Consider the following 60,948-nt stretch of genomic DNA (forward strand, 5'->3'; position numbering starts at 1 on the left):
GTGTTTGTTGCACTCTGAGAGTGGGTTTCTCTTGTTTTGTGTTTGTTTCATTGTTACCGTGGTCATTATCGTAAGGTATGTGTTGCATTGTGAAATTTGTTTATTCTCGTTTCGTGTTTGTCCTATTTGGCCTTGGGTATATTGTGACTGTGGCTGGCTCTTGTTTGGGTTTCATGAATTCTGAGATATAGGGTTTCTCTAGTTTTGTGTTTGTTGCATTGTTACAGTAGGGGGTTTTCTCGTTTGGTGTGTGTTGCATTGTGACAGTGGTTGTTTCTCATTTGGTTTTGGTTGCATTGTGACTGTGGTTGTCTCCCGTTTGGTGTTTTTGTTACATTTTGACAGTGAGTGTCTCTCGTTTGGTGTGTGTTTCTCTGTGAATGTTTTTGTTTCTAGTTTGTTGTTTGTTGTGTTGTGAATGTTTTGTTTCTCATTTTGTGTTTGTTGCATTTTGACTGTGGTTGTCTGCCGTTTTGGGTTATTTGCTTTGTGACTGTGGTTGTCGCTCGTTAGGTGTATGTTGCATTGTGACTGTGGTTGTCTCTTTTTTGTGTTTGTTGCAATGTAAAAGTGAGTTTCAATCGTTTGGTGTGTGTTGCATTGTGATAGTTGATTTCTCTCGTTTTGGTGTTTGTTGCATTGTGACTGTGGTTGTTTCTCGTTTAGTTTTGGTTGTATTGTGACTGTGGTTGCCTCTCGTTTGGTGTGTGTTGCATTGTGACTGTGGATGTCTCTCGTTTGATGTGTGTTGCATTGCGAATGTTGGTTTCACGGGTTCGGTGTTTGCTGCATTGTGAAAGTGTTTGTATTTCGTTTGGTGTCTGTTGCATTGTGAAAGTGGGTTTCTCGCGTTCGGTGTTTGTTGCATTGTGAAAGTGTTTGCCTCTCGTTTGGTGTCTGTTGCATTGTGACAGTGGTTGTTTCTCGTTTGTGTGTGTTGCATTGTGATTGTGGTTGTCTCTCATTTATGGTTGGTTGTAGTGTGACTGTGGTTATCTCTCGTTTTGTATATGTTGCATTGTTTGATTGATAAGTTTGATTATTTATATGTATAATTTTAAAAATAATTGACGATGTCGATGTATTTGTTTTATAGTAAAACCAAAAAAACTACAAACGATATATATTATTGGTAAGTAAACACACAATAATACAAGTGTAAGTCTAAAGACAAAGTTGTCTGTCATTATTTTATATGTAGGGCAATAATGCATTCGACTTTGAACGACATTTCAATCATATCTCTACCACGTAAATATGTTTTCAGACTATAATACAGAAATATATGATGACTTAAATTTAGGAGAGAGGCATGATGTTCGACCATATTTCCATGTTGTTATTTTCTAGCGAATATTTGCTGTAATTAAATAATAAATCAATCATTAATTCTTCGATTAAAAGCTGTTTGCAAATATCAAAATCTGTTTTAGTATTTTTCAAAGAAATGCATGATGTTATCATATGCTGATATTTCGAGTAATTATGAAATAACATCACATCCGTGAATAGTTGCATAAAAGAGATAATGAAGAAATATCTGCTACTAATGTATTCTTTAAAAAAAACATTAATTACTTTGATATGTTTCTATAAGAATATGCGATATTTGTTGAACGATTAAAATCGACCAACATTGGAAAAATTGCTGGAATAATATACATTTGTAATGGATATATACGTGCCGTGGGCAAACAGAAGCCATTACTGTTTTAAAAACTTATAATTAGTAATTTGTCTTCCAACAGTTTATCTGATCATTTGATATTATTGATATAGGAAATTGTAAAAAATAAATTAAATGTACTTACGCGTATAACCTAAAAACATACGAAAACAATTAATTCAACAAATGGAAAATAAAATATGAACACAAGGAAAACAATTGATCATGTGATACCATTTTCTTCGGATTTAATGAAATTATTACGAATATCAAATGCAAGTTTAACTCGGATTTTCATTATGCTTCGAATTTAGGCATTTGAACAACGTGTAAGACCGCAATAAATTTCACATCATAAACACCAAATGAAAATAATTCTCTCGCGGCTACAGCACTGAAGTATAGCCTTTGGTGCTCGTGAAATGTATTAAGATCTTACGCTTAAACAAAAAATTATACACCGTATAAAATGTTTTGTGTTTCCCCTGTTTGTTGGTGTTATTTTCCCAACATCATGAGAGTATAGCGATTGTGCGGTTAATCGAGCAGCTACCCAAAGCGACCTAGGTTCGGTTCCCGGCATTGGCCGCATATCGGTTTAGTTTGCGATCACTTAGACGGACATGCATTGTTTTTTCTCAGTGTTCTCCGGTTTACCCCACAACACAAGACAACATTCTCGCGCAACGTCACGCCAACAACAGTGACATGGTAAAAGTTTATATTACTGTAGTCATAAACATTATAACATGCAACTAAGGTTTAATGACTAAAGATAATATAGTTTTGGAGTTATAAGCTCAACAAGTCCAGAAATGTCATGTATTTGCTTATCCAAGAACAAATACTCTTGTTTTACAACTTGAAGCGGTAAACGTAACCCAATGTGAACAACTACATCACCCTTTTTAACGCTGCACTAAAGTTCATGACTCTATATAATATAGTTGAGGAGTTTTGAGCGACACGTATTCAAAAATTACTATATTTGCTTATTTAAGGGCAATAACTCTGGTTTTAATAAGTGCATCGGGAAATGAAATCCCATGTGTACATCTTCAACACTTTACTAACACTTTCCTTAGGCAACAGAATTTTTTTGCAAATCTCTTGTTTGTTGAATGTTGTATTGTGACAGTGATTGTCTCTCGTTTGGTGTTAGTTCGATAAAAGATCACAGTAAAGATTTTAGCACTCACCAATCACTTAATAATATTACGTTTTCAGGAATTAAATACACCAAAACAATCCTGTTATCAGTAATTAATAGTTTCCATAATTGCATTAATTAGTAAGAAGTTAAAGCATTCTTATGTAACGGGTGCATATTTAGTTATGTGTAACCTTTAACTTTTGGTGAGCAAATTTGGTAACGAGCTTTGATGAGCTTTGAGCTGATATCATTGTTTCCTACGACCTCGACCTTTGATGCATGTCAAGGACACATTATCACTAGTATGTCGTGGTTGTTGATTGTTCTTAGGTTAATGTGATCACAAAGTTGCCAACTATGTTGACCGCCACATCGGCCCAAAAAGTATAAGGTAAAAGTTATGGAAACTCACTACTGAAATATCATCGCAAATTATCATACCGGTCGGACGGGAAATGTTCTACCAAACGACAGACCATCCGGTCAACCGACATTTGCTAACCTTTGCGCTGTAATAACTTCGCAGGGCCATACGAAAGAAGCTTAAGCATATATATATCTAATGAAACAAATACCTGCTGTATTATTTTGTAAACTTATATATTTATACTTACGATCCCAAGGTGGAACTGAAAAAGATATTATGAGAATCATCATAATCATATGCCAATATTGTTTCGAATGACTCTATGTAGGTTTATAAATATAATCGACAATTACAAATTAATCAGTTCATAGTAAATCCACACTACAAACTATACATGAAGTCCCTAAGATAACAACATAATGTATGCCTCCACCGATAAAGTCAATGTATAAGAGTTCGAGTGGTCTGGCGTCGGTATTTATGTAAGGCACTTATTCATTAGATTTCAAACGACATTTCAGGTTTTATATTTCCTCAATGAATTATATGTCTTCAGACTATAAAATAAGGAAAGTCTACTCAAACCTATCAGCAGCCAATTGTATAAACAATGGTAAATAATTACCTCGGTAAGTAAAACCACCGGTAAATTCCGTGGTAATATTACCATGGCGGTAAATGCGTTGTATAAAAGAAATTACCAAGGCGGTAAATTTACCAGGGTAAATTTGTAAATGTCCCATAATGCAATAGAGTGACGTCATTTTCCCGCACAGCTGTCTGATTGGAGGTATCTTTTTTATAAAAAAATGAATGTCCACATTCCATTTTTATAAAAAAAAATATCTAAATGACAAAATTCATCAAATCGGCCCAACAAGTTACCTGGTAAATATTCAATAAAACAGTACAAAGTATTATAAGCTACTCCCGTGGCTGATCAATAAAACACATGTATGCAACACTGCAAGGGGTAGGTTTATTCTGAATTCAGGGGTGTTACTCTTTACTTCATACAAAACGGTCATCGAATACCGCAGAAAAATGCGAACATTATTGCAATGATTTGCAAGTCATAATGACACAATATATCTGAATAATTTAAAAACAGAAATTAACTGACATGAAATTATACTTGCTAACACAAAATTCAAAAAATATCTTTGAATGGCATCTTCCGTTTTCTCACGCTGACACCTAAGGAATTTATAGTCAGTTTCAACTTGTCATAGACATGATGCACTGAGTTTCATAGAATTGATTCTCATTAAAGTGATCAATAATTCATATCTTTAATCTAATATGTACCATTGTTTCAGTATTCCATGTATTTGTTAATTAAAGCTGGGGGTCCATTGTTATATTTTAAACTGAATAATTGCTGAAATTAAGAATATATGTAAGAAAACACCACTGATTCTTTTTTGTGTCAATACAGACACATATTATAAATGTACTTGATAGTTTCTATATCTTCTATGTGAAATGTCATTTCTTGAAGAATTCCATTTATTAAATGCTGCATCCAACCACTTTGCAAATTCATAAGATTGTTAAACTACATGCGACATTTGTATAATATATCAGTTATGTTTATTATTAATGACCAAATGATATTGAATCTTTTTCTTTGATCTTGTTTGTAACATATATATATATATATATATAATGTTTGTATAATTATGTCCCTACCCATAGGCTTGCAGTAACCTCAACTTTGCACTAAAAGTGCAATCATGTATAATTAACTTAATGAACTTATTTTTAGTGTCTGCTTATTTATGTCATAATTGTTTCTGTTTAAAATAGAAATTTACATGATCTCTTCAGTTATTGTCAGCACTATTTAATAATATTTTTTAACTATTTAAAAAACTAAGCTGTCCCATTGTGGATGTCAAATTGAAGTGTTAGAAGTACTTACTCATATAGTCACCATATTTTCATTTTACAGGAACATATTAAAAGTCAATATACAAGGAGTGTAACATTTATTTTCTATTTTCATTTAACTATAAATGGTCTTAAATTCAAAATCAAAGTCGATTCTTATGTATATACCAATAACCAGAATCAGCAATGTTAAACAGCATATAATTCACCAGCGGCTCCATGAAGTTCATGTTGTGATGTTTTCTTGACGGCACATGTGTCATATAACCTTGGTCTTCCACTGGTAGCAATCTAAAGATAAGTAAAATTATTTTGTAATCATTAAAATTATATGTTGTCTGTGAAAATCAGCTTCATATCTTAAATGGCTGATTAATGAATATTGGATGCGGATATGGAAATATGCATATGAGGGGGTGGGGGTGGCGGGGGGGGGGGGCTGACGGCGTTCCCTAGAGGCCATTTTTTCTATAAATTTGAAAGGTAAGTTAACAAGATCGTCGGTAAGAGATGATGGCTTTCACAATAAACAAACAAGTAAATGATATTTTGCTTTCATTCAAATGACAGTACACTGATAATTTACAGAAGAAAAATAAACAACCTTATTTTTACCTCACTGTTCTTGGTGTCTTTAATCATGTGCCTGTTATATGTTCTATCATCACACTGGCTCTGCTGGCTTTCGCTGATGAAAAGCCTAAAATGATTATAATATTCATTATTACAATTATGAAATGGTTGTGTACAATTGAACATAAACGTGCTAATCACAGAACTGTATATGTAACAGTATAATTTACATACATTTTAACAAACTCAAAAAATCATATTTGGGTATGTTGTCATACCACAGCTGTTGTTTTTATCAAATATACAGTAAACTTTTATATTATCAAGGCACTTCACAGTATTTGGTTAGCAGTCAACCCATTGTGTGCCTCTATATAAAAGAAAACTGTGGAAATAGACTATAGACTGAGGTATACTTCATAGAAAATGACGTCATAGCTACCATTTACAGTATTGTTCAATGTTTACAGGCGATTCAATTTGATTGTAAATATTTATGTGCAAACTACTCAAAATATGTGCAAAGTGGGATACATTTCAACAAAGTAAGGTCGAGACCTGCAATCAAGTGTTTGCATTGAGCTTTGAAAGATGTTGGAATTATTTAAAAGCGAAACAAGGTAAATAACTTTCTTAAACTTCAGATTTCTTGTGTCACTGTGTTTGTACATGAAATTTGTTCGTTGGAATATTTATAATGCATTTATTTGTTCACACAGTGAGTTGTTGGCGATTTCTTACCTCTGTATTCCTGTCTTCTATTGATATGGACGTAATGGAACAGTTTTCTAAGCACGAAGTTTCAGTTTGTCTTTAAAATCGACAACATGAGTTGTGAATCGAGCGTTTGTTTATGTCTGGTCGGCCATCTTGATTCTGGTAACTGAGACGGTAAATCAATTTAACCACCTCTTGGAGGAGGGTAAATATTACCGCGGTAAATAGCTTGGTAAAATCTTAATTTTGTTTTATACAATTGATTACCGCCAATTTACCAGGAAAATTACCGCCGGTAAAATATTACCCTGGGTAAATATGTTTATACAATTGGCTGCAGGTAGGAAAATGTTAAAATTATCACTACATGTTTCTGTTTTTCTAGCGAATCCATCCCGTTTTTTAACAATCAATAATTATTAAATAGCATGATCAAAAGCACATTAAATGAAAAAGCTGTTTACAAATGCCAAACACCACGTAGTATTTTTAAAATTAATGTATTATGTTATCATATTCTTATATATAAAAATAAGACAAAATAATAGCTCGTCATTGAAATAGATGCATGCAAGAGATAATAAAAAAAAAACATTCGCTGCAAACATATATTTATTTCAAAATCAATAGATCCTTTGAAATCTTGCTCGAAGAATGTGTGCGTATTGATATACGATTATATTTGAAATATCTTGAAAATATTGACTGGTATTATATGCATATGTGCTGGTTTTAAATATGTATTATGCAAAAAGAAGGCAACGAATGTATTGAAAACAAGCATGTCAAATATGCAATTATGAACCCTGTTAATAGCAATAAAATAACAATGGACGAGAGAAGCAAACGTAAAACAATGAATACAATTAATACAAAATATGCCAAAATATGTCATAATATCTAAAATCGAACCATTTTTTTTAATCAGGATTTACAATGTTTTATGAAAAGTACAATGTGTTTCTCGTATGGTGTGGTTTGTATTGACAGTGAGTGTCACTCGTTAGGTGTGTATTGCATTGTGAAAGTGGTTGTCTCTCATGTTTGTGTGTGTTGCATTGTGACAGTTGTTGTGTCTTGTTTGGTGTGAGTTGCATTGTGACAGTGGTTGTGTCTCGTTTGGTGTAAGTTGCATTGTGACTGTTGTTGTCTCTCGTTTGGTGTTTGTTGCATTGTGACAGTGAATACCTTTCGTTTGGTGTCTGTTGTATTGTGACAGTGAATGTCTCTCGTTTGGTTGGTGTTGTATTGTGACAGTGAGTGTCTCTCGTTTAGTGTTTGTTGCAATTTGACTGTGGTTCCCATTCGTTTGGTGTGTGTTGCATTGTGAATATGGTTGATTCTCGTTTGGTGTTTGTTGCATTGTGACGGTGGGTTTCTATCGTTCTGTGTTTGTTGCATTGTGACTGTGGTTGTCTCTCGTTTAGTGTTTGTTTCATTGTAACTGTTGTTTTCTCTCGTTTAATGAGTGTTGCGTTGTGACTGTGGTTGTCTCTCGTTTGGTGTGTGTTGCATTGTAACTGTGGTTATCTCTCTTTTGGTGTGTGTTGCATTGTGACTGTGGTTGTCTCTCGATTGATGTGTGTTGCATTGTGACAGTGGTTGTCTCTCTTGTTTAGTGTCCGTTGTATTGTGACTGTTGTTGTCTCTCGATTGATGTGTGTTGCATTGTGACTGTGGTTGTCTCTCTTGTTTGGTGTGCGTTGTATTGTGACTGTGTCTGTCTCTCGTTTAGTGTAGGTTGCATTGTGACAGTGGTTAACTCACGTTTGGTGTTTAATATATGGTGAAAGTCAGTTTATCTCGTTTTGTGTATGTTGCATTGTGATAGTGTTTTTTTCTCGTTTGGTGTTTGATGCATTGTGAAAATGTGATTCTCTCGTTTGGTGATTGTTGTATTGATAATACCAACTAAACATTCAAAACAATATAACTACTTTTCAAAACTTTCATTATAATTAATTAAATTGAATCAACAATAAATTAAAATTAAGATTAAAATTAAATTAAATCTTTTTAGATAAATTAAATCAAATTAAATTAAATTAAAAAATAAAATTAAATTAAATTAAATTAAATTAAATTTACTTAAAATAGAATTAAAATTTAATTTAAAAGAAATCAATAAAATGTTGTTGTTTTTTTAAATTAAAGCTTAAATATTATTTAGTGAACGACTTATTGTTATTCTGGGAAAAGCAACCATAACAATGAACCGATAGTAAAGCATAAGTATTTAACAGCTCTCTAAGATCTTAGCTTAGTAACAAATTCGTAAGACTGCTGAAAAATTATCATCCTGCTGTACCAGAATATCATATCGTATTCTATTCCTCAATCTATTCATAAATAATGCCGTAAATATATTCATAACACACAACATATTCAATGAACAATAGTATCTAGTACAGGTTAATAATCTCTGCCCGCAAGAAAAGTTCTAGAACAAAATCTTATCCTGACTAAGCAAATTTCATCTATCGTCCAACCATTTTTGGTTAGGACGAAGGAAGGTTATGACTTACCTGTAACATCTGCGCTCTGAGAGTAATTTACACCATCACGGGTTAAGTATAAAATGACCACTCTCGCGCGCCCACTCCAGAAGTTATTCTGGTTATCTTACAGGTAAGAGTACAATTTATTATTTTAGGAATATATATTATTATTTTATTTAGATTCTTTTTTCATGAATTGTTTTAAGTTTTTCTTATGAAAAATGTACTGAGTTGTTTATTGAATAAGATTAAAAGAATTATTTCGTCAATATGTTTAGTATTTTATTTGAATTTCTGTTTGCTTTCATATTTCTTGAACTAATATAATTTTAGGAATTCCTGAACAGTATTGATATGTTTTAGAAAAAAACATTTATATTTATTCTAGTCACAATAATGAATTTTATTACTATTCGCCATGTTAAAAATTGTAGCATGATATTCATGTGTTGCTTTCAATTAAATTTGTTATTTTATTGTATAAGGTGTATATCACAAATTGTTATCTATTGTGTTTTTTCTAATAAAGAAGTTATTCTGGTTATCTTACAGTTTTGTCTTCTGGTCGTGTTTCGGATTGAGAGACATAACCTGGTACCTCTCAATGAAAATTGAAAAATGAATATGAGCTTCGCTTCCCCAGTTGGTACGAACACCAACATCAGTAACGAAACCAATCCGTAACACTGTGACGAGATTGTCTCTCGTTTGGCGTTTTTCGTATTGTGACCTAGAGTGCCTCTCGTTTGGTTTTTGTTGCATTGGGACTGTAGGTTTGTCTCGTTTCGTGTATGTTGCATTGTGACAGTGGTTGTCTTTCGTTTGGTTTGTGCTGCATTGTGATAGTGGTTGTCTCTCGTTTGGTGTTTGTTGCACTCTGAGAGTGGGTTTCTCTTGTTTTGTGTTTGTTTCATTGTTACAGTGGTCATTATCGTTAGGTGTGTGTTGCATTGTGAAATTTGTTTATTCTCGTTTCGTGTTGTCTTATTTGGCCTTGGGTGTATTGTGACTGTGGATGGCTCTTGTTTGGGTTTCTTGAATTCTGTGATAAAGGGTTTCTCTAGTTTTGTGTTTGTTGCATTGTTACAGTAGGGGGTTTTCTCGTTTGGTGTGTGTTGCATTGTGACAGTGGTTGTTTCTCATTTGGTTTTGGTTGCATTGTGACTGTGGTTGTCTCTCGTTTGGTGTTTTTGTTACATTTTGACAGTGAGTGTCTCTCGTTTGGTGTGTGTTTCTCTGTGAATGTTTTTGTTTCTAGTGTGTTGTTTGTTGTGTTGTGAATGTTTTGTTTCTCATTTTGTGTTTGTTGCATTTTGACTGTGGTTGTCTGCCGTGTTGGGTTATTTGCTTTGTGACTGTGGTTGTCGCTCGTTAGGTGTATGTTGCATTGTGACTGTGGTTGAATCTTGTTTGTGTTTGTTGCAATGTAAAAGTGAGTTTCAATCGTTTGGTGTGTGTTGCATTGTGATAGTTGTTTTCTCTCGTTCGATGTTTGTTGCATTGTGACTGTGGTTGTTTCTCGTTTAGTTTTGGTTGTATAGTGACTGTGGTTGTCTCTCGTTTGGTGTTTGTTGCATTGCGACTGTGAATGTCTCTCGTTTGGTTGTGTTGCATTGTGAAAGTTGGTTTCTCGCGTTCGGTGTTTGCTGCATTGTGAAAGTGTTTGTCTTTCGTTTGGTGTCTGTTGCATTGTGAAAGTGGGTTTCTCGCGTTCGGTGTTTGTTGCATTGTGAAAGTGTTTGCCTCTCGTTTGGTGTCTGTTGCATTGTGACAGTGGTTGTTTCTCGTTTGTGTGTGTTGCATTGTGATTGTGGTTGTCTCTCATTTATGGTTGGTTGTAGTGTGACTGTGGTTATCTCTCGTTTTGAATTTGTTGCATTGTTTGATTGATAAGTTTGATTATTTATATGTATAATTTTAAAAATAATTGACGATGTCGATGTATTTGTTTTATTGTAAAACCACAAAAACTACAAGCGATATATATTATTGGTTAGTAAACACACAATAATGTTTTCTCCAATCGATATATCAACAAGTGTAAGTCTAAAGACAAAGTTGTCTGTCATTATTTTATATGTAGGGCAATAATGCATTCGACTTTGAACGACATTTCCATCATATCTCTACCACGTAAATATGTTTTCAGAATAAAAAACAGAAATATATGATGACTTAAATTTAGGAGAGAGGCATGATGTTCGACCATATTTCCATGTTGTTATTTTCTAGCGAATATTTGCTGTAATTAAATAATAAATCAATCATTAATTCTTCGATTAAAAGCTGTTTGCAAATATCAAAATCTGTTTTAGTATTTTTCAAAGAAATGCATGATGTTATCATATGCTGATATTTCGAGTAATTATGAAATAACATCACATCCGTGAATAGTTGCATAAAAGAGATAATGAAGAAATATCTGCTACTAATGTATTCTTTAAAAAAACATTAATTACTTTGATATGTTTCTATAAGAATATACGATATTTGTTGAACGATTAAAATCGACCAACATTGGAAAAATTGCTGGAATAATATACATTTGTAATGGTTATATACGTGCCGTAGGCAAACAGAAGCCATTACTGTTTTAAAAACTTATAATTAGTTATTTGTCTTCCAACAGTTTATCTGATCATTTGATATTATTGATATATGAAATTGTAAAAAATAAATTAAATGTACTTACGCGTATAACCTAAAAACATACGAAAACAATTAATTCAACAAATGGAAAATAAAATATGAACACAAGGAAAACAATTGATCATGTGATACCATTTTCTTCGGATTTAATGAAATTATTACGAATATCAAATGCAAGTTTAACTCGGATTTTCATTATGCTTCGAATTTAGGCATTTGAACAACGTGTAAGACCGCAATAAATTTCACATCATAAACACCAAATGAAAATAATTCTCTCGCGGCTACAGCACTGAAGTATAGCCTTTGGTGCTCGTTCGGTGAAATGTATTAAGATCTTACGCTTAAACAAAAAATTATACACCGTATAAAATGTTTTGTGTTTCCCCTGTTTTTTTGTGTTATTTTCCCAACATCATGAGAGTATAGCGACTGTGCGGTTAACCGAGCAGCTACCCAAAGCGACCTAGGTTCGGTTCCCGGCATTGGCCGCATATCGGTTTAGTTAGCGATCACTTAAACGGACATGCATTGTTTTTTCTCAGTGTTCTCCGGTTTACCCCACAACACAAGACAACATTCTCGCGCAACGTCACGCCAACAACAGTAACATGGTTAAAGTTTATATTACTGTAGTCATAAACATTATAACATGCAACTAAGGTTTAATGACTAAAGATAATATAGTTTTGGAGTTATAAGCTCAACAAGTCCAGAAATGTCATGTATTTGCTTATCCAAGAACAAATACTCTTGTTTTACAAGGTGAAGCGGTAAACGTAACCCAATGTGAACAACTACATCACCTTTTTAACGCTGCACTAAAGTTCATGACTCTATATACTATAGTTGAGGAGTTTTGAGCGACACGTATTCAGAAATTACTATATTTGCTTATTTAAGGACAATAACTCTGGTTTTAATAAGTGTATCGGGAAATGAAATCCCATGTGTACATCTTCAACACTTTACTAACACTTTCCTTAGGCAACAGAAAATTTTTGCAAATCTCTTGTTTGTTGAATGTTGTATTGTGACAGTGATTGTCTCTCGTTTGGTGTTAGTTCGATAAAAGATCACAGTAAAGATTTTAGCACTCACCAATCACTTAATTATATTACGTTTTCAGGAATTAAATACACCAAAACAATCCTGTTATCAGTTATTAATAGTTTCTATAATTGCATTAATTAGTAAGAAGTTAAAGCATTCTTATGTAACGGGTGCAAACTTAGTTATGTGTAACCGTTAACCTTTGGTGAGCAAATTTGGTAACGAGCTTTACCTCACTACCGGCATCTTCCTTTTCGATAAAACATTTTTAAACAATATTACAACTTTAAATCTTTAAAATATCCAACTGATTATACTATATTATAGTTACAATATTTTTTACAAACATTACATCACACAGAAGTCTTTAGCAACACACCCCTGACCCTGTGAGAAAGAGATGGACCCTCGGTGGTCGAGAGGAGCTTATCCTCCGACGGGAAACCTACATATCAGCATTACCATTGAACTGATAATCAATAGAAATAAATAGTGAACCATCATTAATTATCGTTTACCAAACCCCTACTCCGACAAGTCCCACTTACTCAAAACGTTTAATTTACATGTGATTGTATTGATTTTGAATAAGAGTATCGCTTTTAAGTATTAAACTGCACTATTGGTTACCACTTATAGACCAGTTCAATGAATCGGTTCTTGTTTTATGCTGTCAACAATGTTTTAATATCATTGTTTCTTACGACCTCAACCTTTGATGCATGTCAAGGACACCTTAACACTAGTATGTCGTGGTTGTTGATTGTTCTTAGGTTAATGTGATCACAAAGTTGCCAACTATGTTGACCGCCACATCGGCCCAAAAAGTATAAGGTAAAAGTTATGGAAACTCACTTATGAAATATCATCGCACATTATCATACCGGTCGGACGGGAAATGCTCTACCAAACGACAGACCGTCCGGTCAACCGACATTTGCTAACCTTTGCGCTGTAATAACTTCGCAGGGCCATACGAAAGAAGCTTAAGCATATATATCTCTAATAAAACAAATACATGCTGTATTATTTTGTAAAACTATATATTTATACTTACGATTCCAAGGAACTGAAAAAGATATTATGAGAATCATCATAATCATATGCCAATATTGTTTCGAATGACTCTATGTAGGTTTATAAATATAATCGACAATTACAAATTAATCAGTTCATAGTAAATCCACACTACAAACTATACATGAAGTTCCTAAGATAACAACATAATGTATACCTCCACCGATAAAGTCAATGTATAAGAGTTCGAGTGGTCTGGCGTCGGTATTTATGTAAGACACTTATTCATTAGATTTCAAACGACATTTCAGGTTTTATATTTCCTCAATGAATTATATGTCTTCAGACTATAAAATAGGGAAAGTCTACTCAAACCTATCAGATAGGAAAATGTTAAAATTATCACTACATGTTTCTGTTTTTCTAGCGAATCCATCCCGTTTTTTAACAATCAATCAATATTAAATTTCATGATCAAAAGCACATTAAATGAAAAAGCTGTTTACAAATACCAAACACCACGTAGTATTTTTAAAATTAATGTATTATGTTATCATATTCCTATATATAAAAATAAGACAAAATAATTGCTCGTCATTGAAATGGATGCATGCAAGAGATAATAAAAAAAAACATTCGCTGCAAACATATATTTATTTCAAAATCAATAGATCCTTTGATATCTTGCTCGAAGAATGTGTGCGTATTGATATACGATTATATTTGAAATATCTTGAAAATATTGACTGGTATTATATGCATATGTGCTGGTTTTAAATATGTATTATGCAAAAAGAAGGCAACGAATGTATTGAAAACAAGCATGTCAAATATGCAATTATGAACCCTGTTAATAGCAATAAAATAACAATGGACGAGAGAAGCAAACGTAAAACAATGAATACAATTAATACAAAATATGCCAAAATATGCCATAATATCTAAAATCGAACCATTTTTTAAATGAGGATTTACAATATTATATGAAAAGTACAATGTGTTTCTCGTATGGTGTGGTTTGTATTATGACAGTGAGTGTCTCTCGTTAGGTGTGTGTTGCATAGTGAAAGTGGTTGTCTCTGGTGTTTGTGTGTGTTTCATTGTTACAGTGGCTGTGTCTCGTTTGGTGTTTGTTGCATTGTGACTTTGGTTGTCTCTCGTTTGGTGTTTGTTGCATTATGACAGTGAATGTCTCTCGTTTGGTTAGTGTTGTATTGCGTCAATGAGTGTCTCTCGTTTGGTGTTTGTTGCATTGTGACTGTGGTTCCCATTCGTTTGGTGTGTGTTGCATTGTGAATATGGTTGACTCTCGTTTGGTGTTTGTTGCATTGTGACGGTGGGTTTCTATCGTTCTGTATTTGTTGCATTGTGATTGTGGTTGTCTCTCGTTTAGTGTTTGTTGCATTGTAACTGTTGTTTTTTCTCGTTTAATGTGTGTTGCATTGTGACTGTGGTCGTCTCTCGATTGATATGTGTTGCATTGTGACTGTGGTTGTCTCTCTTGTTTGGTGTGCGTTGTGTTGTGAATGTGTCTGTCTCTCGTCTAGTGTAGGTTGCATTGTGACAGTGGTTAACTTACGTTTGGTGTTTAATATATTGTGAAAGTCAGTTTATCTCGTTTTTTTGTATGTTGCATTGTGATAGTGTTTTTTTCTCGTTTGGTGTTTGTTGCATTGTGAAAATGTGATTCTCTTGTTTGGTGATTGTTGTATTGTGACGAGAGTGTCTCTCGTTTTGTGTTTTTCGTATTGTGACCTAGAGTGCCTCTCGTTTAATGTTTGTTGCATTGGGACTGTATGTTTGTCTCGTTTCGTGTATGTTGCATTTCGACAGTGGTTGTCTTTCGTTTGGTTTGTGCTGCATTGTGTTAGTGGTTGTCTCTCGTTTGGTGTTTGTTGCACTCTGAGAGTGGTTTTCTCTTGTTTTGTGTTTGTTTTATTGTTACAGTGGTCATTATCGTAAGATGTGTGTTGCATTTTGAAAGTTGTTTATTCTCGTTTCGTGTTTGTCTTATTTGGCCTTGGGTATATTGTGACTGTGGCTGGCTCTTGTTTGGGTTTCTTGCATTCTGAGATATAAGGTTTCTCCAGTTTTGTGTTTGTTGCATTGTTACAGTAGGAGGTTTTCTCGTTTGGTGTGTGTTGTATTGTGACAGTGGTTGTTTCTCTTTTGGTTTTGGTTGCATTGTGACTGTGGTTGTCTCTCGTTTGGTGTTTTTGTTACATTTTGACAGTGAGTGTCTCTCATTTGGTGTGTGTTTCTCTGTGAATTTATTTGTTTCTAGTTTGTTGTTTGTTGTGTTGTAAATGTTTTGTTTCTCATTTTGTGTTTGTTGCATTTTGACTGTCGTTGTCTGCCGTTTTGGGTTATTTGCTTTGTGACTGTGGTTGTCGCTCGTTAGGTGTATGATGCATTGTGACTGTGGTTGTCTCTTTTTTGTGTTTATTGCAATATAAACATGAGTTTCAATCGTTTGGTGTGTGTTGCATTGTGATAGTTGATTTCTCTCGTTCGATGTTTGTTGCATTGTGACTGTGGTTGTTTCTCGTTTAGTTTTGGTTGTATTGTGACTGTGGTTGTCTCTCGTTTGGTGTTTGTTGCATTGCGACTGTGAATGTCTCTCGTTTGGTTGTGTTGCATTGTGAAAGTTTGTTTCTCGCGTTCGGTGTTTGCTGCATTGTTAAAGTGTTTGTCTTTCGTTTGGTGTCTGTTGCATTGTGAAAGTGGTTTTCTTTCGTTTGGTGTGTGCTGCATTGTGAAAGTGGTTGTCTCTCGTTTGGTATATGATGCATTGTGACTGTGGTTGTCTCTTTTTTGTGTTTATTGCAATATAAACATGAGTTTCAATCGTTTGGTGTGTGTTGCATTGTGATAGTTGATTTCTCTCGTTCGATGTTTGTTGCATTGTGACTGTGGTTGTTTCTCGTTTAGTTTTGGTTGTATAGTGACTGTGGTTGTCTCTCGTTTGGTGTTTGTTGCATTGCGACTGTGAATGTCTCTCGTTTGGTTGTGTTGCATTGTGAAAGTTGGTTTCTCGCGTTCGGTGTTTGCTGCATTGTTAAAGTGGTTGTCTCTCGTTTGGTGTGTGTTGCATTGTGACAGTGGTTTTCTTTCGTTTGGTGTGTGCTGCATTGTGAAAGTGGTTGTCTCTCGTTTGGTGTGTGATGCATTGTGACAGTGGTTGTCTCTCGTTTGGTGTGTGATGCATTGTGAAAGTAGTTGCCTCTCGTTTGGTGTGTGTTGCATTGTGAAAGTGGTTGTCCCTCGTTTGGTGCGTGTTGCATTGTGAAAGTGGTTGTCTCTCGTTTGGTGTGAGTTGCATTGTGGCAGTGGTTGTCTCTCGTTTGGTGTGTGTTGCATTGTGGCAGTGGTTGTCTCTCGTTTTTTGTGTGTGATGCATTGTGACAGTGGTTGTTTCTCGTTTGGTGTGTGTTGTATTGTGAAAGTGGTTGTCTCTCGTTTGGTATGTGTTGCATTGTGGCAGTGGTTGTCTCTCGTTTGGTGTGTGTTGCATTGTGACAGTGGTTGTCTCTCGTTTGGTGTATGATGCATTGTGGCAGTGGTTGTATCTCGTTTGGTGTGTGTTACATTGTGGCAGTGGTTGTCTCTCGTTTGGTGTGTGTTGCATTGTGGCAGTGATTGTCTCTCGTTTGGTGTTAGTTGTATTGTGGCAGTGAGTATCTATCATTTGGTGTTGTCTGTATTGTGGAAGTAAGTATCTCTCGTTTGGACTATTTTGTATTGAGTAAGTGAGTGTCTCTCGTTTGTGATGTGTTGTATCGTGACAGTTTGTGACTCTCCTTTCGTGTTTGTTTGCCTTCTACAGTTGGTGTTTCTTGTTTAATATGTGTGGTACTGTGACAGTTGGTGTCTCTCGTTTGGTTTTGACCTTGGAAAGGTTACATTAATACATACTTTGTTTTAGTAAGTTTACCTCCAACAGTGTTTTATGTGATTATTTGATATACTTGATAAAGGCAATTGTAAATAATAAATTAATTGTACTTACGCGTTTCTTCATAACCTAAAAACGTACAAAAACAATTATTTAGGCAAATGGAAAAAAATGAACACAATGAAAATAATTGATCATGTGATACCATTTCTTCGGATTTAATGAACTTATTACGAATATAAAATGCAAGTTTAACTATGATTTTTATTATGCTTCGAATTTAGGCATATTGATAACGTGTAAGACCGCAATAAAATTCACCTCATAAAAAAACATATGAATATATTTCTCTCGCGGCTACAGCACTAAAATATAGCCTTTGGTGCTCGTTTGGAGAAATATATTAAGATCTTACGCTTAAGCAAACAGTTATTCACTGTATAGTACTTAAATATCAACATGTATAAAATGTATTTTTTTTCCCCCTGTTTTTGGTGTTATTTTCCAACATCATTGAAAAATATAAGGACTGTGCGGTTAACCGAGCAGCTACCCAAAGCGACCCAGGTTCGGTTCCTGGCATTGGCCGCATATGGGTTTAGTAAGCGATCACCAAGACGGACATGCATTGTTTTTTCTCAGTGTTCTCCGGTTTACCCCACAACACAAGACAACATTCTCGCGCAACGTCACGCCAACAACAGTGACATGGTAAATGTTTATATTACTGTAGTCATAATCACTATAACACGCGACTTAGGTTTAATGACTATAGATAATATAGTTTTGGTTTTAATAGCTCAGTAATTCCAGAAATGCCATTTACAGTTGAACACCGCTATTCCGAACACCGTTTATCTGAAATTATCTCTATTTCGAAATTATTTTTCGGTCCCGAGTTTACTCCTTCTTTGTTTAACTAAATGTTTGGTCTTTATTCTGAAATCGCTATTTCGAAATAATCGCTATTCCGAAGTAAATATTACGTTCCCGATTTGGTTTTTCACACCTATTTATCAGTTCTTATTTCGAACTCGTTCGTGTCAAAGTTTTTTCACACCATACTGCGAATGGACTCGGGCATTGCCTTGAGGTGACAATGGAGCACAATTAGCGCTTGTTAAAGAATGACATCATTGATAAATGATTCATTTTAGGTGATGTAGTTTGTATATAATTGCTAGTTAACACACTCTGAATATCATTCGAAAATGTCTATCTCATGTGATTCGATCGCCGCATTGCTCACTTGACCCGCTACCGAACAATTCGAATGCATACATGTGCTGTCATTTTGTTTTAAATGTTTTATGTTGTTTTAATAAAGAAGTATAATAACAAATTATTTGTCAACTATAAAAAACTAAATCAACAAATATTTGTGTATACGAAAGATAACTCAAACAGAGTGTATTGTATTGGTAATGTTTAACCGACATTGCAATCTTCATGACTTAGTATTTCACTTCATCTATAATTCGCGAACGCTGTCATTTGCGAAAAATTGTTTACCCGTAACACCGCTATTCCGAAGTTATTTGTTGAGTCCCTACGATTTCGTATTAACGGTGTTCAACTGTATTTGCTTATACAAGAACAAATATTCTTATTTTACAAGGTGTAGCAGTAAACGTAACCCAATGAGAAAAACTACATCACCGTTTTTAACACTTCCCTAAAGCGCTATGACTCAGTTTTGAGCGACACATATAAAGAAGTTCCAATATTTGCTAATTTAAGGGCAATAACTCTGGTTTTAATAAGTGCATCGGGAAATGAAACCCGATGTGCACATCTTCAACACTTAAATAACACTTTCCTAAAGCAAGAGTAAAATTCTTCGAAAGGAAGGAAAATGAAAAAAAGCTGTGATATTTGTGTATTATGAATAAACAAGACTATGAAAAATTCTAAGGTTTCGAAATAAAACAAAAACATAAACTTAACGTATGAGGGCAAGATACGGATTTCTAGTATGGCCAGCTATTTATCTGGGGTCGGAGATCAACATACGGTGATTTGGTACTTGTAAAATATTTGACCAAAATCTTTAAATTTTAGTGTACTGCTTGATCTTCAACATTTTTTTTCATTACTAATTCTAATGATCGTTCTTTAAGTGTGCACAGTATGATTATGTAACGCACAGTGATATGACAATCCACTGCAGGACGCACAGTATGATTATGTTACTCACAGTGTTAAGACAATCCACTGCAGGACGCACAGTATGATTATTTAATTCACAGTGATATGACAATCCACTGCAGGACGCACAGTATGATTATGTAACTTACAGTGATATGATAATCCACTGCAGGACGCACAGTATGATTATGTAACGCAAAGTGATATGACAATACACTGCAGGATGCACAGTATGATTATGTAACTCACAGTGATATGATAATCCACTGCAGGTCTCACAGAATCATTATGTAACTTACAGTGATATGACAATCCACTTCAGTACGCACAGTATAATTATGTAACTTACAGTGATATAACAATCCACTTCAGTACGCACAGTATAATTATGTAACTTACAGTGATAGGACAATCCACTGCAGGATGCACATAATGATTATGTAACTTACAGTGATATGACAATCCACTGCAGGATGCACAATATAGTTATGTAACTCAAAGTCATATGACAATCCACTGCATGATGCCAAAATGATTATGCAACTTACAGTGATAGGACAATCCACTGCAGGACGCACAGTATAATTATGTTACTTACAGTGAAATGACAATCCACTGTAGAAATTTGAATCATGCACGTCCCTTATTTCAAAGGATTTTCCATCCGTCAAGAGTATCAATCCTGTTTGCTGAAACAAAATAAATTGTTCAAATTTCTTATCAAAATTATTGTTTTAGCTAAAATAACCATGATGTTAGTCCAATCAGCATAAACTTTGATTTCTTTGTTCTATTTCCTTATATATTCACAGATAAATTGTACGTATAGAGATTATATGTTTTATTTACTCCATCCTAAATGTTGATTTTAGATAGAGCAACCATTAATGTATATGTAAGTGAAAACTCATTCAAATGCACAAAATAATTTAATATGTGTTAAACAATTATCCAATTCAACGGAACAATTTGAATAAAAGCATTGTCAACGTGAATAAATTACTTATTTTTTTTAAAATTGCATCCCTTTCAATTGAACATACAAGAAAATAGTCTTTAAAATAATATGTTTATTTAAGCTGAATTAAACATTTGGAAACTATTTCTTAAGAATCTCATTATTAACCTATTGTTATTGCACTGCTAGAAACACCAACCTGATAAAATCTCAAAAAAGAGATTTTTCAATGAAGCAACACATTTAAAGGAACTTATTCACGTTTTATAGGATAAGATGTTTTACACTATGCTTGTTAAAATGATACAAATATCAAACGGTTATTGTTTTAAAAATTACGGGGTTAGTAAGTGACCCGACATGGGATATATAGGGCAAAAAAGCATATCGGGTGCTATGTTTATCCCATATCGAGTCACCTATTAACCCCATTACGTAAATATTACGTCGAAAATCTGTTTATATTTATCAATGTATGAGAAATGTTAAATTTATTTAACGAAATCGTGAAATAGACGCCATTTTGTTGCAATATCATTACGTGACCAAATATGGGAAAATACAGAGTCACCACGTGACCATTTCTGGACCAATGCCGTTGAGTCATTCGAGCTGGAAGCGTGATATCGAACTCTATGGCTAGTTGGATTTGGTCTACGTGAAACTCAAACTAGCAAATGCTTTATTTTGAAGTAGAGGGCAGACCAAATAGATAACGGCAGATGAAGTTTCATAAATCTGCACTCGATACATATCGTAACATTTACATCTCCGTTTTTCGTCTCAGCCGAGTTCACACCATTAAATGTATTATCGCGCGGTGTTACAATTGCATAAAAAAGAGTTAGAAAGATTACTTGTTGGCCCTTGACTATTCGACTAGCTATGACTTTTGCTAGTACCTCGTCAAATTCAAATCGTACAAAACCCAATCCCATACCTAATAGTATTAATAACTCTATTATGTTAAGCGGTGAGAGTAAGTTTAATGAAAAGTTAAATAAAGTAACTTTGAATTCAACAACATAATCATTACCATATAACCGTCATCTGTATCGCCGAACAAGCCATACTCGCGTCGGTTTCTATCAACCTGCTGAGATAAAATCCAAAATTCTTTAAACATGGAATATACACCTGTCTAGAATGACAACACACATACAAATCTCATGTAACACGAGTCATTATTTTCTTATTTAAAGACAGTATGTACATATTTGAATAGCTGATTTTGGTGACAGTATTTATCCAGTTGACACTGAATATATATTATGTTGTACCTATAAAAGGTTTAAATAATTACTTCTATTTGTTACAGAAATATCAAAAATGACATCTTTTAAAGGCAACGAAAGAATATCAATGTCAATATCAATGTCAGAGCAATTGATAACATAAAACTAAATGCACATTTTGACAGGATCAAGAAAAAAGTATTTGTATTATTGTTTTAACGAACATTACCATTTGATTTCCAAAAATTACGAAATCATTTTTTGATTTTCGCTTTTCATTGTCAATCAACACAACTTGTGATATGACCTCTTGGACCAAACAGCCATCAACAAAACAAACTTTATATCATATTTACTAGTGTTGTAGGTATATATTGAGAAAATGGAAAAAAAAAACTTGCATTAAAACGTGAAGCAATTTTTTTTCTAAATGATAACACCGGCTTGTTGAGTCATATTGTAATATGGTATGCATGATCGTTACCAATCAATAATTACTAAATAATGTGTATAAACCATTTACCTCGTCGGGTTGGATTTTCTGGTTCTTTGTAGATGATCTTTTCTGAAATAAAATAATTGTAAATATACCTCAATGCCTAACCGCAAGACAGGTAATTTGATATACGATTGGAGGTTATCACTTTATAACAACTCGACTTTTCAAGCTATAAACAAGTAATCTATCGATAACGAAGAAATAACACAAAAAGATGCAAATTAACAACGGTAATTTCAACAGTAACGTCGTTTGACTTGGACTAAAAGGTGATAAAAACTGCGATTATATACGATAGAGTTGTCGAAATACTCCTGTGGTACAATTGTATCCCTCATTCTAGCAGCGGATCAATAAATGTTATATACAGGTTTACGATTAAGGACGTATTTGAATGATATAAGGGGATAAATATGCTGTCAGGCTTTCTGTTTTTCAGATTTAATATTTTCCCAAAGTGTTTGCCTGATATGAAAGATTCCGTTGTTAATGAGGGGAGCAGACCCAGTCGTAGGTATGAAAACGATCTTTATAGTTTTCGTAAAGTATATTAAAGAGATGGTATATTCCCAAACTTCTTACCAAATAAAGAGCAGTAGGTGTGCCACGGACGGTATTTGCTCTTCAATATGCACTTTGTTCTTGTCGAAATTGATTATGGAACCAAAACTAAGATTTAAACCCTCCCGAGTACATCATATCAGTAACGAGACAAAACACGTGTTTGTTTGTAAAGATTGTAAAGTGAAAACAATGAGAATGCATATAATAAACATCGATACTAACAGTCAGTAAGTACAATAATTAACTCCTGTTTTGTATCTAGAAAATTTGACTAATACTTGTAGTATAATAAATATCTTAAATAAAATCCAGGATGTTTACGTTATGCAGTTGTACACACTGTTTACACACTGTTTACACATCCGAAATAAAATAACAACATTGAACTGTTTTGATATCATTTTGTAATGCGACTTCGGCTGCAGCGAGCTCGGAAACCATTTGGTCGTCATGGTTTCGCTTTATCCGTACAAACGAAAGAGAGGTTTATGGTGCAGTGAAATGCTATTTAAGAAATGGCATTCCGAATTATGAAATGTTTGAAAGTATCTTAGTCATTACCTTTAAACAGTAACGCAAAAAAATACTCAAGTAAGTAAAACGATTTGGTTTATTTGATGTGGTGTTGAATGTCGAATTTTAGTAATTTGGAAATATAGTGTCAAACTGCGAATTGTGCTATTCAACTGTAATGTTACTTTCTATGAGACTGAGGAATTATGATTAATAAATAGATTTGAATAGTCATTAAAAGCAAAATATCTACATACATGTCCTCCTCTCCGCTCAAGATTAGAATACGTGTTGTGAGATACTCTACGAACTTCGTCTATTACCTGAAATACATATCAAATGGTAGGAAATCCCCTATGTTACATTTACATGCATCTAGGATGTGTCCAATTCTGTAGAAGTTGAATATACGTTTTAACAGAAGTACCTAATATCTCGACATGTTTGGCTATAAGTCAGAAGGTTGTTAAGAAGTGTTTCTGAGGCCTTCTACGGCCATAAATTTATCCATATATCCGTACATATAAACAAATGCACTAGTCATATCGGTGAATGGATTGTTAGGTAATACAGCTTACCTAAGTAACTGTGTACTCCCGTTGTCTGTTGCGTTTCGTCAACAATATATCGGACTAATTAATTTTTAAATTTAAAGTCAAGTTATATTATTTCCATCAAGCTATTGACACTACATGGTTGTGCCAAACGTAAACCAATACGTAGTATAAAGTCCATTACATTCCTGCTTTTTTATTTGGTTTGATTGTCCTGACAGACGAACCAATAGTAAACATAGTAATTCAACATTCAGACCCTTAGCCATTTGGACATGTTTCTTGTTTGTGACTTAATGTGTTTGTCTTCTTTGTCTTTGGCATTCACCCAGTGCCATTAAACGGGGCTTATGGATAAACTTTTGGCTGCCGGGCTTGTTTCTGTAGTTTTTTACATAAGTATTAAGTTTCAAAATCATTAACGAAATGTGCTAAGGAAGTTCAAGTAAAAGACTGACGCTTTATTTTATGTTACATCAAAAGAATCAATACCAATTTTGAAAACTACAGAAACAAGCACAGTAACCGAAAGTTAAACATAAACCCCTTTAAAAAACACAAACCCTACAAAAAGGCTTTGAGTGAATTTGACAAAATAAAATGCTGTCTTCTAGCATACCTCATTTGCGTAAATGTCATTGTCAGATCCTAGCAAGCGATTGCGTTCGTCCTCAACTGATATATAAACCGTCGATCCACGATCTGCCGTCACTTTCATATCAACTGATTGCCTTGGCTTTGCCAGTGTTGTGTTATATGTAACTTCCACCTGAGTGAATACAATAATGTTAATATTAAACATTCGCTGGAAAACAAGCGCAGCAATGAAGTGAAGGAGATATGTATAAATACATTGTAACACAAAAATATTAGTTAGCTTTTGTCCAATTTACATGACGCCGAAGCTTTATAATTTTGATATAAAGTTATAATTTATATAACGATATGCTTTAACAATTGTGTATCACACAGATGCGTGGACTGGCCTTTACCACATAATTATACCTTGTTAATAAAGGGCTTCCCTTGGACTTGGATAACTACATTGTCCGATAGAATGTGTCCGGACTGTGTGATGTGTGACACCATGAGAAACACCCGTGGAAACATGTCTGCTGATATCGGAACATTAATACCTATTATCCTTGAATTGCTGGCAGGTGCTTGAATGAGTCGTATCATCATTCCCCGTGAGTAGAACTAAACGGAAATAATCTTTGTATAAAATGTATATACTAAATGGAAATTTCAGACCTCTTAATTAAAGAAAGCAATGTTTATGTAGTTTGTTTCAATGAAGTTGTGCCTTTTTAATTATGCATTTTACGAAATATTGAAATAATGAAAAGTAAAAGCATTGTTTATTTTTGGGGATATATTTTAGTGATTTATATTATCAATTTTGTTTGGCATTCCGGTTTTATTGTAAAAAAAGATACGCCTATGTGATTAAAAGTATTAGATATTGTTTTCTTACAAGAATATTGTTAACAGTTTACTTGTCTGAAAGCTGGTTGAAAACTAGAATTATAGTCATTAATATTGCAACATTTTTCTGTTTTACGTTAAATTCATATAAATCATCTATTTCGACACATTTTTCGTAAGACTAACTAAACACTGTTAACATGAACATTAAGTGGCATATGCCTATAATTGCAAATAATCATATCAATCCAAAAAAAGAAATGTAAACTCATAAAAATGCATACTGGGGCAAACGAATCTACGTATTGCTTATTATAATACACATACTTTATATCGTCAAATGCAATAAAGCATGCTACAATGCTATTATTAATAACACTACACATCGTGCATCGCTTTATATAAGTAGTGCATTGGAACAAGAGTTACCTCCATTGTGACATTTCCAACCAAAGCTTCTGTTGACTCAACAAGCAGATCAATTATATCTCCAACCTTGAATTAATTATAAATGTATAAACACAATAGTAAAACGGCTTACACAACGTTTGTTCTTCAGATACCATTTAACAAGATAACATATGCTTAAATGATACGACAGCTAGCATAAATGTAAACAATATAAGCATACCATAACATCAGGTGTGTTTGTCCAAACTCGAAGGAGTGGAAATGAATATCTTGAAAACGATTTCAAATAGCTGTACATTGATGCTCCTGTATATCGATCGCTTACCTGTGGAATTGATTTATGCATATATCAATTGAACACTAATAAGTACAGGAGGGTTGACACCCATTTTTAAACAATCTTAGCTTTAACACCTACACAAATAAACCAGACTCATAATACAATAAAGCAACTATGCAATCGATACATTCAGCAAAGGAATAACTCTCATGATCAAACTGTCTTATATAAACGGACAATTATGTCATGTTATTTATACGATTTATATGTTATTTATATGTTTCTGGTCTTATATACCCATCACGTACAAAACAAATAAATACACGTTAGTAGTATTTACATGTAACATTGCTATATTTCTTTCTAATTATTTTGATTATGATAAAGATTTATCTGAATAAAGACATTTATTTTCTTCTAAATAAAAGGTGAAATTTTCTCTTAATTACTTGAAAAAATCACTTTTACAACTAATCGGCACTTTGTTTAAACAGAAACTGACGACATTACCATCTTACAAATTATGAGATCATCATACCGGATAAGATGGTACAATTAAGATAAACAAATGCCGTTAAATTGTTGGTGTTTTTAAATATTAAGTGAATATTAGTTTGTTATGCGTTCTACTTATATTCAGATTTAAATGATCGATCATGTCTTATGCTTCCACCGGGTTCGGCATTTCTGCAAAGTGTGTAGGGCGAAACATGTCATTTCTTTGTATTCGGCTCAAAAGCTGTGCTAATGAAACAAGTCCAGGAATTATGTAAGGAAGATCGCCAAAGGCTCGCTTATTAACATTAATCCTAACACGTGTAATGCAATTTGTATTATATGACGAATCGTGGCAGATCCTTTAGTATTGTTAAAGACAGAATATTTGCAATATATGTTTAAGTCATCAACAAGGATTCCATTAACAACGTTGTAAACTTTGACACAGTTCTGAACAATCGGCACAATGCTACATTTATCGCCTAGTCTTTTATATAAATTTATGTTAAATATTCGGTTGTCCGGTTAGCACAGTGGTTACATCATTCGCTTCTCACTTAAGCTACACGGGCTCGATATCTGACCTTGGTGTATGTGAGTTTGGTTTGTGGTCACCAAGCCGTGCAATAAAGTTTCACCGGATACTACAGTTTCCCCCACAACATAAGACCACACTCTCGCGTAAAGTCGTGCAAACTCAGGTGATTAATATAATGTTATAATAACTTGTTTTAGAATCGTTGTAAAATAAATACGTTTAAATTAAACTATGCTGCAGATATTCTTTCTTTCGAAAAGATCATGTATGTGCAAATCTCGAAGAAATGGTAATAAGCAGAACTATGTAAACGATCGATATTAAGTGATTTGTTGAATAAGTCGATAAGATGCGTAATCTATATATTAATAAACAATTGTGTTACTATTGTGTTATAACCTTTTCAAATGGATCGGGAGGTTTTAAACAACAACAACAACTTCAGAATATAAAGTTATGCTAGTTAAGGCCAGGAGGTTATTATTATCGATTAGTATATCAAACTTCTAAATTATTTTAAATTTGTCACACTCCGCTTGGCCGCTTCAATAGTTTTACCTTGCTTTAATTTACTTTTGTGTTTTAACCGTTACGAAAGGATCTGAAGATCTGAAAATCTGAATATATTTGTTCTAAAAACAACAATTACACCAGATTATGACATTATGCTAGTAAAAGCCAGGAGTATCAGCTCAAATCCTTCATCAAACTTTTAAATGGTATTTAAATTTGATGACGTCACACTCCGCTTGGCCACATCAATTTTGTTACCCCGATTAATTTATCAAATGTTGAAGAGCTTTATGTGTGACCTTTAACGGTTTACGATTTTAGAGCTGATCATTACAGTAATGTAAAAATCCGACTTTCACATATAATTTTAAGATTGCCTTAATGTACTAGATTAATAGATAATACAAATCAAGCCTGGTAAGTGAAAAGATCATCTGCAAGGAGAATATTATCGAAAGTACAAAAACTGTTGTGTCTTGTGTCCAGAGCTGGAATTAGTCAAAGTCGACACACTTACTGAAAGGTCGATTGTTTCAATAGGCCCTGATGGAACCAAGAATGTGATCACAGCGAAACCAGAAGTGTCGTATGAAGCATTGCCATTCAAATGAGTGTGCGTCACGTTTATTATTTCCTTGTGAAATGATCCAGCAGGACAAGTAATTTTATCAACACGAAGAAATGTTGCTGTGTATCTGAATACTCCTGATCTATGAGGAGCGTCATCGTGGTTAGTCAGGCGAATCTGTAAACAAAAACATACACATGTGTAATGCATGTTGGGGCTTATTCATTAAAGCGATTTCGTTACGAAATGTAGGCTTAAGGCACTGGTATTACAGAAATCAAATACAGTGATGTTTCAATGCAAAATTATGCCATATGAATCAATAAAACTTACGATCGTTGAATAAGTTAGACCTGGAAAAAATCCTCTCCTATCGAGTATTTCTTTGATTTTCCAGAAAGATTGTTTTTGTACATCGATTTTTAAATCTGTTTCCGCAGCCATTGTAAGTGCAGTTGCATTGTCTGTTACGAAGGCTCGAATTTTTATATTCCCGTACACCAGATTATGTTGTCTTAGGTCATGCATTGCAATAGTAAAATTAGTTGTTCCTCGTATCTAGAATTAAAGAACATCATCATCATCATCATCATCATCATCATCATCATCATCATCATCATCATCATCATCATCATCATCATCAGCGGAAGAAACAGCAGCAGAAGCAGCAGCAGCATCATAAGCAGCATCATCAGCAGCATTGCCATTATTATTTTTATTACCGAACTACAATACATTTTGGTAGAGGGAGAGGGTACATGAAACAGACACTATTTATGCTTTAGAATGGTAATTTTAAAGATTCGTCAATACACAGGAAGAACTTATTTATTAATATAAACCTCTTGTAAACGTAAAACCACTGGATCCGTTGAATAACTTAAAATCAGATTTCTTAATATAACTCAATACAGCCCCATTTACAATTTCAGTACGTCACTAGAATGTTTTGAAATTTATTTATATTTCAAACGTTCGGAGCTTATCTGTATGCTTGAAAAAGTAGAACGAAAGATCGATGACTTGTTTTGATACGAAATAATTGGGCAGATAGTTTAACGCTGTTGACAAATGTTCGAATCAAACGCCTTTTAGGGGCTAATAAGAGAACTAATGGAAATACATAGGTTATGTTTTCATTACATGTATCTACCCTTCGTTTTTTTCGATACGACTTGGTATATATGTCAACATTAAAGTACTTGTATTTTCAGGGTTAGATAAAATGTACATATTTGTAGTCATTATTTAAAAAAATATCATAGTCAAGCTTTTCTTTAATTGCAAACCTTTCTTCTGATATTAGTGTAAAAAAATGTTCACTTCTGCATATTGATATGACTCGGTGTGAACTTATCATTAAAGTACTTGTATATGGTTGCTCTATACAATGCACATATCTGAAGTCGTTATCAGATTTTTGTTTGTCATAATCAAGCGTCCAATGCATACTGAATAAATAAATCACGATTGTGGGCTGAACGACAAAGACGGAAATAATCCTTACCTCCTGTTCAAATTCCAGTTTGAATCGCTGGTAGTCCGCGTCATATATCTGAATGGTGCAAGTGCCGATAACCTCTTTATTGAACGTATATCTGTAAAATAACTATCAAATGTTTCAGCTTCTTATAATGAATACAACTGAACAATATTGAATGTAGTTTAAACGTAATATAGTTTCCAACGATTGTGAAGTAATGCTAACATATACTGAGTCAATCTAGTTGGCACAAAATTGCGGGAAAGTGTGGTCTTGTAATGGGGGGGGGGGGAACAAGAGCACCCGGAAAAATTCCTCATGTCGAGCATCAGTCTGTGAATACCACATGATAAAATACGTCATAAATGCTACGTTGGAAGGCAATATTTTGATTAAAATGAAAACATATCAAAGATAACTGTTCATTACTTACACCATTTTAATTAAAACAAAGGGCAGTCTATGTCGCTTAAAGGCACCTCCTTCGTTTTTTTTACCGAAGTTTGATAAGGTGTTTAGTTTCATCGAACACTTTGACAAACCTGTTTCCAAAATAATGTTTTGACAGACGTCTGTGTCAGACGGCCGTATTGTGAAAAGGTTTGTCGGTGTTTAAGGAAACTAAATTCTCAATCAAACTCTGGTTAAAGACTGAAGGCGGGGCTCCGTCAGCGGCATAGACTGCGCTATGTGTTTTTTGAAATGGTGAAGAAATAGGAAAGTTATCTGTGTTTAAAGGTATCATTCAAAGCAAAATGTTGCCTCCCGATGTAGCAGTTATGACGTAATTTATCACGTGGTATACACACACTGAGCATAATGACTATTAACCAAACTCACATATGCCCAGGCCAGGAATCGAAACCGGGTCGTCTTGGTAATAAGAGATTGCGCAAACCACTGCGCGAACCGGACAACAAGCTACCATATAATGAATTAAGTGCAGATGCATAGCAATATTGGTGTACGTGGCTTAATATTGATAAACGTAAACCCACTCAGTAAAAGGTCAATATCATAAACAGAATCAAATAATTAGGAAAAAACTATACTACAGACAAAGACTCTATACAGCTTATAATGCATGAAAAAAACAATCAAACAAACAAAAAATTCATAAAGTCAATAACAATATATACATCGAATTAATAAAGAATGCTGGGACCATAGACAAACCACTCAAACACAATGCTAGGACTTATGACAAATGACTTTATAAACAATGCAGGGACTACAGATACATAACATTATAAACAGTGTTTGGACTTCAGACAAATGACTTAATAAACATTGCTAGGGCAACATACAAACTGATTAATCAACAATGCTAGAACTTCAGACAAATGACTTAATAAACATTGCTAGGGCAACAGACAAAATAATTAATGAACAATGCTAGGACTTCAGACAAATGACTTAATAAACATTGCTAGGGCAACAGACAAAATAATTAATGAACAATGCTAGGACTTCAGACAAATGACTTAATAAACATTACTAGGGCAACAGACAAACTGATTAATTAACAATGCTAGAACTTCAGACAAATGACTTAATAAACATTGCTAGGGCAACAGACAAAATAATTAATGAACAATGCACGACTTCAGACAAATGACTTAATAAACATTGCTAGGGCAACAGACAAAATAATTAATGAACAATGCTAGAACTTCAGACAAATGACTTAATAAACATTGCTAGGGCAACAGACAAAATAATGAACAGTGCTAGGACTTCAGACAAATGACTTAATAAACACTATTAGGACTACAGAAAAACGACTTTATCAACAATGCTAGGACTACAGACAAACGACCTAATAAACAATGCTTGAACTACAGACAAACGACTTAATAAACAATGCAATGACTACAGAAAAACGACTTTATCAACAATGCTTAGATTACAGACAAACGACTTAATCAACAATGCTTGGAGGATAGACAAACGACTTAATCAACAATGCTTTGACTGAAGACAAACGACTTGATCAGCAATGCTTTGACTACAGACTAACAACTCACGGAACATTGCTTGAACTACAGACAGGCGACTTAATAAAGAATCACTATAATGCAGACAGATGATTTTATAAACTGCCAATGAAAATCAGACACACTACTTAATAAAACTATATTTAAAACAGATGTTCATGTTGCAATTGCTGCCTTACTATTTGTTCTAGCCGATGCTAAAGCGTACGATCATGTGATATTTTACATAAATGCCTATAACTATAACAAGGTATTGCGAGGGTCATTCTCTAAATGTGACGGTTTCTACAACACATGGTTAACTCTAAAGATAAAAATAAAATATTGATCTGAATTTCGGACATTTTGATCAGTCGGACAATATTGATTTGCACTAATTAATTTTCGCATAAACCTTTTAATGCGGTAAAAGTACATACATTATGACTGCATACTAATAAGGTGTATATAGGCACATTATCACATACCTTCAGTATTTAGTGTTTAGAATGTAATAATGACATATAGTGGACGTTATTGCAATGCTCCGATCATTCTCTCTTGAGCTAGCAAATGATTTCAGGGGCCTTTTGTGCACAGACATTTGGGCTTACAACATTTGTGAAATATTGATAAGTGGGAAACACTTATGTCCGACTAAAATATGTCCGGAATAGCCTTCAATATTCTGTCACGTGGTACTTATTACCTCGCTTCCACTGAAATAGTTATGCTCTGATCCGATATTTTAATGTTTTGCGGCAAAGACAGGTCCACACTAAATTTTGGCAAAACTGAAAGTAACAAAATAGGACTTTTATGCACATATAACCATTTGTTGCTTCTCTGGTAAATGCCCACAAATTACAGGTCATTTCAATACCAACTCTTGCAAGTATAAGAGATCCTGTCGTAAACAAAAGTAGATTTTCAAGTTATTAACTAAATACATACGGAGGGAATAATGTGCAAACTTCCGGTCAAATACGCACAATGTTATATATTTGTAGGGGAGGTATATGCTGATGCAGCATACTAATAATATGAAAAGTTCATTTGTTTTAGAAGAATACATATACACTATGAGCCCTGGATCGTGGACTGGTTCTATCCATGGTAACCGCTTGAATCAACGTTATAGATAACCTAAAGCTAACATATAGAAGATATATACGCTTCATGCGTCCAGTTTTAAAACTCTCATCTTAATGCTCATACAGAAACTATGCGCACCGAGCGACGGTAACCCTAAAACATAGGTTTACCTTAAACAAACCGGATTAAGTGCCTCTCTGTCAGATGTTTCGTATTATACGGCATAATGATATGACTAGCAGTTTTTGGACAAACGATATTTGTATGTAGTTGCCAATTAAACTATATAGTACCTTTGACTAAATGCGAATGCGATGTTAAAATAAATTGCAGTATAGCGGAATTGAATTGAGCTCAATCAACCCACAACATATCTAAGCTCCGTTATTCAGATAAAACAGTTTAATATATATTATTGTATATATCAAAAAAGAATAATCAATACACACACTGGATATACACTAAACAAGAAACGCCGCAATGCGACGAAACCAGGTTTTCAATGATTGTCAGAAGAACTTCAGCCTTTGTTGTGAGAATTATAATTAGGTTGATTTGTTGTGTGTTGTGTGTATGTATAAGAACATGCCAACTCGATTAGTGGATATACACAGAAGACAGGAAGCATGCAAAAGAGTGAAAATAAATATTAAAGTGAAAGGTTAATCAATTAATGAAGATGATTATGTTACTTTGTCATGGCACATATATATATATATATATATATATATATATATATATATATATATATATATATATATATATATATATATATATTGTTATCATCGGTGATTTTAGTAAATCATCAAACTTTGGGAAAATGAATATGATTCTAAAGGAACAAATATATGTAAATCCTGACTAAAGTTATTCAGTTTCAACCATTCTTCTATTTTTAGTAACAGTGACCTTGACACTGACCGTAGAGGCCCTTTACGCAATTCCATGAAAGGTCTTCATAAACTCTTTCTATATACCAATTTTGGTCAAGATATGCAAACCCTGACAAAAGTTATTCAGTTTCAACCATTCTTATATTTTTAGTAAAAGTGGCATTGACCCTAGGGACCCCAAACGCAATCCCATGAAAGGTCTTCATATCCTCTTCCTTTATACCAAGTTTGGTCAAAATATCTAAACCCTGACTAAAGAAGTTCAGTTTTAACTCTTTTTCTATTTTTAGTAACAGTGACCTTGACCTTGACTCTTGGGACCTCAAACGCAATCCCATGAAAGGTATATATAAACTGTATCTATAGACTAAATTTGGTCAAAATATGTCAACCCTGACTAAAGTTATTTAGTTTCAACCATTCTTCTATTTTTAGTTAAAGTGACCGTTACCCTAGGGACCCCTAACGCAATCCCATTAAAGGTCTCCATAACCTCTTTTTTATACTAAGTTTAGTCAAGATATGTGTACACTGACTAAAGTTATTTAGTTTTAACTATTTTTTTCTATTTTAAGTAACAGTTACCTTGACCTTGACACTTGGGACCCCAAACGCAATCCCATGATAGGTGTACATAAATTGTTCGCAAAGACTAAGTTTGGTCAAAATATGTCAACTTTTACTGAATAAGTAGTTTCATAGGTGAGTTTGACGCCGCCCGCCCGAACAATGGCGTTCGTCATTCTAATAACCAGGTTTCACTATGTGAAAACAATAAACAATAATTTTAAAAAAATAAAATTATCGTGATTTTCTATAGTTAACTACGGGGGCCATGTTTATCCGGAAACCTGACACTCCCAATTACGTTTATAAGAAGTAGGTTATAGAAGTTTCCGGCCAAGATTGAAAGATATTGTTTAAAGAGGAAACATTTTAAATGACGTTTGATGACAACGTCGCGCGATGAACGATGTTAAAAACTGGGCATGATAACTCAACGGGAAAACAGAGTTAATGGCTCGACTTTGTTTCATCGTTTCAAATATGTTTTTCTAAATATTGAAAGTGACATCATTTATATACTTTCATGTAATCGCGTGGGGCTACGTTTCATTACACTGATTTTTTGCAAGAAATATTAGATTGTAATTCAAACCCATTAAAACAAAAATGTTACTGGAAAACCAAATAATACATTGAATGAATTGAAGTAATATTTATCACTAAATTCCTCCCTCAATATTTGTATTGTCTTATTCATAATCAATATTTAAAGGAGTTATAGATACTGCTGAACATGAGCGTAAACAACTTACTGTAGTCGAACACCTTGAACTGCTTCGAAACGGTTGTTTGCTAGAAATGAATATACCAGTATGTCAATATTAAATGCCTTTGAAGCATATATACAGTTTACTATAACATGACCAGTAACATATGATATTTTTATAGAAAAAAATGATTTAAAAACCGTTAACACTGACTTTCATTTGAAGGTCTATGGCATAGATTTTGAATACCTTTGATTTTGATAAAGATATACTTCTAAAATGCATGCACACTTACACATATTCATATGACGTCATTCATTAAATCGTTATTTTAATTCCAAGCTAATAATATGCATATATGCATTACCTGAACTTTAACTTCTATTTCCCAATCGCCGAAAACAGGTTCCCTGCTTAAATCAAGGGCTCCGCCAATCACACCGTCTGTTATTGCGGTCGGCCCTCTTGTCTCTATTCTGTTTCCATTGCCATCCTTAAGAACATTTAGGGAATATTATATCAACTCAGGTGTTATCGCTTAACGTTTAGTGCTGCATTTATGTAAAGGGAACGACAACCATAGTCTGACTGACAGATTGAAATTAAAGAAGTTTTAAGCACGATGCATCTTTCACTTGACGACACCATACGAAAGGGCCAAGTGTTTGGATTGTGCTAAAACTGATTTTGAAAAATTATCAAAGTTGTTATCTTGTAATATATCAAATTTGCTTACTGCGGGTGAACACTAGGTTTATTATTTTGAGTCCAATCGATGCTTAATGGCTTAGAAAAGATCAGGCAAGGCCGGTCATTGCAAAGACCACAGAAGTGCAAAGACGTTTTATATATTTTCTTCATCCATAGTGGCCCTGGTGTACAAATGCAAAGATGGTATATCCATCACAGTCAGGCTTTACAAAACTAAACGCGCAAGTACGGTTTCGAAAGGCATTGTTAATTGCATCTTAGAACAAGGGTTTTGAGAGTGAGTATCCACCTTCTTTAAATGACTCAAGGCATTTTGACTTTTTCGGATTACTCTTACTTAAATATGCTTTCAGGTAATACGTTTGTTCCTGTAAATGTCCTTGGTTCTGCATTTGTTTTGGTGTATACGACATCTTAGCTGCATTTAATTTGGGGATAGTAAAGAAACGTATAGTGTGTAACTGTGAAGGGGAAAATACTTTGAAGGGTAGACGAGAACACATTCTCGATGCATTGAGCTTATAAATCGTACTAAGATCAATGACATTATGTATTGAATTTACCTCTCTATGTAGTATGTATCTGCTGTTGAAAAGAAAATATATCTTATATAATTGAGATGACCCTCCCAGTGTCATATCATTTTGAAAATTACTTAAAAATCAAATTACTGAATGGTTGCTCCATACAAAGACACACTTCACTCCAATCATATACAGGTAGTACTCACGTAAAATGAAATGACAGCGCTACCGTTGAAGTTCGCAAGAGTCGGTAACAAGAAAACTGTCCTATATCTGACTGTAAGAACACAAAAGTAAATTATTACTGAATAGATGTTGTGACAACAAAACAATTTTAACAAAAATAAACAAATCAAATGAACACATACTCGTGTTTTTTAAATATAAGTAATTAAAAAATGTTATACCATGGTTATACATGTACACCACTCAATCAACATCACGTCACAATGAATGTATTTCAAGACTCTGTGTATGGATGTTTATACTAACATGAACCTAAACAAATCAAACTTATTGCGTTGAAAATATTTTGAGGTCAATATATCTTTTTCCATGTTTATACTTTATTTTACAAACAAATGCATAAGGCAAAGTCAATCAAGAATTAATGGACCAACACTATAAAATGTTTATAGATTTGATTGATGAATTAGATATTTAACACTGACATAGTAGATGGAGATGATGTACGAGAGAACCTTAACCAGACCTCCATGCACCTTGAAGATAACATTACACTTCAAAACCTAGGCCTGTGTTAAAGAGGTGACATAATAAAACAATGATAACCTTTATCCAGGATGACTACGGACAAACATCGTTTTTTAAAAAAAAAAAATTATAGATTAGATATGTGACTATGACATAGAAGATGAAGATCTTGTAAGAGCGAACCTCAACTGGCGCGTGTCTTTTTAGAACTAGTTTAATCACAAAGCGCATTCAAGATTATATTGCACTTCATAACTGAGGCCTGAGTGAAAGACATGACATAAATGATCCATCGATAACCTTTGGGCATGTTCGTCAATTAAGAGTCGCATGCATGCACTGTTGTATAATTATGTGCACGTAAACATTTAAACGCTCGATTTAAGGACATTTAATATTGTAGCTCACCTTGTTGACCGCCTGAGTAGCGTGCCTTATCAGTCTGAATGAAAATCAGGATGTTTTCCTCATAGAACAGCTTAGACTCGTTATAGAAGGAAAGTCCCCCTGACCCGGACACAACTATCTTGTAGTCATCTTTGGGAAGGTCACTAGGAACCTTTATAATAAAGTATGAAATGCACAGCCTTTATTTTATGTACAGTTGATATCAAATCGATAGTTTAGAACCTGTGGGACAAGTTTGCTTTATCTGGTTGGATATACAACTTCAATTTTACAATATAACTTAAATTTTGCCTATAAATATGTTTCGTTTTTTTGCATATTTTATCAGGATGATAACAAACTAGAAGAATTTTCATAACAGTTATGTCAATGACAGTAAACAAAACTTTACTTCTTAATAAACCTTTTGCAAACGAATACTTGAGGTTATCCCTTCAGACTGTATATGGAGAATGCTATTTTAAATACGTTGAAAAACTACTGCTCACGTCGTGAAAATCGAAGAACGGTAAATATAAATAAATGAGTCTACACGACTTACCACAATCTGCAAACTTTCAGCAGCATCTGAAATGAAATAAAACCTTCTTAAAAATTGACAATAATGTGTTCAAATACAATTTCGATATAGTTTATTATTAAAACAAGTAAAACAATGTCTAGGGCGGGATAAATCACAATTATCAGTTAAATTCCAAGGTGATTAATTATTTTGCATATTTTAATTACATAATTTCACTTAGTTATTTCTTTCAGTGTTCAGTTTTCAGTTATCAGATTTATTTGAAATATCGTCTCTCAGTACATAAGTTCGTACTTATCATAAACATTTTGTATAATTTCACCCATTTTTTTATCAAGCAAATTAACGGACGCATATACTTCACAGGTGATATATTGGTACATTATTTTCATTACAAAAACAAAAAAAGTCAGTTTTTGCCATCACAATTTTATGTTTTATGAATACAATATATATTCATTTTTATAACCTTTTATAAGGAATTGACATAATTTAAAAGTACGACTGATGACCCAAACTGACCTGAAAAACTACAGAAACAAGCTCAGTATCCAAAAGTTTAAAAATAAACCCCGTTTAATGGCACAGGGTAAACGCAAAAGACATAGAACACAAAAAAAAAATCACAAACAAGAAACATGGAACAACAGCACAAAACTCCACATACAACACAGTGTTTATATAATATATATAAAAACTAGGTATGTTTATCAAGGATTGTTGGGTACTGCCTTTGAAAATGTTTAAATAAATATACAAATTACACACAATTATAAAGAATAAATTCACGTTTTCAACCTTAGGTAATAGTTATTCATGATGGATTCTACTATAAAGCAGATCATCTTAAAATCAGTGATCTCCTTGTACTCACCGTTCACAATGTTTTTCCTGACACTGGCCACGTCCGAATCGTTGGAAGCAACAATTTTTGCCAGAAATGATACGGGGCCTCCAGTCTGGGTCACGTGGGCCACTACGCTAAGGGGCGTACCAGGGGAGACGTATTTTGGTAGTGTGACATAGTAATATCTGAAATTATGTTAAGAAATGAGATAATTCAATTGACAAATACTGTAAAAACAAGTATTTATATACACACTCGGTCGAAATTAGTTTTTCTTTTCACACTGGTGTGAATGTTCATTTGACAAAGTTTGTGTAATAGAAGCATAATATTTCAACCTTTTGATTGATTGTATAAATGATCCGGCTGTCACATTGTAGAAAATACGCATGTTATTATTAGTTTCTTCTTCATCTGATATATAAAACAATATACTCACCCGTAGGTTAGGCAAAGCAGGCTTACAAAAGATAGCCCTTTCAAAAGCGCCATCGATTCTGTAAAAGCATAAAATAAATCATTTTATGAAAATCTAGTTGTATTACTTCATTATAATTGGTTCCACGATTCCGGCGGATTCACGTGATCGCAACATTCCTGATTAATTGTGGTATGGAGACATTCGAAACGTCAAAACACATGTTAGCTTGGTCGGAACTATCTTGTTTCTGAATAACAACAATAGCTATCACAAACACATAAATGTCTACGATGGTCGGCTTCATAGCCATTTGTATATTATATCGAAGGTAGTTCGAATAAATTGTTGCAACACAAATGTAAACCTGAAGTAGGCGTTCATATTATTTTGCTATGAAATATTTCTAAGGTTCAATACTTATGTGAAAAACTTATGTGAATGTCAACGCTTATTTGAACGGGAGTATGAACGCTATGCGCGGGAACTTTTCAACTGCTGCTGTACATTTATTTAAAGGTTGATTTGAATGTGGTTATAAGTTACATCTGGGACACATATGTTCAGAGTTTCAAAGTATGATATCTTACCATCTACGTTATACTAAAAAAGAACTTTTTTGAAGGTTTTCCTTTCAACATATTTTTGAGTGCTTTCAATACAAACATATTGTATTATTCCTAGCATTTACATTGGCTATGAAAAAACATTCATAATTGTGACATATCTCGGCTCAAAATTGTGATGACACTGTTATCTTTTAAAACTTATTTCACCAAGGAATACAATTTTATAAACTCGTATTACTTAAAACATTACACGTTTGTGATTGAAAGAACATCAACATATTTCCCCAATAACCTTCAGAACTTGAATGTTACCCTTATTTTATCTTTTGAAATTAGTTTTCTGTAATCATTTAAATTCATGCAGTGTTTATGTAAGAAGGAACACAAACCGAATATGAGCAATTTGAATTATTTCGTGTGCTCAAATTGACTTGACATAAGAATCGATTTTATTCTTACCTTACATGCAAAGCACAAGTTGAAAAGTCCAAACTCAATTTACAGATTCGTCACCGCCTATCTAGTATAATATCAAGCCACAAATGATTATTTGCGTTATGCAATTTGCACTTATGTCGACCAGTTTATCATTCCTGATAAGGAAACACGCTTAAAGAGAGCTGAGTGCACTAGAGTTCCATTTCGAAACACATCGGCCATATCTCATCGTAAACAACCTCGGATGAATACAGACAGTTTACTGTGTCAAAAATATTAACATTTAACTACGCTGCGAAAAGAACGCGTAGTAAATTCAATTTATCTGTTTGCTGTTTTAATTCAGACGGAGAATAAGACAATTTTAATTTGACATGGCAAGTAATATGATTAAATAACGAAAATTCTGGAAATAACTTGTCGCCCAACTTAATAACAACACAAAACACATAGCTTAAAGCCGTAGTACTTAAGCAGATTGCAACAAGTCTTAAGATTTAAAATATATCATAAGGTATAAATGAAGTGAACCTTATTAAGAAACACCTCGTCAAAAACTCATTTTTTCATGACAAAACATTAAACATCTACTAAACTAGAATTTTCTAATATAACTATTTCATTTCAATTTTAAACACGGTATCAATTAAGAAATTTACATTTAAATTGAATACTACTAGCATTAAATATGTGCTCGGTGTAGAAAAAAAAATATTATGACAAAAACAGAAAAGGGAAGTAATAAAAAATATATAACACTAAAGTTAAGATTTTTTTTATTATCATTGGTGATCGTATCATGGGTGATCGTATGTTCCCTTGCATTTAAAAAGTATTAACTTTGATTATGAGTTCGCTGTTACTCTGTCACAGAGTATCCTAACTCAGAAATCAATTGCATAAACATTGAAAGCGGATCACGATGATCACTCTGCAAACGAATGGTACAGACAAAAACCTTGATGACAATGTACATGTGTGTGTAAGGGACTGTCCAGAGACAGAAAGCGAGAATTTCTATGTTCAAAATATGGAAAATTACTGACTTCTATTTCAAACACAGTATTCATAACATGTGAGGTTGAAAACTCCAAATTGTTTTTCACTTAGAGAAAAAAGGCGATGCAAATAAAACTCTAGAGAAGTTCGTAGAACATAGGAGTCACCAGCACAGAAAAATACCTGTGTTTTTCATCTTGCCACCCTGGCCCCAATATCTCGAAACTTCTTAAGCTTAACAGGCTTAAGTCGCTTATTTCAATTAGCCAGATACATACTGGAAATGGATTTTGATAAATGAAAAATGGTTTATTCTAATAATCATACAGATTATTCCTACATAATTTTTAAAAAAAATCTTGAAAAGGTAAATATAACATATTTTATAGTACAACAAAAATAGTGATATTAGCTTAATCCTGTTATAAGGGACTTAAGAAGTTTCGAGAAATTGGGGCCTGGTAATTATTTGAGAACATTTATGGGATGCGTTATATACCATACAGTGTGTTGTATTACTCTCCTTACAATTTTTTTTTTATTTTATACGAAAACAATTACAGTCTGCGCTGAGCTTCGTTCAGTAACTTGATCCTTTTTGCTGCGAAAAAATGCGAAATCATGAATAAATTATGAGGCAAATGTATTGGTTCCGCAACGAAACATCCCCGAAGACTTAAATCTCTATCAAGCTTGCCGGCAATGAAGAGGAGTCATGATTTATTAATGCAAATTTAGTTTAATGAAAATTCCGAGCTTGCAAGATATGGACAAAAAGTCATGATTCCTTAATGCAAATATATACTCCTACATGTTTCGGAGTTGACAGCGAAGCCATGACTGCATTATGCTAACTTAAGGTAGATTACCGCACGTTTCAAGCTTGGGAATGAAGACTTCTATATTTATGCAGCTCACCGAAGATGGCCGAAAAGTCATGTTTTTTTAAATGCGTAAGTGATATGCTTTATTTTCCGAGCTTCCCGGAAATTGACGAGCAATCATGATTTATTCAGGTGAATGTAGTATACAATATTTTACGAGCTTCCTGCATATGACCGAGAAGTCCGCATGATTTTTTTATTCGAAAGAAAAATGAAATATCTCCAAAGCTTGCCGGAGTTGATCGAAATGACATGACTGTGTTTGCGGATGTAAACTTCCATATATTTCGAGCCTGCCGGAGATGGCCGATAAATCATGATTGTATAATGCAACATATTGCTATTTAATACGAAAACAATATTTATTTGTGCTTGTTGTATTGTTGATTTACGTATGTAAATTTTATGCATCACATCGCAGCAGTTTCCGAAAAACTCTGTAGGTATTGAATATTACACCCGCATTATACAATCATGATTTCTCCCCCATCTCCGGCAAGCTCGGAAGATATAGAAATTTACATCCGCGTAACACAAACATGACATTTCGGTCATATCCGGCAAGCTTTGAAAATAAAGTAGTGTACATTAGCGAAAGGAAATTATGTTTCGGCTTTAAAGATATGCTAGTTTTCTTTCGCAATAGGTAATCATGAGTTCTAAACAATCTTCGGTAAGCTTGAAAGATAAAGGTGACTTCATTTTCAGTAAGCAATCGTGACTTTTCGGCCATCTCCGGCAAGCTCAGAATATATATCATTCTACTTTCGCATAACATAGTTATGAAAATATGGTAGTCTACATCCGCATTAATCAATCATAAATTCCCCTCGATTTGCGGGACGCTCGGAAGATAAAGTTGATTTTATTCGAATTAAGAACTCATGATTTTTCGGCCATCTCTGATAAGCTGGCCACATATATAAGTCTTACTTCGCAAACGCGAAACGTATGATAGTCTATATTAGCATAATGCAGTCATGATTTCTCGGGTCAAGTCAGTCAAGCTCGGAAGATTTATCTTACTGTATGTGCATAAAGTGGGAAATATAAGTAAATTTACCGTTGTAATAATAATGGTAATACTAATAATAATAATAATGATTATAACAAAAATGCGAATTAAAAGAACAATACTTTTTTTTATTATTTTGATTTTAAGTATTTACGTCAGGACAAGAATTACAGAGCTCTATTCATTGATCAATACTAAGAAATCGTAGATACAACTCCTATTCAATTATGAACGTGGTGGTAAACCTCTAATGTCTAATTCAAACCTATTTACACTAACTATTACAAAAACGTAAACAAGCAAAGCACCGCTCATCTGCAATACACTTCAAGTCGGATATATACAAAGTAACCATTCTCATCCAAAAATGTTTTGCACGTTAATCTACTAGCTTGATTAATGCGAATGCAACAACTCTTTAAATTAGAAAAAACAAAATATACTTCTCTGAAGTGAAACACCCTTTTTTTCTTTTTCATAAAATTTATTCATATAAAACAAAGATGAGGGTGGGGTGTAAAGCGCCCCACCAAACATGCATTAAGAAAACACAATAACAAAACTAACTGAAACATATATACAAGTACAAAATATGTTTTAGAAAAGATGAAAGATGAAAGGCACATATCTACACTGATGTCACTGGAAAGTTCACAATGAGTTTTATATTTAGTAATTGAAAAATGTTCTTATGTTTTACTAATAATCTAACACAGTAATATGAAGGGGAAGAATATATACATATGAAAGATGAGTGGATAGATGGTTGTTTGAAATAATGTGAATCTGGGTAAAAAATAAATCAAACAGTAATTTACAAGTATGTACAAAAACTCGATGAATGTCATCTGCTCGCAGGAAGATGGCTGACGGTCCAAGCTGTCAGGCCTTTTACGTATGAAGTGAAACACTTCGTCAAAATTATTTCAAGTTATTTTAGTACCAAACACTATCAATATGACGTAACAATATTTATATATAAATCTTTTTATTCATATTTAAACACCTTGACAAACATAAAATATTAATTTTAATTAATTACTGCTTGATTTAATGGTGTGTTTGATTTAACCAAAAATATCATTACAAAAGAACAGCTAAGGGAGGTAATATGAAATGTACTACTTTAAAAATTTAAGATTCTATATTATCATGGGTGATAGTTTGTTAAATTTGTTGATTTAATTCATAATGAGTTCTCTGTGACTTTGTATCAACGTATCACAACATAGAAATCAATTGACATTGAAAGCAGATCACGATGACCATTTCTCATGGGTATTAGCACAGGCACAATTTGATGACAATGCCCATGTACTTGTAATGTCCGGAGCCAGAAATGGAGATAATTATTTATTTTTCAGCCGATTTACTGTCGCATGTATAACCAAGTAGATTATGCATCTATTCAAAAAACACGCGGGGCTAAATAGCTATTATGCATTGAGAGCGTTTTGTGTTTCCTCAAGTTTGACCTATAAAACGTAACCAACACACAGCTATTGCATGTTACTTTCATAGTGCACCCCTTCTTTAATATTTACAACCAAAAGCTCGGATGACTACTAGGTATGTGTTCTTCATATCGCTATGTGGAATACAGGATTTTTTCTAAATTCAGACGGAGAATGAGACATATTATGGTTCTTTTTTGTTTATCTGCATGTTTAGAATTTGATATGAGTCACAAGACAAGTACAACCAACTTTTTTTTCAGTAGTTTTTCTGTCATGGGGTTCCTGCTCTTCACGTGACTCTTCCTAAGAGTGCATACCACTTGATAAATTACGTCATATATGCTACGTCGAAAGGCAACATTTTGCTTAAAATGAAGACTTAATAGTTAATAAATTACGTCATATATGCTATGTCGAAAGGCAACATTTTGCTTAAAATGAAGACTTAATAGTTGATAAATTACGTCATATATGCTACGTCGGAAGGCAACATTTTGCTTAAAATGAAGACTTAATAGTTGATTAATTACGTCATATATGCTACGTCGAAAGGCAACATTTTGCTTAAAATGAAGACTTAATAGTTGATAAATTACATCATATATGCTACGTTGAAAGGCATCATTTTGCTTAAAATGAAGACTTTATAGTTGATAAATTACATCATATATGCTACGTTGAAAGGCATCATTTTGCTTAAAATGAAGACTTAAAACAAAGATAATTGTTTTTTTACTAAACAATTTTCAATGGAAAAAATTGCAATTTATGCTGCTTAAAGAGCTCCGCATTTGTTTCATTACCGGAGTTTTAATATGTTTCAAAAAAGTGCTCTGTCAACGGCCGTTTGATGACAAGGTTTGTCGAAGTGTTTTAAGAAACTACACTATCAATCAAACTCTGGTAAAAGACCGAAGGCGGGGCTCCGTAATACCCCCATTTCACCAAGGATTGTTCTTTTCCGATCGGCTTGATCTGTACCAGATTATCCCCGATGATGTTTTTTTTGATCGGCCTAAATCGCCTCCAGTCGTCCCGATCAATGAACCACGGCGAGGGACGATTTCGCTGATCGTCCGAGGATCTGGTGATGATCGGGTGCTTATACTCCGACGACACTACGCACTTCCCTCGGAAGAGAGCGACAGGGGTTAAACAAAAGCTCAAGAAAGCTCCAGGGGGCTCAAGAGGGCGGACGAGACAAGTGGACCTTCAGAGGACCCTCGGACGACCAAGGCGACCACGGGCCGACAGTTTTTGATCGGCTATTGTTTTTCAACTTGTTTAAAAACAGTAGCCGATCACTATTTAGGTACCCGACCCTCGGGGGACTAATGCGATCGCGCCAGATCTTACCCCGAAGGTATAGGTTAGTGCACGTTAGTGCACGCAGGTTCCCGACTTATTTTGCAAAAATAGGGCCGATCGACTTAAAAAGGGATCCGGTACTCTCGGGACCAAAACAATCCTTGGTGAAACATTAACGCTTTGATATATGGTTATGGTTCTTTCAAAAAAATAATTCATATTAAGAAAAATATCAAAACTACTCGTATACATGTTTATTACTGTCCTAACAGTTTTTTGTTTTTGTTTTTTTTTTTATATCATTACGAAACGTACCTCATCGTCTTCAATTATCCAACTTATTTTAAAATACTAGTTTGATTCATAGGTGGACAAAGGAATGAATAACAGCATCCCCCATTACTTATATAAAAATGCAAATGTTCACATGGCCCTTTTGTAGAAACACTGCGCCCAAGTTCTATTTCATATTTTAATCGTTTGTTACAATGAGACATTTGATGGAAAATCTTTATATATTTTCTTTACGAAACAACTTTGTGACATCCGAAACATGTCAATTTCAGTATTTATAATGTAAGGGTGTATCATTTTCAAATACTCGCACCAATGCAGTAAGACTCTTACTTCGATGATAGTAAATGTCGCCAGGACACTGATAGTGTAGTGCTGACAAAGGTTTGAATACTATAACAACAGTTAGGCCAAAGGTCCCAACATGTTTTCAAGCTTTTTCGCGGATAGCAATTGTTGGCACTGTTATCGAGCGATCTATGAACATGGAATCTTCAACTTGGTATCTATATTTAACTGACATTATGAATCTGCTACAAAAATATAACATTAGACCAGAAGACGTCAAAACATGTCTAGATATTTTAAAATATCAAAAAAGTATATCATTGCTTTAAAACGGGAATCAAATTAATGTTAAATAAATTTTATATAGTAACCCATTAATATAACTTTTCCATGATGCTTCACAATTGAGATATAATCGTTCATGGTGTACATGTATTTGAAGTGTATTGACGTATATATCAATTATATAACTACTACATCACTTTTAACTCTTTTTTAAATATGTTTACTTTGAAATCCCATACGTTAGCTATACACATTTGTATATGTAATAGAGACACAATGATATTATCAACTCCAAACGTGTCTATCCTTAGCCTACACTGTTTTGACACTATAACCGTCAATGAAAAATAATGCACAGCAGAGAGTTATCATACCAAACAATATTTTTTGTGAAAAAACTACATAAATAAGCTCAGTAGCAAGAAGTTAAAACATAAACTCGGTTTAATGGCACTGGGTAAACGCCATAGACATAGAACACAAACACAAAAAAAATCACAAACAAGAAGCATGGAAGAACAGCACAAAACTCCACAAACAGCACAAAAGAAAAAGCCTTAAACATGGCGCCTTTAAGAATAGGTATTTGTAAGCAGTGGTATTTTTCTATGCTGGTGACTGATTTGTTCTTGAAACCTTTCTAGAATCTGCAGAGCATGTTAGTGATACTTTATTTGGAAAGATGTAGAAGTCAGTAATTCTCTTTCTGGCTCTAGACATTCCGTTACACATGCATGTTCAACGTCATCAAGGTTTCTGTCTGTAACATTCGCTTGAAAATTGATCATCGTGAACCGCTTTTAACGTTTATTCATTTGATTTCTATGTTGTGATACTCTGATACAGAGTCACCGCGAACTCATTATCAACCAAGTCCTTTTTAAATGCAATGATACTGCCGTGATAATATAGAACTTGATCTTAATTATAAAGTTATACATTTTATATTATCTCCCTTAGTTTTGTTTTTGTTATAATATTCATTTTACAAATCCAACACACAGTAAATGCAAGAAGAAATCAATTTAAATTTATATTTTGTGTTTGATATGATGTTTAATTGTGAAATAATTATTTATTTTATATAATTCTAGTTTTAACTCAGGATTAATGTTTGTCATAAAAAAGGAGTTTTTGACGAGGTGTTACTGAATAAGATTCACTTCATAATATACGTTTAGATATACTTTTTGCCAAAAAATGTGTTGCATACTGCTTACTACTTATGTATGTTTTGTGTTTATATTGAGTTGGGCCAGAAAACATTTTCAGCATTTTCTTTATTTAAAGATGTACTATTACTCCCAAATAAGATTTACCACAAATAATAATATTGTATCAATGATCCTAAAAGGATGAATCAATGTCGAACACAATGGTTCTTATAAAGGATAACGAATTTAATTTGAAGGAAATGAGCATAAAACACGGTATTTCTACCTTAGTAGACCACAGTAAATCTTTTAGCATTCACCAATCATTTAATACGTTTGCGCTTTCTGCTATTAAATACGCAGTTACAATCTTGTTAACAGTAATTAATATTTTCCATAAATGCATTATTTAGTAAGTAGATAAAGGTTTATCAGTCAAACCTGATGTTTGTTATACATGTGTAAATATTGATTTTGAATAAGAGTGTCACTTTAATCCTATTATTTGCCATGCGACAGTCAGCAGTTTTACATTAGTTTGGAAGGTTTCGAACACTCATTCATTTGTAGTCTCATATATAAAACTAGTAGTTTAATGAGCCAGGCAGTTGTAGATGATCAGGATATACTGTATATATCTATAGCATTTGTGTTGCAGATGAGCAGTGAGCATTATAAACTTAATAACTATCAAATGCAACAAACATACCATCACCCGTGATGATCATCATTCAATACAGAATTTGAAATTTAAAGCAACACATTTCATATTGTCTACCTTATCTTTTTTTTTTCTACGCTATTTTTAGTTTAACCAAACACATTGTTTAAGCAAGAAGAAGTCAAATAAATTTGATTTTTTTTTGTTTGATACGTTCTTTAGAAGTAAATTGAAAAAAATAAAAAAAAATTTTTGTTTCAATAACTTGTTAATGTTTTGTTGAATTCTAATAAATTTGTCGAAGCGTTTCTAAATATGGTTCATTTCATGCGAGCTGATGATATTCATCGCTTTTTGTACATACTTATAAATTACTGTTTGTTTTGTAACTTTATTTATTGCAATTTGAGACCCAGATTCATTTTTTTTTTCAAACAAACTGACATTCCACTCATCCATCATACGAAATAGTTAAGCATATGAACATTTTTCAACTACTTAAGTGACTCATTGTGAACTCTCCTGTGACTTATCGTGACATTGTTTTAAATATGACTTTCATCTTTCATATTTTCTAAGACATATTTTGTACCTGTACTGGTTGAGAAGCAGTTTCCGACGGAAAGCAGTTTCCGACAAATCGCTTTTTCGCGTTCTTTCTTTTGATCTTCATAAAGAAGGTATTGCAATTTAATTATATGGTTACTAGGCAATCAAAAGTTGAAGTTTTTACCGAGACACGTAAATAACTTTTATTATTATTTAATGTTTAATGTTTATTTTTCAATTTGTACACAAACTTGCACGTGGGGGATCGTCACGCGCAGCGCATTGCGCATGCGTGTGAACCTAATTTGCATATCTATGAATAGCTACAAGGTTGTCCTAAATTGACTTATACAAACGATGATCATTGTGTACATATTTGCGAACACTGTTGTCATGCTAGTTTCACACCCACATTCACTAAAATGATTACAAACACAAGTTCTTATTAGAAATGAAACAAAATATCATTGATATTTAGTGTCTGCCTGATTTCCAGAATGATGATTGACTGGCGTAAGTTTTTAGGTTTAATTTTTGGTTAATGCTGAAAAATTAAATAATAGTTCTCGTACTGTAGTCTTCTATTTAGTATATTAAATAAATGGGAAAAAAACACACCATAGGCACCTAAAATCTGCCGCGTATTTGATTTGTCGGAAACTGCTTCTTGTCAACAGCTAATCAGAACAGTGTAAGTACCCTCTTGGCGCCCCCATTAGATACACTATATGTGACGTCACACATGTGAAAAATATATCGACAATACCAGCTTGAGCTGTAGTTATCTAAAATGTAAACAATTTTAGTAGGAATTTTAACACGTACGAATAAATCAATAAACACTTGAAAAAACTGTCGGAAACTGCTTCTCAACCAGTATATATAAATATGCCACAGTAAGTTTTGTTAATGTGTTCTCTTGATGCATGCTTGGTGGGGCGCTCTACACCCCACCCTCATGTTTGTTTTATATGAATAAATTTTATGAAAAAAACAAAAACAATATGGTTCACTTCTTACTTACCCATCAGGGTGGTTATAAATGTTTACAACGTTGCTGGCCTAGGAGTTGCATTCAAGCACCCTTTTTATTAAGCTTAAAAATTTAAATTTATATGAAACTTTATGGTTTGTTGCACATTTGTAGCAGACCATTCGATATATTAAACAGATAGAAACATAAATTTTACATCTTGGAACATGTAAAAATGACACAATTTGACTGTCTCCAGGTATTTTTTTGTGTATTTATGGATATGTAATTTTAACTGCCAAGAGTTGTGTAAACAAAATTACCCTGCCAACTTTATTCTATGTTTGACTAAAGTACTAATGCATTAAAAGGTACAACTACTCAATTCCTTCATCAAAAAATGATTTCCAAAATATGTACCATACGTTTAAGTCTCTCATGTAACAACAAGAGATTTGTTCAAAATAATAACTGACCCCTTCATGACTTAAAGGGACTGTGTTACAGATTTGCACCAAAAAAGTTTTTTTCTGTAACGAATCGTAGGACATTTATCTAATAGAATGTGTTACGCTTTGATTTCATAATTGTAAATTGTCTATGCTGGTGACTCATTTGTTCTAGAAACCTCTCTAGAATCTGCAAAGCATGTTAGTAATACTTTATTTGGAATGATGTGGAAGTCAGTACTTCTCTTTCTGGCTCTAGACATTCCGTTACACATGCATGTACAATGTCATCAAGGTTTCTGTCTGTAACATTCGCTTGAAAATAGATCATCGTGGACCGCTTTTAATGTTTATTCATTTGATTTCTATGTTGTGATACTCTGATACAGAGTCACCACGAACTCATTATCAACCAAGTACTTTTTAAATGCAATGATACTGCCGTGATAATATAGAACTTGATCTTCATTATAAAGTGATACATTTTATATTACTTCCCTTTCTTGTATTGTTGTTATTATATTTTTTTACAAATCGATCACACAGTAAATGCGCGAAGAAGTCAATTGAAAATATATTTTGTGTTTGATATGATGTTTAAGTATGAAAAAAATATTAATTTTATATATTTCTAGTTTTAACTCAGGGTTAATGTTTGTCATAAAAAAAGCAGTTTTTGACGAGGTGTTTCTGAATAAGGTTCACTTCATAAAATACTTTTAGATATACTTTTACAAAAAATGTGTTGCCTACTACTTATGTATGTTTTGTGTTTTCATTGAGTTGGGTGAGAAGTAATTTCCAGCATTTACTTAATTTAATCCTATTATTTGTCATGCGACAGTCAGCAGTTTTACATTAGTTTGGAAGGTTTCGAACACTCATTCATTTGTAGTTTCATATATAATACAAGTAGTGTAATGAGCCAGGCAGTAGTAGATGATCAGGATATAATGTATGTATATATCTATTGCATTTGTGTGGCAGATGATAGATAGTTAGATATAGCGCCCCACCAAACATGCATCAAGAAAACACAATAAAAAAAACTAACTGAAACAAATATATACAAGTACAAAATATGTTTAGAAAATATGAAATATGAAAGTCACATATTTACACTGATGTCACTGGATATTTATAAATTGAAAAATGTTCTGATGTTTTACTAATAATCTAACACAGTATTATAAAGGGGAAGAATATATACATATGAAAGATGAGTGGAAAAGATGGTTGTTTGAAATGTTATGAATCTGGGTAAAAAATAAATCCGATGAAGAAAGTTACAAAACTAACAGTAATTTACAAGTATGTACAAAAAAAATCGATGAATATCATCAGCTCGCAGAAAGATGGCTGACGATCCAAGCTGTCAGGCCTTTCTCGTACAAGCATTAACCTGAAAGCAGAAAAAACCCCACACACAACAGCACTCAAATAACAACGGTAATTTTTTTTATATTATATCCAAGAAATGTCTATCGAATATACTGGTAAAATAATGTACTTTATCGCTTTCTATTAAACAGAAATTCGACCAATAGGATTTATTGTACTATTATCCTAATTATAAGATCATTTGAAACAACACGTTTGCTTTCTTTTTTAGCCTCGTTTCTGCAACACCAAATCATTTGTCTTGATTCAGATAAAATTATTAGGAGAACATATTTCACATGTTCATCACATTTAATGTCAAAATAGTGAAACCATTTTTTACTAAAGGAATAATTTTTATTTGTAACTAAATTAAATAAATACAAGCATGTTTTATTTATTGATAGAACAAAACCAAATTCTATAAAAAGATGACCAATTGTTTCAGGTTTATTACAGAAAGTACACTTAGCACTAGGAACGATTAAACCTTGATAAGAATGAGCTAACATATATAACGTTGTGTACGAGTTTAAAACAAGTATTTCTGCATGTCGGATCAATTGCTCTAGAAAAAATGTTATGGAATGAGTTGTTTTTTTAAAGTTGATGTACTATCTTTAAACCCATTTTGGTTCAATTGGTCGTGTAACAAAGGAAATGAAAAACTGTTTTGCCGTTAAGATATTAGGCAGAAAGGGAGATAGTTCTTTAAAATCTTTTAAATATGTGAGACAATTCTTATAAAAGGAAGGGACAAACTCACTATGTGGAATTATATTTGAAGCAAGTGAAAGTTTATAGCTACGCATCTGTATACCAATCCAATATGTTGTAAAATACTTCTAATGAATATCATCATAATTTAAAAAAAAATATCTACACATATGGGACAAATAAAATGCATTAATTTTTGACGATTTACAAAGAACGTTTAAACCACCCTGACTTAAGGGTAAATATAGGGTTTTCCTTGAAATGGGTTCAAAAGTGCTGTTCCATATATATCTAAAACACGATCTTGAAACATATTTCGATAATATTGAGGCATATCTTGGGCAAAAATTTAGTACAGTATTTTAGAAACTACATAACTATTTAAAAGGTACTTTTTCCTTTAAAAGACATATGGCGAGAAGACCACAATTTCAAAGGATTCCTAAAATTACTAAAAAATTTACTCCAGATGTCATCATAAGTCAAATAATATCCAAACTTATACCCGAGTCATTTGCAATTCTCTACCCATGAAATTCCAAAGGGATGATCACTCCTATTTTTTCCATTTTCCTAAAAACATTCCTGAAGATTTATTGCATTTAATTTTGGATCCCGATATTCTTTGAAAGTTATGAACATGTTTAAAAAAATAAGGTAACAGATTTATCATCAGCATACAGATACATTTTAACATACAATTTACCGCCTGGAGCTACAATGCCATGTATATCATTATCATTTTGCACTTTTTCAGCCAAAGTTTCTAAATATAGAGTATAAAGTTACGGAGAAAGTGGACATCCTTGACGATCTGAACGCCCTAAATGAAATGGCTCTGAAATATGTCCAGTTACAAAAATTGAAGATGAGACATCGTTATACAAAACTTTAACCCACTTGATGAATTTTATATCAAATCCAAAGGATTCTAAAACTGAAAACGTATATGGCCATGATACTCTATCAACGGATCTTTCTTGATTTAAATTAATAAAGCAAGAAGTAATCTTTTTGTTCGATATAATCAATAAAATTTCTCATTAAATGCACATTATCGAAAATAGAGCGACCTTTAATCGAACATGTCTGGCTAATTCCAATTACACTAGGCAAGACATTGCTTAATCTGTTTGTAATAATTTTTTACAATAGTTTTCTATCTATATTCAATAAAGAATTAGGCCTATACTTTTTCATTACTGATGCCTTATTTTTATCTATACACAATACTGTTATATACGACAACTTTTGAGATTCTGACATAAAACCAAGTTCGTAACATATGGTAAAAAGTTTCTAAAAAATTGGACCGAATATATCAATAAACTTGGAATTAAATAAGGACGCTTTAATTATCGCTTCCTGGTGTTTTGTTATAGTCTATTTGTTTGAGAACGTATTCGATTTAATAAATTGTGATTGGCTTTGTCAAATCAGCATTATCATCCGTAGAAATCTTAAGATCATTTAAAAACATATCGTTTAAAGAGCTATCAACAATTTCAGCTGTGTACAAAGTTTTATAAAAACTCCCAAAGGAGTCCAATATTTCTAAAGATAAATTCTTTACGATTTTTTCACTTTATTATTATCATCTATTTCATATTTCTATCTTTACCTTGGGAAAACTCAACATCATGAAAAAAAGTCGAAATATTTTAATTCTGGTTAGTTAAATTAGCTTTACTACGAATAAAGGCACCCTTTTCCTTCTCTTTATAAAGCTCATTTATTTTAGATTTAATAATTGTAAATCTTCTCCGCAACAGAAGGTGCGTCTTGACATTGTTTTATGAAGTTCCTCAGATCTTTATGATACTCAGTACTTTTGCATTTACTATAATCTATACAAATTTCGAAAATTAATATTTTCATGTTATCCCACCACTGAAGGGTAATTTTGTCAATTTTACTAATAATTTTCCAATAAAACTTAAAACATTTGACAAAATCCTCATCCAACAATATTGAATAATTCAATTTCCAATAATATTACCCAATACTAATATTATTATTATTTTTTAAATAAACGTAAATAAAATCATAATCAGATATAGAGTATGGTAAAATTCCATTGTCAAACACATCATCTTTCAACTTTGACGGTATATAAAATATGTCTTATCGACAACCAATGTTATTTCTCCAAAAGGTTATAACATTTTTTGGTATTTATATCCATAAAAATCAGTCATACCATTTTTTTTTCATAATTGAAGAAAAACACTTAGACCCAAAGCAACCTTTATCTGGGTTACTACCCGTTTTGTCTAGTTTGGTGTTAAAAATAAAATTAAAATCATCACATAAGATTAAATTCCGAGATGAAACGAAAATTTGTTTAATGTTAGAAAAATATTTATTTCGGTCTCCTGGAACATTAGGCGCGTACACATTACACAATCTAGCTTTAAAGTCAGCAACACTAAATTCTAGGTAAATGAACCGTCCATCGAAATCCGTCTGAAAATTGTCAAGATTAATTTTATAATTAATAATAATTAAACATACACCACAAGACTTGCCGTGTCCGTAACTCTATATATGCCTTTATTTGTCTGATATCATTTGTTCAATATTTCTTACCAAAAAGAAACTATCAATTTGTGTTTCCTAAATACAAAGTATATCAATATCATTATCATGTATGTAATTCTTTAAAAAAAACTGTTTTAATTTTGACCGAAGTCCGTTTATATTTAAACTTTATATGTTTACAGACATTAATTTATAGTTTTAATTGACCAGCGAGTAAAATACATATTTGTAAAATATTTTAATGAAAAAGAAAATCGGGATAGACGATACATTTTCCAAATATTTCCTATTACATCTGGCGCAAGATAAACAGAGTTTAAATTTATAACGATGTAAAAGAGTACACAATAAAAATACCAATACACTGACAATTTTTCTAGGCTACTTTGTTAAACGCGTGTGTTTAAATGTACATGAAGTTTAAGCGAGTGTAAAGAACACAATGTTTCATGGTATTGGAAAAAATTAATAAAATGTAAACGACTGAAATGAGATAACACTTGACTGGAGGAAAAGTACATGTACATTACCATTTTAAGAAAAGGACATAGGTTATTTTCATATTTTAAAGGATAAAGGAACAGTTTTAATAATATTGAATAATGACTATTTCTAATTAAATATAGATAAAACCGGCAAACCGTATAATCAAATCATTGTTCAAAATCAAAGTCCATTTTACGATCCAAATCATTTTTCATGTTAACATTGTACAATCCATTATCTAAATCAGTATAGGTGTCAAGGGTAAATCAAATTAAATCAAAAATCCATAGTAGGACTCTGTAAAGCCATGAGCTCATTCATGACCGAATCCTGGGCAGTGGACTCTGGGGGTGGGGGAGGGGGGTCAGTGGATTCTCAAGAAGAATCTGACCGACCACCGTAGGGCCACCAGACCCGGCCACGCCTACGCTCCTGGACTTCCGTCTCTGACGGGGGCCGGAGTCCAACCCGACTCCCGTTCATCAGAGGCAGACAGCTTCTCCCCTCTCGTCTCAATACCCATCACCTCATTTTCCTCTTCACTCTGTCCGCTCTCCTCCTCACGTTCCTTCGTCCTCTCCTGACCTCCAGTCCCCTTCTCTCCTTCGGCTGCGATCCATCTCACCTCCTGGTCATCCTCCGTCTCCTCAGCGACTTCTCTCGACTCCTGGTCATCCCCGTCTCCTCAGCATCTTCCTGTCTGATCTCGCCTGCCTCAAGCGTCATGTTTAAGGCCACACCAGCAAAATCTGCCCTAGCATTACTTGCCATGCCCGGGCAGGAGCTCCTAACGTGTCCAACAGATTTACATCTCAGGCACAAGGGCGCACGTCCCCGCATCGTCACTAATGCTTAACTCCCACACGCAAAATAAAGTAAATGTGGAATAATTCCCTTTTCCTTCTCAGTCACCTCAAGCTTTACAATTCTTACACTGTTCTTGATCCTAGGAAACAATCATGTCCTCAATACTCATCACCTTTCCGTAAGATTGAAAAATCCTTTTTACAACAAAGTTTCCTATGTGAACTGGGAGCCAATGCACCCTACACTCAGCAATCTGCGAGTTATAGTTAACAATGGAAAAGCACTTCCCTCTATATGTGAGATCTGGCGAAGACAACAGCTTATCTACAACATCCTTTGACACAAACGACACTTCGAAATACTTGGTTGTTGGGGGTCCTTTTGCCACAGTTTCGACATCATCTGGTCTAATGTTACATTTTTGAAGCAGATTCATAATGTCAGTTTAACTTAAATATCCAGTTGAACATTCAATATTCACAGATCGCTCGATAACAGTGCCAACAACTGCCTTCCTCGCAAGAGCTGGGAATGGCCCAACAACGGACGCCATATTGGTGTCCAGAACCGAACTTTTGTTTTATATCCACACTTTTACAACGCTGCACGTCAAATCGTAGCACTACCAGAGATACTGTGTCTATCTAGATAAACCTCATTGGCTGTGGTACCGCCACTGCAGGTAAGTATCCCAAATACATCACATAAAATTCAAGTAAAACCGGCTTTTTTTAATCTCCATCTTCATGATCACGGTATCCCATGTACCAGGTAAGTTCTTTGTTTTTCTTTTTACTAAACTTTATTCATATACACACACTTCCCATTGACAATCGCAATCTTATTTTCCTATAATCACTATATAAATGGTATGCAACATTTATTCTTAAAACTAAGTATCAAACGAAAAAAATGCATTGATGATTTCTCGTTTAACAATATTTTTCCATCTTGAAACGAAATATTTTTACCAAAATATACTAAAGGGAGCTAATATATTGTCATGTATGTGAAACGGAATATTCAGACGCAGAAATTGAAAGGTATTGACTTCCAACGTATTCTAAAGACAACATGGATAACTGCGCAACAATTAAGGTTGTTTAAAGTGGATTGATATTCACTTACACAGAAAAGAAACGATGCAGATGAATACTAAGCAGCATGCGAAGTTGGCTGTCGAAGATAGGCAGTTTGTTAACTTTGCCAAACCTTAGGTTAAAATTAACAGAGTAAAACTGTATTGAAAAATTAGTGATCAAACCGTTTACAATTCAATGAACATAACTTAACTTCCATGTTTAATGATTTTGTTTTTTATGGAGTGATCCTGAAACAGTCACACTCCGCCAAAATTAATTTTAAAGTATACAGAAATTTAATAATAACTTAGATAATCAGTATAAATATATTGTTTATAGTTCATTCTTTTAGATGTACTTAACAAAAAGCTAAAAACGAATATTGATTATTTCTAGCCTTGCTATGTATTTGAATTAAAAACAGACAAAATTACCAAAAAATATTAAAGGGAGTTAATATGAATAGGATACTTGTTTCAGTGAAAGATTGTATTTTATTTAATAAGTGTCATAGAAAAACATATTGTCACGAGTGGCTTAGCCACAAGTGAAAATATAATTTTTCTAGGAACACGAATGAAACAAAGAGCTTAGACTTTAATTTTCCTTTTTTTTTCTTTTTCATTAATACGTTTTCTGTTTCTTTCAGGCTTTTTTTCGATATAATAGGATTTAGTTAAAAAATCATATAAATATATTATTGGGAGTTCATTTTTTTAAATATACGTAACAAAGAAAACAACAATACTTTAATTGGAAATTTCTAGCATTACTATATATTTGATTTAAAAAAAGATAAGAGTTACCAAATAAAATAACGAAGGGAGTTAATATGTAAAGGGTATTTGTTAATTCACGTGTTAGATCTTATATTATTTCAAGAGTGTCATAGAAAAAAACTTTTCATGTTTTTTAGTTTGTTTTCCCTTTAAGTGTTTAAGTTAAGGCAAACGTGTATCCAAATATCCCTAAGATGGATTGTTGTTCTAAATATGTTTTTGAGATCATTTGTTTTAGGCAATTAATTATTTAAACTGAAGCCCATATACGACTAGTTATTATATTAAACTGAAACTGAAATTGTCTTTTTTTGCTTTAACTAAGCCATAAATCCAACATTTATATAAGCGGTACGCAGCTAGGTAGCTGTAGAAAAGCAAACAGAAAAAGTTATCTATTGTTTCGCGCATGTCTTTATGCTATCAAGTACATGCTCGCTAACCGCTAAGTTACTCAAGTACACGCTCGCAAACTGCTGTGTCACTCAGGTACACGCTCGCAAACTGCTGTGTCACTCAAATACACGCTCGCAAACCGCTGTGTCACTCAAGTACACGCTATCAAACTGCTGTGTCACTCAAATACACGCTCGCAAACCGCTGTGTCACTCAAGTACACGCTCGCAAACCGCTGTGTCACTCAAGTACACGATCGCAACAGCTGTGTCACTCAAGTACACGCTCGCAAACAGCTGTGTCACTCAAGTACACGCTCGCGAACCGCTGTGTCACTCAAGTACACGCTCGCAAACCGCAGTGTCACTCAAGTACACGATCGCAACCGCTGTGTCACTCAAGTACACGCTCGCAAACAGCTGTGTCACTCAAGTACACGTTCGCAAACCGCTGTGTCACTTAAGTGTACGCTCGCAAACCGCTGTGTCACTCAAGTTCACGCTCGCAAACCGCTGTGTCACTCAAGTACACTGATGTGGTATTTTGATTAAACTTAAAAAGACCAAGAAAATCTGTCTTTTGTATCTACTTTCTCTTTGAACATAATTTTATGTCATGTACTATGCTTACGTGTCCAACATATTTACATCCCTGCGCACAGCCGCACAATACTACTACTGATGATAATACTAACAATACTACTACTACTACTACTACTTCTACTACTACTACTACTACTACTACTACTACTACTACTACTACTACTACTACTACTACTACTACTACTACTACTACTACTACTACTACTACTACTACTACTACTACTACTACTACTACCACCACCACCACCACCACCACCACCACCACCACCACCACCACTACTACTACTACTACTACTACTACTACTACTACTACTACTACTACTACTACTACTACTACTACTACTACTACTACTACCACCACCACCACCACCACCAACACCACCACCACAACCACCACTACTACTACTACTACTACTAATAATAATAATAATAATAATAATAATAATAATAATACTTATACTACTACTACTACTAGTACTACTACTACGACTAATCATACTACTACTACTACTACTACTACTACTACTACTACTACTTCTACTACTACTACTACTACTACTACTACTACTACTACTACTACTACTACTACTCCTACTGCTACTACTACTACTACTACTACTACTACTACTGCTACTACTACTAATACTAATACTAATAATAATAATAATATTAATGATATTAATGATTATAAAAATAATAAGAAGAAGAATAATAATAATAATAATAATAATAATAATAATAATAATAATAATAATAATAATAATAATAATAATAAAATAATAATACTAATACTAATACTGATATAATAATAATAATTAAACTAATAATAATAATTATAATAAAAAAATAAAAATAAATATATATAGGGGCTGTTATGATAGGACGCCTTTCTGGTGACCTGTATTACGTCGAGTTTGGTGTGTAAACACGTATCCGTCGAGACCGCAGGTGTTGAGGTAATGTGTAGATTTAATCAATTGCAACTTTCGATTATCCATACCGGGTTTGAAGAATAAAATTAAATATATATATATATACATAATGATTTGCAGATTGCATACAATTGAAACGAAATTAATAGAAAATAGTGTGAATGCCTCGTCGCTTGAGCACCAGACTGTTCATCCAACATTTGCTTATACACTGAGAAAATTAAGTAAATAGTTTAACGTTTTAATAGCATTAGAGTTATAAAAATATGTTATTTATCAAATTTCACAGACCATTTAAAATGTAATTCTCTTAATAAGTTTAAGATTGTATAACAAATTTTCATGCAGATAATCCACCTTTATATCAAAATACTCGCGAGGCAAAATAGCCATTATACATTGAGACCGGTATGTGTTTCCAAATGGTTTGCGCATAAATCATTACAAACAAACCAGTGCTCCATGATATATGTGGACTTTCATAGTTGATCCACCTGAAATATGCAAAGCCACAAGGTCACTACTTAGTATGTCTTCTACACATTACACAAGTTATCAATAACATGCCTAATGCGGTGCATTTTGTTTATCTGCAAAATCTGAAACATGTTAAGCTGCTACACTGTTTTTCCTTTAAGATATTAGGCAGAAAAGGAGATAATTCTTTGAACTCTTTTAAATATGTAAGACATTCCTTATAACAGGACGGGACTTACTCACTATATGGATTTTAATTAGAAGCAAGTGAATTATCCCGCCTTTATATAATTTACGTTCACTTAGCAATTAGTAATTCAATACAAAATCGCTATATAATTTGTATGCAAAATTTATATATAAAACTATGTA

At 33.3% G+C, this 60,948-nt stretch overlaps 1 protein-coding gene across 1 annotated transcript; it reads right to left on the minus strand.

The window, feature by feature from the left end:
• Positions 1–17,581: 17,581 nt before the first annotated feature.
• On the minus strand, positions 17,582–40,150 carry LOC128222336 (CD109 antigen-like). The gene is made up of 21 exons (XM_052931315.1): positions 40,083–40,150; positions 39,076–39,133; positions 38,664–38,821; positions 37,808–37,833; positions 37,267–37,417; positions 36,351–36,421; positions 35,277–35,402; positions 34,955–34,994; positions 32,357–32,441; positions 29,696–29,786; positions 28,522–28,746; positions 28,138–28,365; positions 26,012–26,116; positions 25,810–25,875; positions 24,958–25,152; positions 24,572–24,721; positions 23,656–23,721; positions 22,346–22,387; positions 21,624–21,680; positions 20,228–20,318; positions 17,582–17,610 (listed from the first exon to the last, which is right to left on the minus strand). Exons 2-21 carry the CDS (start codon positions 39,126–39,128, stop codon positions 17,582–17,584), a joined length of 2,055 nt encoding a protein of 684 aa, XP_052787275.1. The 5' UTR covers positions 39,129–39,133; positions 40,083–40,150.
• Between the last annotated feature and the right edge of the window lie 20,798 nt (positions 40,151–60,948).

This window comes from Mya arenaria, chromosome 16 (assembly GCF_026914265.1).
Source record: "Mya arenaria isolate MELC-2E11 chromosome 16, ASM2691426v1".
NCBI classification, from domain to species: domain Eukaryota; kingdom Metazoa; phylum Mollusca; class Bivalvia; order Myida; family Myidae; genus Mya; species Mya arenaria.

Excerpts from the sequence above, each read along its gene's own strand:
- LOC128222336 (XM_052931315.1), bottom strand. The coding sequence starts at position 39,128 with ATGGCGCTTTTGAAAGGGCTATCTTTTGTAAGCCTGCTTTGCCTAACC. Across the intron at positions 38,822-39,075 it reads CTGCTTTGCCTAACCTACGG|ATATTACTATGTCACACTAC; the intron begins GTGAGTATATTG and ends ACATAATTTCAG. Across the intron at positions 37,418-37,807 it reads CTGAAAGTTTGCAGATTGTG|GTTCCTAGTGACCTTCCCAA; the intron begins GTAAGTCGTGTA and ends TTTATTATAAAG.